The following is a 72,089-nucleotide window of genomic DNA, read 5'->3' as shown; positions in this document are numbered from 1 at the left end:
CGGTTAGCCGCCCCTTGTCTCTGTCCAAGCTCTTTTCAAGAATGAAAACACTTCGAAAATGAAGAGCATTAGTAGTCTTGCATCCAGGATGGATGGAAAACAAACCTCAGATTCATTCGGCCTTTCCAAATTCTGAGAAAAATGGATTCCCTACCTGTAAATGCTAACCTCGACTTAACGCATGGGCCATTAATTTTCGGATACTCAATAGAACATACAGCACAGATGTGATGCATCCATCATGCTTACAGAAGACTTTAAAAGACGAAGTCTGCACAGGTTATATAACCATGCTTGGATGTGTTGTGAATACAGTACAGTGATCTAATGATACTGAGATCTCTCTCGCAGTTGGCACATGGAGGTCCATGTTATTATATGAAATCTGGCCATAAATTCAGACCAAGTTTCCACTCCAGATATGGCTCAAACTGGGGTGAATGAACTGGTTGCCGCATTTTTGCTGAAGGTCAGAATACTGGACTCTGAAAATCTGTTGTCTGCAGAGTTTAATTAGAAAATGATGCCTGAATACTGGTGATATACAGCTGCCAACTGAGTAGGGTAAATCTTTTTTATTTGCATGTCACCAAATTGTGTTTTTTGTGTGTCAATATTTGACACAGAGAAGATGAAAGTCAACTTTGGACACTTTTTGAGTGGTTAGAGGAGCTGAGACTGATCTAATAAAACAGTTAAAATAAAAAGCTAGAAACCGCCTAAGCCCTTGAACCCTTTCTTTCTTTCTTTTTTCACATGTAACAACAACACAGTGCTTTCAACCGCACCCTTAAGTCAGCCTGCACATCACGAACATCAAAGCAAGTACTATAGTATAAATAAAAATATTAATGAAAAAGGGTGCGGAAAAATAGGGGAAAAAAACATAGTGTACACAACTAAATTAGTACATAATAAATTAATTAATACATGAAAAGGATCACAGATAAATGTGGGCCTATACATGAATGTGAAAAGTAAAAAAACAAATTAAATTAAATTGAATTAAATTAAATTAAATTAAATTAAATTAAATTAAATTAAATTTAATTTAATTTAATTTAATTTAATTTGATTTAATTTAATTTAATTTAATTTAATTTAATTTAATTTAATTTAATTTAATTTAAATTTAATTTAATTTAATTTAATTTAATTTGATTTAATTTAATTTAATTTAATTTAATTTAATTTAATTTAATTTAATTTAAATTAAATTAAATTAAATTAGATTGAATTAGATTAAAAAAGTCACCTGTCCCCTGTATTGAATCATGCCATAGAAGATTATCTTTTTTTGTGTGTGTAGCATAAACTAGAACAATACAGTCTGCACACTGAAAGCTCCCAATGCAGAAACTCTATTATCACTACAACACTGAGGAGTGTGGGTGATGAAGAACTGTGGGATTGAACATCACCCAGTCATTTGTGGTAATAAACAGTTTTTGCATTGGGTGCTTTCTGACTGTATTGTTTTGAGTTGTGCTCGTGTCTGCCTCAGCAGCTGCTTCATATATCTGTAAGATGTGTTATGTATTCCACGTAACGAAACTATGCACAAGTAGCTGCAACATTTGCTAATGGAATTGGTCACTTGTGTCAGCGTTAAAAAGAACTTCCACTTTACACAAATCCTCTACAGCTGCAACATTGTAAATAGAGTTCATTGCCAGTGCTATGTTATTAATACGGGTTCTCATAGCGCCAGATGGAATCAGCATCTCAATGAATGCCCTGAGGCCACTTTTCCCATGTTACTGATGTCAGTGGGCTATCTGCACTAACGTTGGCACCGACTGCTCATGCCAAGACAAATGTCAGCCTGGGCCTCTCTGCCCAAGTCCCAGCTTGTGGTCGAGAGTTGACTGTATCATAGTAGACTCTGAAAATCCCTTGTAAGTTGCCTTTTGCGCAACGGTACCATGGGGGCTCTGGGAAAGGTTTGGTTCCCAGACAGAAAAGGCCACGTTGAGTGTGAGACAGGTTTTCTAGACTACTTGGTGGCCTTTTTCCCTGGAGATTTAAACAGCTGACTGCTGGGTGCAGCAAAGAAACCACTCATTTTTTATTAGCAATTTATTTAACATTCCCCACATTTTGTCTCCTTTTACACAAACTGTGAAGGACTCCAGAGCTTATGAGTATGTGGGCCGTTGTTGAACAATTCAGCTGTCAGTTTTCCTTATTTCAGACTGATAGCTACTTTTGTTAAGGTTTATACACAAGGTTCAGACAGCTGTGATGAATGTTTGTCGTGTTTGCTGTTGTCTGCGTAATTATGCATGACTTTGTATGAACAGCTTTCACTCTACAGGAATGTTTCTCTAGCTGTATCTGGACTTCATTTGACATGTACTGTTTCTTGTTAAGGGAGCCATCCAGTATGTTATCATGGTATAAAACATAAACCAGAAGTGTTTCTTTTTTCCATTCAGTAATTTCTAGTCACTAATTATGATAGTGGGTGGATGGCTGTATTTACAAGTGCAGTTATATTTGAAATCTGGTCCAGACGACCAGTCTGAGGGGGGAGAATGAAAAAAAATCTTGTTTCTGTTTCTCTAAGAACCATAAATTATGTTTTTGGGAGTGGTGGTTGGACCTTGACGTCTGAGCTAACCAACTTACTCACTTGCTGTGGCATTGTCAGTGAGTGGTAAGCAGTGACAGGAGATCAGACTGCTGACATGAGACTGAAGCCACCCCGACAGGCCTGCTTACGCACATCAACTTCAAGGGACCAATGGATTCTTCAGCCAGGATGGTTTCCTGGAAGTCATTAGTTGGTGTCCGACTGACAAACAGGTTTCAAAATACTGCCGTCATGGTGGAGGGGTCCATCCAGAGTATGGTGTTTTCCCCAGCAGAATCTGTCTGTCTATGTGACTGAGGAAATACAGTTAGCTTTGATACATACCCAACAGTTGTGACTGTTTCTGAAATGGGAATCATTTTCGGGGAAAAGTTTGATTTGCACACACATCCTCACATGGCCTCTAAATTCCTCTGAGCATTTTGTTTTTAGTCTTAATTTAGAGCCAAGGGTGTTGTTTCCTTCAGTTAGTGTTTTCATTCCCCCACAGTCTCCTTCACAGCCAGAACTTGCCGGGATGTGTTGCATGTTTCTCCACTCAGTGTGGCTGAGACTGAGAAAGATGAAGGCATAAAGGTGAAGCTCCTTTTTCTGGAGGTTGTTGAGAAAGAACTGCTGCAGGGCATCTGCCTCTGAGTGAACTAATATGAGTTCAGAAATGAGAAAGAGGCTGTGTTGAGGGGTTGTGATGAGCTGTGACGGAGCTGAAATAGCAGAGGAACTGCTAATAAAAATTATCAAAGCCGAGAAACCATCTGAGCCCAATCTGCACAGTGCTTTTTGGGTGCCTGGACACCAATGCTTGACATATAGTATGTAGGATCTGTCATACCTGTTTAACATGCTCTTCCCAGGACTTGGAAAAGACTAACAATCCAGATAAACAAGCTTGAACTTGTTGAGTGTGACCCTCAAGACTTTGATGAGAGCAGACAGGAGACAGTAGTTAAAGTAATTGTCTTTTAGGCCACAGGGAGAGACACAAAATGTCTGCTCAACTGTTTTATTTACAAAACATCTCATTAGAATGGAAAAAGGCTTCGTCTCTGTCTGTCCGTCCTACGATTTTCTCGACAACCATTTATCCGATTGAACTCAAAGCACCCAGGGAAGTGCAAGGTCAAATGCGAACTCTTCAGATCTACAAGACATATTTGTTAGTAGTGCATTATGTACACACTGTTTACTGTATTGACAGGGGATTATTAATAACTGTTTCACCGCCAAATGACATGCTAAGTACATTGCAGCAAAGTCAAACATTTCAAACATCTGCAATGTAACTTTCAGAATGAATGCTTTTGTTCCTAGAAATAGCCTGGCCCCAAAGAGCTTGTTGTTAGCAAATGATGTGTATAGTCTAGCGTTGCTAGGTGACGCATCTGTGTTATGGCACATGTATCGCTCAGGATACAAGGAAAAGCAAGTATGATGTTTAAACGAGAGGTTCTCAAAAAAGCTGCAATATCCTACCAAGGCTCAGCAATCGGCCTTTCAAACAGGCATGTTTTGAACGGCACTATAGTAGTGTATTTGATTGCAAAAAGATATTGATGATATAAGTGGTGGATGCATGAGACATTTGTGCAGATGTTGCTGAAAAAAAATATGAGGAAACCAATCACAGCATGCAGAGAGTGTAGCATATCTCTGAATATCTCAAAAGACAAAGTGCTGGTTCATAACTGTCCCTCGTCCTAAAAAATATAACAGTTACTCCAGCTGTTAAAGCAGGGGAAGAAAAATCAACCTGGTTTAAAAGCCCCTTCAATATGTTTCTCTGTGGCATTGGTCTCACTGCCGTAGTGCACACACACACACACAAAAACAAAAAGCACCTCTCCCACAGAGAGGAAATTAACCAGGTCTATGGCACTCACACTGGACCAATGCAGAGGTGGAGTCATGGGCAGTAACTTTACTGCTGTGTTCACACTATGAGTGACACAACAGCAGTGTGATCAGCTACTTTATTGCTGAGTCCCCGTTTAAGTGCTGCTCAAACGCTCATTAACATAGTTACGTAAGGCTTGTGTGTGTTTGCTACTTGCCACAGAGCAACTCGAGAGAACTTCATCTAAAGTTTGTACTCAAAAAAAAATCTCTGCTTTTGATCATTGCCCGAGTCCGATTTTAACATCACATTTTTCTGCCCCGTTGCATCCCTGTGTGCACTGCTATGCACATAAAGCCAGAGGAATGTCAGCTAACTAAGCTAAATAAAACAGTGCCACAGCTAGAGAGAATAATATAAGATTGGTGCTTCACCATGTCATTGGAGCACTGATAAAAGATGAAGCCAGCTAAACTAAGGGTGGCGCATCACGCCCGTCCACAGGTGTGTCAAGTGTCTGTTTGTAGCTTCATGTCACCGACTTGTAGTCAGCTGCTTTGTTGCTTGTAGTGTGAACACAGCATACTAATACCAAGTCTCACCAGAGGATCAAGAGCACAGGAGACTCAGGAAGAGGTTACTTAGGAGGTCTAAAGGCAGAAATTAAACATCGTGGGTGACAGGATGGAGCTTCTCCACACTGGATGAAGTGACAGTAGCACTTAACTACAGGAGAGGTGAGAAATAACTGTTTGAAATGACCCAAGACAAAAGAAAGTTCAGGAAAAACACGTAGATAAAAATGAACCTGGGAGGTCATGAACCTGTTCTTTTCCCAGAGGACGCCAATCAGATGTCTTCATCTCAAAACCCATTTAGAAAGCCCTTCAATTAGCTTTGAGTTTGACAACCGAAACAAAGCCCCTTTTCTGGTGGGGTACATTAAAGTTTTCTGAAGCAGCACTTTGTTGAGGTAATGACAGACCAATGTCTCCATCTTTCCCCAAGCCACATTTGTGCTTTAATATCTTTACACCTCCATGAACTTGATGAGACACAAGCCATCCTCTTAAAATTACAGTATTGTAGCTGGAGTTTGTCATTTGTAGAAACCTCTGACGCTAAATGTAGTGGAAAAGAAACTCTAAAGCCGTAAAATACAGATTCTGAAAAAGGCAGGCGGTGAGTTGCCACGCACGCTAGTGTGATGCACACATGATGAACACATTTTTCTGCTCATGTCAACCCACCATGTCTCTGTTTTTCAACGTCTGTCATCGTCTTCCTGCATTTGTCTTTCCATTGCTCCCCAGCTGTAAGTCCTTCCCAGGAAAAAGAACATAACTTTTACTTTGCTCTGGCAGCTTCTGTACTTTTGTGGATTTTGCTGTTTTGGATGTGCTCTATCACTGCGCCACATATCATCGTCCCCCTTTTTAGAATTAATGAGTCTCTGAAGTGATTATGTAACAGGGGAATGAAAGCCGTAAACAATTGAGTGTGATTTTGCTCCATCCAGATAACATGTTGCTTTATTTCCCGGGAATTTGTTTTTATTTTTCGGCCAAGAATTTATTAAGTGATACTGCATGTTTGTGTGCTTTTCTCCTTTGAGCTGCATAAACAACCACTACCACCCCTACTGCTGTTTCCAATACTATTACCACTGCTACTATTACAGATACTCCTGCTGGTGCTACTGCCACCTCAGAGACGTTCATAACCAGTTAGCACAATAAAAAATGTGACAGCAGGATCAGAAACACAGTAAAAAGGCTGACATGAATTCAAAATAGAATTAAAAAGTAATAACATGTCCAATCCAAATACAGTAGTCATAAAACTAAAATGGTTTTACCACATAAACATGACGATAAAATCTGTTTGAAGATGAGACCGAGAAGATGATTCATTCTGACAGCATAAGCTCCTGGATGGTCCCGAGCTTTGAGGCCCACGTGGAAAAACATCTGATTGACAATTAATATTCGGCTTTGTGGAAAATTTTGCTCCATACTAGAGGCGAGTTCAAGTCAAGTTCCGTGTGAGACAGCTCGAAAAAGACAGATGATGTACAGAAAGCATTTTCCTCAACTGCAATGCAGTCTGTGCCAAACTATCAAACTCTAACAAACGTACTCGTTTCATTGAAGCAGTCTTTATATTAACACTAAAAGATGATCCCTGAATGTGGAATATGACACTTTTTGTGTGGAATTTATCTGATTATAAAACTCACTCTCTTGCACGAGGTCAGACATTTACAGATCTGGCCAAACATAGCTCCAAGTTCAAAAAAGTGCCAGATAGGATTAAGGCAAAGTTCACTGTAGCTAATAAATTCTTGCTTTTCTTCTGTTTTTCTTGTGAAGTGTCCAAGAATCAGGGGTGACCATCTAACACTGGCACTGGTTAAGTGTTGAAAGGAGGTGGGTAGTCACATCAGGTTGTACACTGTGTATGTTTGCTCAAGGACAGAGTTATCAGAGGTGAGCCAGATCCAAAGGTATTTGCTGAGGCAGAGAAAAGTTTACAGAAACTTAGACATGGCCAATTTGGATATCATCTAACTCTAATTTAATTTCTACACAACTGTTTGTTAACATGGATTACAAATGTTGTGTGTGTTATCACTTATCCACACTAGGGTTTCAAGACTTGGGCAACAACCTTAAAGGGACAGTTCAGTCCTAAATCAAAAATACATATTTTTCCTCTTACCTGTGGTGCTATTGATTAATCTAGATTGTTTTGGTGTGAGTTGTCGAGTGTTGGAGATATTGGCCATAAAGATGTCTGCCTTCTCTTGAATATAGTGGAACTAGATGGCCAAAAAATTACATTTGAAAAACTCAACAGCAATGTCTTTTTACAGAAATCAAGACCCTGTTACTCAACCAAGACTTTGTTGTGAGCATGTAATGATAATGAAAATGAGTCTACTGATGTGAAGTTGTATTTTGAGTCAGTAGTGATGTGATAACAAAAGTAATGTTGTAATGAGTTGTTCGGTTTTGGGGTAACTCTAATATTATCAGTGAAACTGTATTAGTAATTAGTTACACTACTCGTTACTGGAAAAAGTAATACATAAGTAATACACGTTACTGCCCAACACTGGTTGGCTATTCTGGGGGAAAACAACCGAATTACATTGTCAGTGAACAGTTTGCTGATACATTCAGTATAGAATAGAATGGAATAGAATAATGTTTATTCGGACATGTTTAAAAGAAACAAACAAGCTTTGGTTAGAAAAAGAATGAAAAATAAAAATATAATAATAAAGAAATAAAAAATGAAAGACATGAATAATCAAGTTGCGTAAAGTAAAGGTCAGCCATTCAGCAGGTCACAAAGACAAACTGAAGAAAACAAAAACATAAAAACAACAACAACAACAACAAAAAAAAACAATCAAACAACGAAATACAACTCGGAAACATATTTGCATATTTCACGTCTGAAAAGGAGCAGGAAGGAAGTGTGTATCAGAATTTTTGCTAACTGTTAAACTTGCTAAAATGTTAATCAGCAACATTTCCTCATTGTGTTTTGAGAAAACCTCATTTGCTTGGCATTACATTTCCTGCAACACACTTACTGCTTTAGATTAGTTGTGTTGTCCCGAGCACAAGCCTCTTTTCCATGAGCAGATACACACATCTAGTTCCATTATATCTGAGAGAAGGCAGACATCTCTACAGCTGATATCTCCACACGTGGCAACTTACATCAAACAGTCTAGATTGATAGATAGATCTACAAAATATGTATTTTTGTTTTGGGGTTCAACACAAAGTTCCCTTTGAGGAAAGCAGTTAGGAAGCCATTCATATCTTGTTTATCTCTCCATACATTTTATTATCCTCATCAGTGTGATAAAAAGACCAACAACCTCTCTGCTTGTACGACTACATGTCTGTTCGCCAGCTGTATTCTCAATGAGCCCAGACCGCAACATTTTAATACTCGCTCTGTCATATCTGACATTCAAGAGATCCATTGCCAGTGACCAGAGTGGAGCCCTCTGAAACCATGACATAAATTCACATGACGTGTTGATTACGGGGAAACTAATGCACATACTGGAAGACGTTACACACCAGAAGGGTACATCTTGTGAAGAAAAGATGATCTGTGCCTTCCTGAACTGCTCCATTTATTGTGCAAAAACACTGCTGTTCGCAGTCCGCTTCTCTGCAGTGGAAAAACCCAAACTGTGAGGGGTTGTGTTGAGGTTTGGTCCCACTGGAGTGTCTCTGTGTCTCTATGTAAGCAGGTGCTCTCAGGGCTCCTCTGTGTCATGGTGGCCAAAAACTCCTAAAAGTCTCCACTTGTTAAAATGCGCCACGCAACTCCAGTGCTTTCTCTCTGTGTGTGTCCAAGTCATTCAACAGTAGGGCAACAAGTCTGGCTAGAATTCAGCATTGTGGTGTTTTTGGAGGGAAGAAACTCATGTCTTTGCCTTGTCCTAGCAAACACAGCTGTTCCTGCGTCCCCACGTCACCCCTTCACAGTTTGAACTCTTTTGCCCAGAATTCCTTTGGCCAAACAAACCATGTAGCTCAACACAGCAGCAGTGGCCAGTTTATGCTCAAGTGTGCTGAACAATTATTAGTTTAGAGTTCAAAAGCTTCTCTGGTGAGCAATGCCTTCTTTGAGCTCCGTGCCTGATGTGCTGTTGTCAGGGATTTCAGTGTCATATAATAAAATTCACTGCCTATAAACACACTTATAGGAGGATACAACAGTAATGACTCACAAATTAGCCTTGAATCACAACTAATTTAATCAGTTTTATCAGTTTTTTCCTTGTGTTTTCACAGTTTACAATGCAGTGAGGTCAGACTGAATAATTTCCCCCCGCCTTGACTGTAACTGTTTACATATGTGGTTGTTTATAGGTGTGTTTATTGATGCTTGTTGTTGATGATGTAACATGTAAGGTACTCTGATAAATGCAGGTTCGAAAGGAAAACTGTCCAGATTTGTATGTACACTGAACATATAGTATTTCCTCCCAAACAGATGGTGTTGTTTTTCAGTTTCTCTAAGAACCTGCAATGAAACAATGGCTGTTGTATTAGTGTTGGTGGTGGCCATAGATGTGAGGACATCCAACTTTTGTACTTATTTCATCTTCAGCTACCTTTGTTTTTATATCTGGACTGTAGATACAGAAATGAGGCTTGATTAGGTGAGTGTGTGTGCGTACACTGTGTCTCCATACAACAGTCTGTATGATATCTAACGAATTAGCGCCTCATGAATGGTGTTGTCACCTCCGTACTTAACGTACAGTTATGTAGGTTAGGTTTAGGAAAAGAAACATAATGTTGGGCATCATGATGATGTATGTTAAATTAGCTCAAAGTTCACTTGGTTTCGAACAGCAGTCTCGTAGGACAAGGTCCCGTGTTTGTTTAACCCACTCATCACCACAACCTGCCTCCTTATGCCGACTTTCACTCTTTGGGCTCTAGTTTCCCGGCGCAGCGCAGGGTGGCGAACCCCGCGCAGAGCTAGTTTCGAGCAGCGCAACCCGAAGCACGCTCAGTTTGGTAGTTTGGCAGACCGAGGTGCACTGAGATGGGTGTGGCGGTGCAGCAGGGCGAGGTCTCGACAGATCCAGCTTGGCACAGTGACAGTTTCGTGCCAAAAGGCTTCACCTAAAGTGCGCTAAAAGCTCGCCAGCTGAAACCAGGTCTACTGTCAGCACAGGGGGAGCGCAGCCGGTGTAAGCCAAAGTTTGGCTGACTGGCGGACAGTGCGCACACGTCACCAAAACCTCACAGGCAGGTTTCCAGAATATCAGGCACATTAATGATGCAATAAATACCCAAAAAAACACTATTCAATGCAACTATCTGCAATCAGCACATAAATGTATCTCTATATCGACTGTCCCGTCACATCTGATGTCAGATCAAAGGGGATTGGCAGCCACAGCATCAGATAGGGAATATATATTCAGCATCTGTCATCTTAGAAAAGTCAAAAGAAAAGAAACAGAGCAAGACTGCGAGAGAGAAAGAGAGAGAGCGCGCGCGCACAAGAGAAACGCAACACTGATTTACAATTGTGGTGACGTCCTCCCAGGCTACCTTTGCATCATTAGCCCGTGGAGGTCTGCTCGCAGTTCTGTATATTCGGACACTGCGAGCTTGGACCTCCTGGACCAAAACATCAGTTTCCTCCCGGGAGAAGTTTGGCCGTCTGACGCTGCTGCTCTCTTCTGCCATGGCGAATTGAGTATTACGCCTTTGCGCGACGCATTTAAGGGCGAGGAGAGGGGCTCATTTGATTGGTGTGATGTGAATGGGCTGTGTAAAACCCACTCCACGCCTTCTCTCCTCCCTCTTTCCGACTTGCGCCGGTAGGAGGGACGGAGGTGGGAAAGAGGAGTAGCTGTGCCAGGGTGCAAGGTGTGCCAAATTTACAAAATCCGCCTGGCCACACCCAGTGGGCGAAGCACAGGTGCGCTGCGCCTCCGCTGAGCCCGGTCTGAGAAACTAGAACCCAATATGTTACTTCCTTTAAATTCCTGTCAGCGCTTTGGTCACATATATGAATTCTGGTGCATTATTTTTTAACAGTTATATATACAAACAGAGCATGAGAACAGTGTGGGGTTTGAGCAATTGTGTGTGTCCTCCAAATGCTTGGCTTTCTTTCCTCCTCATTTTTTCCTGCTACTTCTGCTTCAAAAGAGATACTTCACACCCCTGATTACCATTTGAATATCAATAAGTCACCCAATGTTACACTGAATTTGTAAAAAAAAAACCTTTCTTTTTCTCATCTTCTGGTGAGCGAAGAATCCAAAATGGAGAAAATTCTTGATGAAGTGAAGTTACAGCAGTTTTTAACAACAGCAAAACACCAGTTTACGAACTCTCACACAACCAATGCAAATTAATCCAAGTCTCATTTATCACACATGGTCGAAGTTGGCCTTCAAGGCTTTCTCCAAGGAAGCGCTTTCTGACAGAACTCTATTTATTTTAACCCAAACCCCAGCTTTTTATCCAACCTTAACCTAGAGAGCCTAGAAAGCCTTTCTGGTAGAAAGCCCTTGAGGAAAAATTCTCCCAAATGTCAGTGCAAAATGGCAGATTCACTGGTTTCATCCAGTGTATGCTCAGTGCTTCCCAAACAGACAGCCCTTTCTGATGGAGAACTGAATGAGATGTGAAACTTAATCTAATGTCTCCAGCCAGACTCCACTGACAAAAACAGTTATTTTACCTTGCTGAACATGGGAGCTGCTGGTCTACCGCTGCCTCGATCAATTAATTTGTTTATGTTGTTTTGTCATTGGTGTTTTAAGGGTTTTATTCTAAGTCCTCAAAGGCACACAATAATAGAAACAAAGTAACTGCTCCTATGTTTAATAAGGTTAAAATTCTTATATTTGTCAACAGATTTTTGAGAATTATAACAAAGTACAAACCACTATCTTTAACCAAGTCTTTTTCATGCTTAACCTAACCAAACCTTGTCATGTAAATAAACATGATGTTATCCTTCCGGCAGGGGCATCAGACGCTTCTATTTATAATACAATGAACTGTGTAGATCTTGAGCTTACCATTGGCATTTGTACATGCTGTATAGAAAATTAGAAAAGACTTTCACCAGTGCAGTTATTTAAGTTTTACCCTGAGGAGACAATATAGAAGGTCAGACGTCAGGGTTGTCAAGATTACATCAGGACCTTTGTTATCAGTGGTTATCTATAATAACCTCTATTGGCTTGTTATGTCATCACAGCAACATAACTACAGTAATAGCACTACTCAAATGATAATGGTGATAGTAGCACAGACTTGTAGGGTCTTCTCCTCTCTTCAAACCAGAAGTATTGTGGTGTCTCTGGAGCATAAAGACTGTGTTTTCTCAGTTTACTTTGTTGCATAATGCGGCTTGGAAAGCCTTTTACATTTGTGAAGTCTTGTGAAACTCAGTATACCTAAAGCAAAGACGGACGTCTCATAAAATGGTGCTTAAAAGTTCGCTCGTATGTTTAAGATAAGGGGGCTTTGAGGTAATCTTATAAATTGGATCTGGACAACAGAGCTTGTGTAGCTTTAGTGAGGATCACTTTATAGTTGAACTTTATGGTTTACTGATCTAATGCTGACGTCTGAATTTGTGCATCCCGGTTTTAGTCTGTCTCTATTGCTTAAGTGGTACAAAATTTATTGGACAGTACAGTACACTTAAGCGTCTGAGAGTACTTGAAGCAGACATTCCTTTTGTTCTTGTCCCGGTTACGTCTACAAGTCGGCAAACAATACAAATTCATTCCAGTGTTGAATGCATGCTTTCTTGTTTGGCTGCACGTTCAAAATTGAAGGGTAAAACTTGACCACATTTCTCTTCAACAGGGTGATTTGTGGGGGGTTGACAGCAGATCTTATCTTCCCCAATTTTCCTGCCATATTTTTCCTACTTGTACTTCAAAAAACAACCTCTCCTTCAAAGATTTTTTTTCTGTCAGTAATAATTAAACTAATTTGTCCAAAGTTGAACATTCAGGCTCAAACTTGAAGTGCTACCTCTCCTCACAGGTCCCTGTTTGAAATTCAGACCACGGTGAAAGCAGCTCTCTGCACGGCTATATTTAGGTGGAGCGGTTTCCAGTCATAAATCCATAACACAAAGAAGACTGCTGTCTGTCTCTGCTACCTGAGAGGGCAGTGAAAACGTCTGGATGGTGGACTTCACTGACCCGACTGGGCAGAAAGACACATACTGTGTTTCCTTACCAGCTAACTGAAGTGTTTATTATCGGATAAATCTTTATGGCCATTAGAATTTACTGTCTCGATATGTGTTCTACAGCCAGAGAGGGGAAGAGTTCATATGGAAAAATCCCTGATTGAACTGAACTGTACCTTTGTGTCAGTGCTTCAGCAGCACCAGGTTTCATCCCACTGTTGGAGGTATTTTTGAATCTTCTTGCCTCTCTGGGCACCAGACAAGAACCCAAACAACAGTCATCTCATTCACTCCTGACGTACAAAGGTTTCAGCCTTCTAGCGGCAAATGTTGATCCACTGATTCTGTTTTCTCTCTCACAGGTTCAATCTCTTTTTCCCTCACTTCTTGGTCTACTTTGCCCACGTTTTAAAGGTTCAGTGTGTAGGATTTAGCGGGATATACTGGCAGTAATGGAATATAATGTGATAAGTATGTTTCTTTTGTGTTTTTGTTAGCGGTTTATATCTACATAGGGAGCTGGTCCTCGTCTACAGAATCTGCCATTTTGCACTGCCATGTTTCTACAGCAGCCCAGAAGGGACAAACTAAACACTGGCTCTAGACTGGGCAATTTGCGTTTTTGCCTTTTCACAGCAGCCACCATAGTTGGCAGCCCTACTGTGATGTGCAGTGTGGGAAAAACACAGATCTTTTTATTTAAACCTGCTTTATTTGGTGTTTTTGGCAGTTTAAATCACCAGGTCAATTTGTTTTGGAGAGGAAGACACCTCTGTGGGTAATTCTGCTCCCAGTAAAAACCTCTTGAACATCTGGATCTTAAGTTATCAGAGAAAAAATGGTGAGCACACATCAGCAGGTGCTTGGCTTGCGTCCCATTTCTGATAAGCCACCCACGTTAAAGAAACGATGATTTGTAATGCAAACTGTTTTATGTAGGGTTTTTACTGGTCCTAATCCCCTGGTCTGTTTGTTTTGGTGAGGATGAGACCTCAGTGGATAATTTGGCTCCTGGTAAAAACCTCCCAAACAATGAACAGAAGTTTCATCTGGTTGCCATCTTCAATCCTCACCGCTAGATGCCACAAAATCCCTGTGAATCTAACAAACTGTTCCTTTAAGGCTGTGGCATGGTATCAAATGAGCCATTGTTAAAGTATCTGTCACTTTAAGTTGCTCTGACATATTTTGATATTTATCATGATTGCTGAAATTGGTCAATCGAAACTACATCATTTTAGGAAATTGTGATGCATTTTCTTAATTACTTGATAGAAACTAGGCCTTTCTGCAAACTGCAAAGTAGTCTATGAAATAAGATTAAAGTGCAATATATATTCCACTTGTACAAATATTGAAGTCTTTTTCCATGGTCCATATGGTTTTCAGAAATATCTTACTCAAGGAGGGAATTGATTAATGAGATGGAAAGTAAGTTTTCCAGCCTCAATGTGTTTTGAAGTTTTGAATTTTTGCAAAAACAACAACAAGGTGTACCGGACTGTCATCTGTGAAATATTTTCCATTGTTATACTTAGCTGCGGGAGTGAGTCTGCACAATATTGTTTTTAAATGTGAGTGACCGCAGAATTCTTTTGTTCTATTCTCAGTATATTTTGAAAGATGGTTTTCAAGTGATATATATGGTTCACCATTCACTTGTTTTATGTGGTGCACATCATCAAGGTTCAGAAGTTCTTCTGGCCTAAATGTTGCCAGATGCAAATTTGATTTTAATGACCTCTGATCTGATGATGCCAGTTTTTCCCGCTCTTTCCACACTAGCATAATCCAATAATACTGTGGTGTAGCTAAACCCTTCATACCCATCAGTAGACAGAATCAAACAGGTCTGTGGCCAGCACTCTGAGATTGTGTAATATTTATACTCGAGCAGATATCCAAGGAGCTCCAAGATGTTTGGCAGCGTCCTGTTTCAAACATTCACAACAGACAGCTGGCCTGTGAAGCAGAAAGAGGAACTGTTAGTATGAAGAGTTTGTGTATCGTTGTGTAAAAGAACATCGTCAGTACAGACAGAACCCCTGCCCCTGGACTTGTTCCATCCAGGATGCGGAGGACAACACTGACAGAGTGCTGAGTGTACAGCTTTTAACACTGATCACGGTGCTCTCTGCTGAGCTTGACAGATCAATAAGACAGCCAGCACAGCAGGCCTCTGGGAAGGAAACATCACAGCAGTATCACTGTTGAACCTATTAACAGCGACAAACATTGTAACATGAGTATGACAAGGTGCCCGTTTGCAACTTTCTCATGTTCCTGTTTAAAAAGCCTAATTAACTGTTTGGGTGGTGGGTGAGTGGGCACATTGTGTGATCTGAGGAACATTTAGTAAACTAGAGAGCAATTACAACTTTGATGACCAAACAATGAACAAATCAAAGACCAAATCATTGGAAAATTCAGACTGATCTGATAGAGTAAGTACAGTCCCTCACCTGCCCTTTAATAATGATAACATTGACAGCATCAGTCTGAGACACTGATGGTTGGTCTGTGTTAACATCTAGTCATCTAGATATCCATTCATTTTCCATAACCACTTAAACTGGTGGGGGTCGCTTGGGGGCTGGAGCCTATCCCAGCTGACATTGGGCGAGAGCCAGGGCACACCCTGGACAGTTTGCCAGACTATCACAGTGCTAACGCATAGAGACAGACAACCATTCACACTCACATTCATGTCACCAATTAACCTAGCCTGTGTGTCTTTTGACTGTGGGAGGAAGCTGGAGTACCCAAAGAAAACCCACACTGCCCTAGGTTCGAACCAGGAACCCTCTTGCTGTGAGGCGACAATGCTCTCAGCAACTCAGTGGCTTGTAAAAACCCCAATAACGACTTTACTCCCCCCTGAAGTTCAGCTGGTATGATGTGTGCACTGAACTCATGGCGCTCCTCTACAGCTCCACGTTGGAGTTAGTCATCACCTTCTCACTCACTGGCTTTGGTAATCTATTACATCCACTGACTTTCTCTGGCCTCTGTTTGGAGACAGCTGTCTCTCCCTCTCACCCACACACTGCGTTCCAGGTCCCCCACGCCCTTTTTGAGTTCCTGAATCACCCACAGCTGCATGGCTGTTCACCCACACCTGACCTGCATCCAATTGTCAGCGGAGCAGTATGTCAACCCCCAAGACCAGTGTTCATGGCCTCTGGCCACTGAGCTGTTTGTTGGGCTGTTGCTGTGTTTTTTCTGGTAAAGCTCTGTGTTTTGATAGACTAGTAGTAACTAACCTTTGTTTAATCCAGCGGTTCCCAACAGGTGGGTCACAGTCCAAAAGAGGGTCGCGGGCCCATTCTGAATGGATCGCAAATGATTTGCAAACATGTCAAGTTTGTAAAAAACACACTTTATTTTGAAGTGCAGTGAATTTCCAGCACAGAGCTTTTATTTTGAAGTGTTGTTCCCTGCTGTAGAATGAGTGACTAACCAACAGCTACTTCACAGAGACAGCAAACAAGCTCAACGACATAGCCAAATGTAAGTAAGATGCTGAATGTATTAAACTGTGTGGACCTTGAACTAATGATTAAGAAGAAATCTGGACCCTGTGGCTGGACCATTTAGTAACCACTGGTTTAATCAGTATGAAGCCTCCATGCTGAGTAGCTGGTGACCTATGGGAGGCCTTGTAGGGGTTCTCTGCCTTCTATTTTTGCTCCACTCCAGTCAGGGAGTGTAACATTGTCCTAGTGTTTGGTTCTACAGGTTAAGTTAGTTTTATTTTTTTAGTTAGTGCAGGTTTTTTCTTTTATTGGGCCTTGGAGGCCTTGGTACCATATTAGCTTCTTATACTTTAAAGTGTTTCAGTAGCCTTTTCTGGTCATTTTGGTACATTTATTGAAAGGTTTAGGGAATCTTGTTATGTTACCCCCTCTGTTTCCCTGAGACATTTAAGTAAAGGTCATAACATCATCCCTCAAAAGGTTACATGTTGTTAAAGTGGCCAGTAAGATAAGTGGTGTTACACTGTCTAATCAGTCTAATATTGTCTGCAAGAGAGCAGTTTCTAAGGCTCAAGATATTTTACAACGTCCTCTTGATCCTCTGCATGGAGAATTTAAGCCCCTACCCCCCAGTTGCAGAGTCAGACCCCCGAGAGCCAGGTCTAACAGGCTGAATAAATCCTTTATTTCTGAGGCCAGTAAACTGCTAAATGGTCATGATGTCCTAACTGATGATTAGTTACCCTTTTAACTACTGGAGGCTGATGATGATGATGGTTTTAGAGATAATATACTCTGGGTCTCTGATTTTCACTTGTTTTAAAATGTTTTTTGTATCAGATGCCTTTGTCGCTGTGTTTTCTCTGTCTCTTTTTTTTTTACCTGGCTGCAAGACAAGTTTCCCCTCAGGGACAGAAACGTTATAGTTGAAGTTACTTTAGTTTATTTACCCAGTAGGTATTATAAATCTCTTTTTCAAAGGAGCCCTTGAAATGTCATATCCTGCCGTATTTTTTTGGTGGTGTGAAACAAAGATTTCAAGAGGCATAAATTTGTTTACAGAAAAATGCGCCTGTTTCCATGTTTCTGTTTCCAAGTTTTACTCCTACACGGGGAAATAGTGAAGAGATTTTATCTCCTGATCTCCCCTCTCCTGCTGATGGTGAGTGCAGGTCAACACGGACCTCTTAACCTAAATCTCAGGCAGACCTGTGATTAGCAAGCTAAAACGATCAGCTCTCTGTTTTTGAATTTGTGTCCAGGAAAGTGTCAAAAAAAAAAAAAAAAATAGGCCAGTTGGAGCACATGGAAGAGGACGGTTCAGGGCAACGAGTAGAAGAGGTCACAGCTCTGCTATCTTTTCGACCAGCCTTTTGTGAACACCTTGAAGGCATGGGTGGATTATGAGAGAATGGGCCCCTGGATACAGATATGCAAAAGGTCCCAACACCCATCAAACACAGGAGAAAGAAGAAAGTTTTGTGTCTTTTTGAGGTCATTTTGTGTCTTAATTAGTTGTTTTGTGGCTCTTTGCACTTCCTTTGCATCTCTTTCTTTCTTTTTTACAGTGTGACATTTTGCAGATGAAGGCCAGGGTGGCCCTTGTGTTGTTGGGCCTCTGTGCTCAGTAAGCTGACCTATGCTGCCAGCACAAAAAAAGATCATCTGATCCTCTGGCTCATGACAGCATGGAGTCTTTATCAGCATGCATTTGGTAGATAGCAGGGAAGCACCTACCGTATGACAGGTCAAAGGTCAACCACAAAGCTAACACAGACAGATGGAAATTCCCACACATGAATGAATTACAAGACAATGACTCCTCCATCACAGACACTAAAAGGAGCGTCTGACTCTGCCTAACTCCTTGCCAAAGTTTCCTGACACAATAAATCCACTCTGATACTCCTCTCCACAAGTATTTTACAAATACTATAATGTACTACATAAATATTCTATCCTGTGGTGCAGGTCGTATTTTATTATGTTGCTGCTGTACAGCTCATCTCGATCTAATCTGTCTGTCCATGCTGTCCTCCACGGTGTCCCACTGCCACAGCAATTTGTCTTTCTTCCATTGAGTGGGATTTGGCTGCTTTATATGAGCTAATGCTCTGTATGCGGCTGATGAGAGTGCAAGCCAAGCACAAACTGTATATGCCAGTCAGTGAAATGTAAACTTTCAGAAGACTTCCCCGTCTGTAGAGAGGCCCCCCCCCCCCATTACATTAAACCACTTAGCTTTATGGGATTATATAATGTTATATAATTTATTTCAACAGCAGAGATTCATCCATTGATTGGGTTCAGGCTAAATGTCACAGACCTGATACCGTCTAAAATGGAAAGAGAAGACGTCACTTTTTAGCTAATTTCTGTGATGCATGAGTATTTTTTCAAGAAAGCATGAATGCTCAGTCTTAAGAACGGAGGAATTAACATTCAATATCTTGTTTAGATTATACACTCTGTTGTGGATATGGTTGCCATCGGCTTCAGGGGGGAATAAAGGACGGATTTCGGTCTCTTTTATTTTAGGGATTCAGTAATTAGATGTAAAAACAAACAGAGTAGCTAGACAGAGACATGGTGTCATTATCTAAAACACACTTTTGTCGTCAGGTTATATTGCATCATTGCAGGCATTCTAGGTCACTGCGCAGCTGAGCACCCTCATCCCGCACCAGGATGAGGATAGCTTGTGATAGTGCATGTTTTCTTATGACTGATGTCACTTATGAGATTGTTTTTTACTTAAATCCTCATTATACTGAACTGACTCTTGCAGTAAGCCCAATTTGGCCATGGTACTTGAAATACAACTATTTCTAGATTCTGACAGTACAAACCTTTGACCAAACAAGTCAAGGTCTTTATTTGCAGAGACAAGCTTGACCCACAGGGGCCAAAAAATGTGTTTCTGAGCAGGCTTTGTGCGCCCTCTGCTGACAGGTTCTGGGACATTCGCTTCAGCTCCATATCCAGGTCTATCACACTGGATGTGATAAGAATGAGAGATGCTTATGCTTAGTTACAGTATAGCAAAGTGCAATGTAAACCTATTTGCATATGTCAGTAGTTCTATTTTAAATGCTTTCCAGATATAGCTCTAAGTTTTTATTTATCCTTGTGATGTGTTAAATGTTATTAATTCTGTTTCATGTGTTCCTGTATGAAATAATACTCAAATTTTATTCATATTCTGTTTCATACAAAAGAGCAACACTGGATAAAAAGATGTATTATTAAATGAAGGATTGTTGTGGCATAACTTTTGTTGGTCCAAGTGAACAAAACAAGTTTTCCCTCATTAGTGAGGAACATGCAATGTGTAAATATGTGGCTGTGTGTTTATATGATTGTCTGTGTTCTATCTCATGCTCATAACACCCCTCCACTCCACGGTTTTTTGTCCTTGAGGTGTGTTTTGGTGTGGACAGGTGTCTCTGGTATGCCGTGGGCCAGTTGGCAGCATCACCATGTCTGTACACCTCAGTGCCAGTCTGTGGGGGCAGCAGGGAAGCCACTTGAAAGAGCTGTGTGAGACAGACAGACATCAGCAGTGGCATTTAGCACATGAGGGTTCAGTGTCTATCAATACATTTCAATTTCATGTCAACAAAGTATGATGGTGAAAGACAGTTAGACTTGAAAATCATCTACATTGTTGCTCATTTAAAAGTAAATGCTGCTTAGATATACAGTGCTTTATAGTGGTGTGTGTGTTCAAAACTTTTGTGATAGTTTGAATTGTAAATACTCACATGTTGAAACGTAAGAGATGAGAAAGCTTAATGCTGTGAGAGCTCAGTGTAAACATACAATTACATAATGAGAGAGTCTTGATTATGACACCAGCACAAACTCAGTGCCGTTAAAAATGAACATAATTTGCATTTTCAATCCATTTCTTGCTAGTACATACTGCAACAGTGTCTCCTACCTGTACGCAGTCCCTGTCCTGTTTATGGCTCCCTCCCTCCTGCAGCAGGTTGTCTCTTCTGCTTTCACCCAGCAGCTGTGCTACTTGGAGTCTCCACCATCTGCCAGGCCACACTTTGCAGGGGAGGCAGGATCGGCAGGAACACCCCAAATCTCCCCTGCTGCTCACAGGTTGCCTCTTGTAGCAGCAGATGGGCCTGGAAACGCAGATGTCGAAAAACCTGAGAACTCTCCGAACCCAGACAGTCTGCGAGACAAAGGTAAGAGGACATACACGAAGCAGGAGAGCACACCCTGTCAACAAAAGGCTATCAATGTAAGGAAATCAGGGAATAATTAACACTGACATTGTTCAAGAAGGGCAAGACTTCATTCATATAAGATCATGAAGACAAGAATTGTGTAATGAGTAAAAAAGACATGAATGAAACAAAGAGATAAGGTTTAATTGCACTGTATTATAATTACGTATGATAATAAAAATGTGAGTATAATGTTTTGCAGGCACAGAAGTTAAGTGTCTGTTATTGCACCATTTTTGTTTAACAGTGATTAATCAGAGTATCAGCCAATTATGTTGAGGGAGTCCTTTGCAGTTGCCAGTATACCATTGTAAGTTTCCTTTTCTCCATATAAGATGACAGATAATGTAGTAATGAGTTGAAATCCCGTTATAGATCTCTACGCGGCCCTCACATCCAGCATCTAGTCTTGGGCAAGAGTGTTTCCTGAAGTCTGTAAGTTGTTATTTTTAAATCAGAAAAGAATTTATTTTCTGGCCAAAGCAAGCAGTTTTATTAAGATGGAGGAAAAATTAAACCATCAAGAGGCTCCTTTCTGGCAGACTGTAGGAAAACAGAACAGGGTAATTTTAGTTCCAGTTCATAAAATGGGATTTAGCTCTTTAGTTACAGGAGATAAATAATTATTGCTACTACAGATGTCTTTGTTTTGCTCTGTTAGCCAATAGGAGATGTCGTTAAATCATCAAGCCAAAGTATTATCATTTGAAATAAAATATCAGCAGGAAACAGTATAGTCCCATGTATGTGTAAACTACTTTTATATTGTGGAAGAGCTTTGTTATCGGTAATTGTAGTCAGAACGGAGAAGTTTCCCTCCATCCTGTATAGGTACAGTAGTGTTTTTCACAGTAAGAGAGAAGTAGAAACTTTTTAATGGTGATGATTGAAAAGAAATCAAAGTTCTGCAATAATCCCAAGCCTAGTTTTATGGAGGCTATCACTGCACGGCTGTGGGGCAGAGTTGAATCAATCCAGGCCTCAGGCCCTTTGGTCCCCCAGCTTGCCTCTACTGCTTCTGCCTCAGGTAAATGGGCCATTAAGTTCAGCAGGCAGCCACCTGACTGTCAAGAAGCTCACCACATGCTATATATTATAGTATTAGAGAAATCTCAGTGAAACATGCTGAAGCCAGACAACTCAGACTAAACTAAGGATGCAAAAGGCAAGGGAAATAAACACACACAAGAGAGAACATCAAAAGAAGTTATTCTTTGTCTGGTGCGATGGATGAGGACATGTAGCAGAACTGAAATTACAATCCACTGTCTCACTCTCACAGACTGACTGGACTGACCTGGGGCAAAGACAACAATGGTTCTGAGGAAAGTAAACTCTTTGTCTGTGAAGTTTGACCAGCTCCTCCTGGATTCTGAAAGCCACTATAGACACCTGTAATTCTGCACTTCTCAGGGGGATCACAGAGTCGTTACCTGCTCAATAAACATAAACACATCCATTCTTATGCAAGATATTTCAGCATGAAGATTACTGTAAATACCTGCAACACTTAAATGGACAGTTCAACCCAAAATCAAAATACATATTTTTCCTCTTACCTGTAGTGCTATTTATTAATATAGATTGTTTTGGTGTGAGCTGCCAAGTGGTTGTAGAGATGTCTGCTTTCTCTAGAATATAAATATAATTAAAAAAATGTAAATGATAGCTAAAAAAAAACAACATTTGAAAAACTCAACAGCATTGTCTCTTTTCTGAAATCATGACTCGGTTACTCAAGATACTCCACAGACCTTGTTGTGAGCAGTTTCATGTAGGAGCTATTTTCTTTCTGCTGAACTAAACCCGCCAACTGTATTATTGCACAGAAGGAAGCGTGCATCTACTCATGGACAAGAGGCTTGTGCCAGTGCTAGATGTAAACATTAATGGCATCCTCCTCAGCTGAGCTGTAAAGTTAGCTAGCTCAGTTGTGCTAGGTGAGCAAGCAGTAATAAAAATAATAAAAAACTTTATTTATATAGCACCTCTCAAACAAGAAATGCAGCACAAAGTTGCAACAGTGTGAAGCGTAAAAAGAAAGAGTTTCAGACCTGTATCAAGAGTTAAGTGAACAGATACATTTTTAGCTTTCTTTTAATTGACAAAGGCTGCATCCCTGATCTTCTTCTGGCTGTTGCTGGATGTAGGCGCACACGTCCTTGTGCATGGTGATGTGGTTAGTGGGTGTAGTCTGGTAGAGAGAAAATAGTTCCTACATGAAATTGCTTACAACAAGATCTCTTGCAGGTTATGACTTCTAAAGAGACATTGCTGTTAAGTTTTCAAATGTATGTTTTGGGCACTTTGAGCACCACAAGCCGAGTGCCATCTACACCCATTATATTTGAGAGAAGGCAGACATCTCTACAGTCGTTATTCCCAACACTCAGCAACTTACAAGAAAGCAATCTAGACTGATAAATAGCACCACAGGTAAGAGGGAATATACGCATTTTTGATTTTGGGGTTATTGTCCCTTTAAATCAAATAGTAACCTTGGCACATAAATGATGGTGAACTACAAAAATGCTTTATCTTTTCTTCCTTGAAGAATGAGATTGTAATAAGATAAAAAGCGTCTTGCTGCCTCGAGGAAAAGATGTTCTGCAGATTGGGTTTGTAACAGACCTACACACCAACACACACAGGCTTCATGTCACATACCAAAAACCTGAACTGACAAATGCAAACACTGTGTGAAACAAAGTACAAAGCTGCTGTTACATTCTTCTGCACTGACAGAATCTTAAATTCTTTAGGTATTTGGTCCTCTTTGTATCCTGTCTTCCATTGGGAGGGTACGCAACTCTGGAATGTGTTTTTCCCCTTCCACCAGCAGGAGGAGTTGCTGCTTCATGGACTGGTACACGTCTCCCACGCAGGCTGTCTTCTTGGTGTTGATGTCATGACTCCTAGGTGAGACCAGAGCTGGGAACTGAGAGCAGCAAAGCATAATGTGAGTTCACAATGGTCTCAGGTGATACCGCAATGTGGGAATGAACCTTTCCAGAAGGTGTGTGAGTGTGTATGTGTGGAGGGAGATAAATGGGGGGATGAGGAAGGTGATGATGCTTCTAGGTGTATGAGTGCTTTGGCACTCGGAGAGCTGCGAAGGTTAAAGCAAGACAAGGCAGGTAGAGGAGGTTTTTCATGGACCTGGGGTAAACAATGATGGATGGAGACCACACAATCCCAGTAGTATGTGCTGTAGTGGCTCATTTGCCAATCATCTAATTTATTTCTGTGCGTTTCTTTTACATGGAAAAGCATATATCTGGTTGTTATTATGCATTTGAAGGTAATTGAACATTGGCACACAATCCCAGACCTAGTGGTGCAATTAAATGGGCTATGATTAGATGGGGTCCCTCGGCTATTTTGTTATTTCTAAGAAGTAACTGAATCCAGCCCACAGCTAGACTCCCCACACAGTTTAATGGCTGCCTGTCTAAAATGTACCATGTATCTTCGTCTCTGGTCTTAATCCACATGATGTTCAGAAACAGGTAAGGGATTTTTGGCTGGCATGTTTAAGAAATATAAGGGTTAACTCCTGATGCAGAACTTTTTATCTGAGATCTTAAGCAACGGCGTTTTACCTGTTGCACACTGGCCTCTGCCCACAGAAGCACGCCGATGGACAGAGCACCCACTGTCTGTCCCTTGGCTCTGTGACTGCTGATGCAGTCTCTCTCATTCTGAACAGCTGGAGATTAAAGAGAGGAAAGAACCATCAGAGAAGTTTCTTGGCTTCTCCAGACTTCACCTCTGCTCTCCACTTCTCGACTCGCCTCGGCTGCAAACATCTCCCGAAAGAAAAGACCTACTCTTTGCCTCCACAAAGTCCCTCTATTCTCTGTGACATTGAAGCTGCTGTTCGTGCTAACATTAGCCATGCCAAATGTTGCCTACTACGCAAATGTGGCAGAAATTAGAAAGAAAATCCCTTTTTTCAGGAGCCTCCTGATGTGTGTCTGTTTTAGGATCCTAGTAGTAGTAGTGTAGTAGTGGGGAGTTGTGGCAATGTGGTATGATTGGGTAGAAAAGTGTGTCTTACATTTTATCCTGGGTGTATAAATGCTGTGACTAATCTCTTTGTCTCTTCATTTTTCTTCTCCTTTCTATTACTTATCCACCCAAAGTTTCTCCCTGATAAAAAAAAAAACAGTGATTGTGAAGATAAATATAGAGACAATATTTTCTGATCCATCCTTTTAAGTATGAAGTACAAAGTTGTTGAAACTGTTTAAATCCTGTTCATCCTGTAGACCTGTGTTTATTTGATATATTTTTATTTGATATTCTGATGTTGACAGAAGCTTCTAATATTTGCTGCTGACAATAAAAAGTGGGCGTGGGTGCCTGGATGCTTGATGGTGTGGATTATGTTTAGTGGAAGAGATGTCATCACATGTTGATGACCCCTCTGCGAGAGTCATTAGAAACAGAGCAATCTGGATGGCCCCAGACTGATTCCAATATGGCTCTACAAAGTCAGACAACAGGGCCGAGTGTCGGAGTAATCAGTCATCAGAGCTGTCCTCTCAGCAACCAATCAGGAGCGTATTAATCAAACTAGAGGAGGAGAAGGAGCGGGAGGCGCCCTCTGCGCTCCACTGACATGGTCCTGCATGACAATGTCCCAAATGAATCTTCTGTGGAACATCAGGAGTAAACAGTTTCAGGGAGTGTGCTCGGAGGAAAAGTACAAAATGACTGGCTGCCGGAGGAGTCTTGTTTAATGCTTTACTTATGTGTTTCTACCACAGCTGCACTCCTGGCTTCATTTGAAAGTGATATTACAGCATGTTATGCAAACCAGGCGAATTAGCGAAGTAAACATTTAAATTAGTAGCCTTGGCCTCCACTTCAGGGGGTTGTGAGCAACATCTTTCCAGAAATCTGCAGAGCAAATATTTGCCTATGCTCAGCCATGTTAATTATTCATGTAGAGGCTGTTCATGGCTCCTCTGATAGCATCTCCTTGCTTATGTGTGGGAGTCAATGGAAGATAAGATGTACACACTGCACATAAACACACCCATTGTTACTCAAGGCAGACACACAAATATTTTTCTCTCTATTAAACCACCCCTGATCCCTTGTCTTTTCATTAAAGTGGACATGGCATGTTCAGAATACAAGGTTCTTGTGGTTTCATTTCATTTTAAAATTTTAAACACTGAAGGTGCATTGTATTCCAATAACTTCCCTTACTAATTCCAGTCTTGAAACATTAATGGAGTGACGACACTGGTTCTTTTTGTCTTAGTCCACAGTACACTGCCTGTTGAATCTGAGAACGGACAGTGTACAAACACAAATGCACACACTATTTAACACAGCTGTTGGATTATATTAAAAGAATCCTCCACAAATGCAGCATTGCACGTTTTGTCTGACTCACATTTAAAAAAACAAGCTCAAAATCTACATAGCAGAGCTAAAGATATTGTTTTTGCATTCCATGCATTCTTCTTCATTCCTCCCCCAAAACCTGGTGCCTACATTACCCATAATGCAACCCATCCACTAGCCATTGGCAGGAGCTAATGTAACCTTGAGCCACTAGCCACAAGCAAAAATGAGAAGAGGGCTACAGAGGTCTGGTAAGCTCACTTCTTTCTTCAGCCCCAACTGATGCTGACTCAAGTGATATAGTTTGAGGCAATTTATTAAACTTCACACTGCTCCCACTGAAGCCACAAGATACTTTACAACTTTTTTCACAAATGCAGTAGTACTCCACAACACCTGTAAACAGACTGATGTTGGAAATCAGTGGAGTTCCTCTTTAATATTTGTCAGAAGAAAATTACACATGTTGAATATTTTGAGGTTTAGAAATAATTCAACTAATATTATACTTGAGCATTTACATGAATTGATCTGGCAACTCACCGTGCACTCAATTGCACACAATTTTAATGCAAGCTTGGACATGACAGAATCTGATGGCTCAATCACCTGCTCACATGGGAAAGTAAGACCCTACAGCAATATCTCACCATTGATTTAGAGTCCTCTGTCATTATATGTATGATATTGTTTCCATGCCTGGACTAGTCCCAGTGACAAGGACCTTCAGGTTGCTTTTCTATTACCAGGTGAAGTTTCTCCTATGATACATCTCACAGTGGGTGATAACTTTAACACCACAGAATAACCTGTTACTTCAACTTGAATAAACATCTGTTTTGAATTTTCAGCATTGTTATTTCTGCTGGTGGATAGTGGCTGTAACAAAGACCTACCTGTGATATGATGGTGGATATTAAAGATCCAGTGTGTAAGATTTAGGCTAACATATTGGCAGAGATTGAATATGATATAATAAGCATGTTTACTTTAATGTATAATCACCAGAAAAAAGGAATCATCGTGTTTTTGTTACCATAGAAGGAGCCATTTATAGCTACATAGAGAGCGGTTCTCTACCACAGAGATTGTCATGTTGCACTGCCATGTTTCTACAGTAGCCCAGAATGGACAAACACAACACTGGCTCTAAAAAGGGCCATTCCAATTTTCAGGTTTTTGCATTTTTATATTGACCGTCATATATACCAGCCCGTCTGTGATGAGCAATGCTGGAAATACAAAGTTTTTTTTTTTAACTTGACACTGCTTTATTCAGTGTTTTTACAGGTTTAGATTACTTGATAATTCAGGTCCTGGTGAAAACCTCCTGAATGTCTGGATCAGAAATAAGGTAAACACATTTAGTTAGAGCAAACATTAGCAGGTGCTGGGCTAGCAGCCTGTCTCTGATGTGCCAAAAAGCATAGGAAATACACTGATTTGTAATGTGGAACTGTTGTATTCAGTGTTTATAGCGGTTTGTTTTGAAGAGAAGGAGACCTCTGCGGATAATTTGGATCCCAGTAAAAACCATCTAAACATCAGGCACACACAGCAGGTACTGGGAGAGTGGCCCATTTCTGACATGCATGAAACTGCTTTATTCAGCATTTTTAGTCACCAGGGGTCTCATTTATAAGACAGTACAACAATCCATACTAGAAATGTACGTACAGACAAAAGCCAAAAATGGCATGCCCCAAAAAATATTCCACAATTTCTACAGGCTTCCACCTGATCATCTGCGTCACCAATTTCCCATCTCCAAAATGTTCGTAAGCATCAGCCAAAGTTTCTTCCATGAAGTCTGCCTTTATAGAACACAACATTTGTGTGGGAAATGGTGTACACCACTTTCAGGCCTCGTTCTGTGCGTACGCAATGTTTATAAATGAGACCCCTAGTTTGTTTGTTTTGAAGAGGAAGAGACCTCTGCCGATAATTCGTCTCCTTCTCCAATCTTCACTACTAGATGCCACTAAATCCCACTAAATCCTATAAACTGGACCTTTAAGATAAAAAATGAGTAAAATGTAGGTGAATAATGATCCGTGGTACTGAGGAAGCTTCATGCTGACTCACCTATATTTGTAAGTCTGGTTGTTGCAAATGCTCCTCCTAAAGAAGCCCTTGCAGCCATCACAGCTGGATGCACCATAATGTTTCGCTGTGACCCTGCCTGCACATATGGAACAGTGAGTCCTTCCTCCATCGGGCTGTGACAGTGATGAGGTGAGCGGGAAGTATGTCAATATAAAGATACAATATATGGAGAAAATGGAAAAAGTTTGAAAAGAAGACAAGTGATAAACATGAGCAATGTAAGGGAGTAGGATTCTCTATGACCTTTAAGACATGGACCTCTTTTATTTGGTTGCTAATGAATAAGTAAATACCTCTGAGTCTAATCTAATAAGCCCCACAAGCATCTGAGACAGATCACATAGCTGAGAGAACATCAGCTTTGTTAAGAGCAGACAGGCACCTTGACAGAGACGATCATTCACAATCCCTTTCATCAGCGAAGGCACATAATGAATCTTTTTCCACCTCTGTGAACAGAAATAACCTTGTACATGGACAGAACTTTGCAGCAAGGTGTTGATTGAGAAGTTACAGCCCTTTAGGAATCGGCTGAGCACTGTTTCATAGGTCTGGTAGGACCAGTGGAGATGATAATAAAAGCAGGGTTATAGGTAAAGATATCACTGCTCTACGTGGCTGCCAGTGCCATGGGCCGCGGAGGAGCACTGCTACTTATTACTCAAGAGGAAGAGGAAACTCCCCATTTAATTAAAGCAGTCAGAGGTCAGCAGCAAGCCAAAGTCCACTACTCTCCTCTGGCTAATTTTACATTCAGCTGTCTGTTTAAATTTATTCTCCTTCCATGTTACTCTAAATTGCATCCTGCCAGTGTTTGATTGCTGCAGGATTGTCTGTCTTAAAAGCACTGACCATCAAATACACATTCATGGTGCAGTGTTCCTGTGCTGATGCTGGTACTGTACAGACCGCAGGCTATAATGTATGTAAATTGCATATTTAGTTTAGGGAGATGAAGCAGCTAGGGATTACAATTTAACAAGGAAAATGCTTTCTGTGGTCAAAGATCAGTTAGATTGAATTAAGAGATTAGAATACATTTGCCTTGCAGTTATCTGGATTTGAAGAGCGGCCTGTTGGTAAAGCTTCTTCATTTAAAGTGGCAAGGAAAAGGGCCTGATTCAACTCAGCTGAGCCCTAATTATAATGATGACAGAGGATAAGATTATGGAGGAAATTAGATCAGAATGTAAACTAATGTAGACTGCTGAAATGATTAGTTGAAGGACAGAAAATTAATCTGCAACTACTTTGATTATTAATTTTTTCATTTAAATTATTTCTGAAGCAAGAACGGCAATATGTTACCTGTTTTCAGCTTCTCAGCTGTTATCATATCATTGCAAAGTGTCTCTGGGAAATTCATTCATTCATTTTCTGTAACCACTTATCCTGTTAGGGGTTGCAGGGAGCTTACCAGCTTATCCCAGCTGGCATTGGGCGAGGGGCAGGGTACACCGTGGACAGGTCGCCAGACTATCACAGGGCTGACACATAGAGACAGACAACCATTCACACTCACATTCACACTTACGACCAATTTCGAGTCACCAATTAACCTGCATGTCTTTGGACTGTGGGAGGAAGCTGGAGTACCTGGAGGAAACCCACACACTGAAACAGGGAGAACATGCAAACTCCACACGAAAGGGCTCCCCCACTACTGGTACGAACCTGAAACCCTCTTGCTATTAGGCAACAGTGCTAACCACTGCACCAACATGCTGCCTCTCTGGGAAATTGTGAAGGCCAATTGGTGGATCAAACAATTAATTGACAAAATATTCATTAGATAAATCAGTCATTTGATGCATCTCCAACATGGCTCTCTCTTTGAGAATAGTAAGTGCTGCTATGGGCATAGATTTTGGGGGACACATAGGGGACATGTCCCCCTAAATATTACACACATGAATTTGGCCCCTCCTCAGTAAAAACATGAAAACAGCAGAGGACTTTTATTTTGACAAACTGCTAGAGGGCAACTTAAAGACACAACAATGCCTCCAGTTAAACAGGAGGTGGCAGTACGGAACCTCAAAAGCAGTGGTTGCAATCTAGCCTTGCGTCACCAGGCTCTTCACGTATGGGGAAGAGCCTGGTTTCCATTCACTCTGAATTTTGTCTGGATTCTGGTTCCGGTCTAGAGAATCCGTAATTCACCACATTCACCAAAGTAAAAGTGTTCACCAAAGTAAAACTTTAAATTCTGGAGCACCATTGATTTACAATAAAAGAAAAAGGTTAACTTAATGGCTTGGGGCTTTTCTTGTAAATTATTTTCTTTAAATTAAAAAGCTTCACCACAGGGTGTCGGTAGTGTAGTGGATAGTGCCGGCACCCCATGTACAGAAGCATTGCCTTGCTGCAGTGGCCGTAGGTTCGAATCCAGCTCGCGGCCCTTTGCTGCATGTCAGTCCCCACTCTCTCTCTGTCTCCCCATTTCACCCTCTCTCCTGTCAATAAAGGCAAAAAGCCAATAAAAATAATCTTTAAAAAAAAAAAAAGTTTCACCGCATTTTTATTAGCTTGGTGCTTTTATTTTGACGGAAAGGCGCATCCATCGAATTCCGGATCCTGTCTCTCTCATCCTGGTTCCGGTTCCTTACCAAAATGGCCAACGGCCCCAGACCAGTTGCAATCTGCTGTAAAACAGGAAGAAGATGAAGCAACTACACAAGGTTGAAGCAGGAAGTGGCATGATATTTACACCATAAAGTGATGCAGATAAGGCACATATTGTTGCATAAAAAATCACCAGAAAACTTCTTTGAGAGGACCCTCACTTAATATGTGTCTGCCCAAATGTTGCATTGCTTCAGTGTCTGGATTAAGTGACAGCTGATGACGCTCAGGAGGCCTTTGCTTTGATCAGGGGGATCTAGGTGATGTTGTCATCAAATCCGTCGTACTGGTTCATAGTGGTGTCAGCATCATGTTTAAATGTTCACTGTCTGTGCTGCAATGAGTGTTCTTACTCCAATTTAAGGACAGTCCCAGTAAGCTATGTGGTTCAAATTAGGCTCTGTGGTTTGAAGGGTTTTGGGACTGGTTGATATGCAAAACTGGATCCAATACCTTTCCTTCTTCACAGTTTTTGGCAGCTTATGTTTTTGTTTTCTCGATCCACTCCTTAGGTGTCGAACTTCTTCATAATGGCACTTGTAAGATTTTGCAAGCTGCTCCCTGATGGTCCACTTCAGTGACGACTCAGTATTGAAATCTGGCCCCACTGTCTATTTGCTTGTCTCTTATCAGTAAAGCATACACAGGAGAGAGTTCAGAGACAGGTTAAACTCACTGTGAAGACCAAAAACAGATAAGACCTGTGAGAAAAGACATGTGACTAACATGTAATATATTCATGACTAGCTCATTTTATCAGGAAGATAAATGTCATCAAAAAAATAAAAAAGTCAAGTCCAAAGGTTGCATGCTGGGATGTCTTATCGAATTTTTGCCGCACATTCACACCGTATTCTCTTACCTTGGACAATCAATACGGCACAGAAGAGTGATATAGCACAAACAAACACAGCGGGAGACTCTTTATAAGAGTATGGACGATGGCTGATTAACCTTACCTTTAGTTTTAAGGTAAGTGATATTGTACAATGCCATCACAGGGGGTGAAGGTGACATTTGCCTTCATTTTTTTTTTTTTACCTTTTGTTTGTTTTTTTTCCCATCCCCATAGAGTATTTTACTTTCATGATGGAGAGGGACTCAATTTTTCACCTTTGCCCTTTGGAGCATGCCATCAGATCTTTGGTGTTATTGATTAGTGCTGGAGTCCCACTACATGTTTACAAATAAAGTTAATCTATATCTCTTTGATTCAGATAGCACATGTATTTGAGATAGTTTGGTTGTCTGTTCAGTCACTAGTGAAACTCCAGATAAGTCATTATGGCTTAGCAAAACAATTTGCTCTGCATTCTTCAGAAAACTCAAACATAGATTATTCCCAACAAAGATCATTTTTAATTGAAAATAAGTTTGTATTTATTATCTTTGTGATAAAAGGAATAAACTCCATGGCATCTAGGAAAATGATGGTCAAGTTCAGGATGAAAAAATATTTCATGACATCATATTATAGATCTTATGGATATGAAATAATGTGTGTGTGTGTGTGTGTGTGTGTGTGTGTATTGAGGCAGAGTTTTGAAAAAGTGAAAGACAGGGATAAAGGTGAACGTGGTGGTCATACCTTTTTTTTTTTTTTTTTTACAAATTATTACAAATTATATGTCAGACCACATATGAGCTTTCCCCGTACTGATATCCATCATACTTTGGTGTAATGGGATTTCCTGGGTGAGAAGCACTCCTTCCTTGAATGTCACGCTAGGCCGCAGGTCAGACCTCCCCTGGCAGTGGCTCGCACACTCAAGCTTTGTTTAGGTGATTGATAGATCACCAAAACCTCAAAGAGGTATGAGGACTGCAGAGTAGGCGCCTGTGCTCTGAGTTTCTATCAGGAAAGGGTTAAAAATGACCCATGAATATTGATTGTCTGGCTTGTGAATCTAAAAACGTCACCTGCAAAATAAAAAATACATGTTACACCATGAACTGTGTACTACAACTATAAGCTACACGTTTTCAGCTCCCAAACTTTTATTTTCTCCTTTTAAACTCTCAACAATTTTCTTATGATTGAATATAATATTAATCTGTTACAACAAAAACTAGTACATTTAATTCTGTCCATCTGTTTTAATCGATTCCCTGTGGATGAGGAGATCAGTCATACAGATGAACATCATTCAGGATGACAGGACAGGATTTTCTGTGTCCACTAGGGGGAGATAGAGTACAACATATCAGAGCAAACCTGCCTCACTTTAAAGCTGTGCAGCAGCCAAAGCTCACTACAACTTTTAGTTTAAATAAATGTGAGCATCCTTTTTTTAATGTTAATTGATTCATTATTGAATTAATCAAACATATCGAAGATGTGTTGGCATGATCATGATTCTTTGTCCTGAATGAAACATTGTCAGCTTATATGCTTACTTCCTAGTATGGAGTGGCACCCCCAGAAAATGTTTATAGGGGTGGCAATATGGGACCACTGAAAATCTAAACTAAATCAAAACTAAAAGTCTTGACTGAAATTAAAGAGTTTGCTTATGCTGTTGTAGTATATAGGTGAGCTGAAAATGATGTAAGTATGGACAGTTGATATACTTTGGTTTCTTATTTTACAATTAATGTCAATTAATGTTGATTTTCAAATACTTCTTATTGTTTTTAAATGTTTTAATGGTTTAGGTAATTAAGTGTATTTTTATTTGTTTTAAGTGTTATTATTGTTATTGTCTCCCCTTTTTTAAGAATAATGATAATAATAATGCCGTCCTATTTTATTTGGTTTTATCATGTCCTGCTGGTTTTTATATATGTAATACCTTATTATCTTATATGATATTTTAGGTTTGTCATGTATGATGTATCTTAAGCACATTGAGTTTATGCTTGTCATATGAAATGTGCTATATAAATAAAGTTGACCTGACTTGACTAATTGCCTGATGTGCATGAACTAATACCAAAACAGTTAACATTTTGAGTTCCACAGCAATCATGTTTTAATGTGTTATGTATCTATATATGTTACACGGTTCATTGTTCTTCAAATAGGCTGGTTATCCTGTTTCTCAAAAAGACAAACATATAGCTTTACTTTAAATGGATACATTGACTATAAGGAACAAAACATTTACTTGGAACAACCCTTCTCAAGTTCAGGAGAGACTCATGGGTACCCAGAGGACCCATTTTCATTCAGGTACCTTGAGGTGGGAGTTCAAGAGACTCCTTGGGAAATGGCGATGCCAGTTGATCCCTCGCCAAAAGGTAGCCTAAATTTAGAGTGATATTTAGCCCCCATCCTGACAGGCTATGCCTACATGGTTGGCACCAATGGATGTCTTTGGTTGCCTAGTTTCACAAGATACACTTTCACTAGCTTAAAAAATGAACCTGCCGAACCCTCTTAAAGGCAGTGAGGGCCAGTGATCGTATCACCTTGGGGGCACCACTGCCAGCGTGTCCTGTATTTGGGTAAAAACTCTCCAGAAACCTTCCTTTCATTTGTTTGACTCCTTTGACTTACATACTGTAGACTTGTTATTGGCTTTTACACATTTATATAAAATGGAAAAGATGTTTTTCCTATACTTAAAAAGGAAGAGCAAAAGCTAACCATGGTGAAGATTACATGTATGCAACTATACACCAAACTACACTGCTACAACTACAAGCTATAATAACATTACATTTTCATTTTGTTTTACATTTTGTCAAAATAAAACAATAAAGCCTGCAATGTGTGTACAGCATCTTGCATTCATCACAGAATGCAGTACACATAAAGACAAGGACATTCATAAACAAAGCAAAGTCCATTGTATAGCAATTTATCACACCTCAGGAGGAAAAAACTCAGTCTCTTCTCAGGCCTTCTCTCCTGCCCTGACATACTGTCTGGCTGCAATCTCTGAGCTCTGACCAGCTCCAAGTGTGACCCTCAGTCACATAAATAATTTATGCTTTTCCAGAATTACAATAGAAATGAAAGAGCGCCACACAACAGATACAGGTTAGAAAACAGTAAATAAATGAAATAAAATATTCTGGATATGTCTGCTCTTTAGATAAGAGCAGTTTCTGTGGAGCATTTCTCCAGCCCAAACAAGGTCTGACACATTTGTCTCAGTGAATTTGATTAATAAAGCTAGATCTTAAATCTCCACCTGAATACCAATGCAATGATAAACCCTCAAAGATTAATATGATGTACAGTACGAAAAAATGAAGCCTTTGGAGTTTCATTCAAAAATGGGGGGTAGAGTAAAACAAAGCAGCAAAAATTGGTCATAAAAGCATGGTAAGCGCATGATTTAGTGGGGCGATAAAGAGTGGAAAGGTGGCCATTCATCATGGAGGCTAGCTCACCAGGAGAGGGCCTGTCACAGACACCACCAGGTCTGGGAGGCATTTCGAGAGAGAGACAGAGAGAGAGAGACTCCAGTTGCCCCCCACAACCTGTTTGTCCCAATGTCTTTTCCAGATGGACACATACAGACCTCAGATGGGTGACGAGTGCTTTGTCTTTCCTGCTCTGCAACTCCATTGTCACAGCAGCGTTGAGGGATGGATGTTGTTAACTGCAAAGTAGAGGACCAGACATAGGAAAGCTTAGAGCTGCAGGACCAGATGATGGGAACAGAAGAAGCTTTACTGTGGTAACACCATATTATATTATAACAATACAGGGCCATATACTGAAAACATCCACCCTCATCAATGAGCTGCAAATGTCTCTTGAAAAGGACCCAAATTTGGTGTGCACCTAGTTGCAGTCTATAAGGCACATCAACAAAACATCAAAGAACAAAACACCAAATAGATGTACAGTCATTTGTTGAAAATAAACCCACTTACATTTTTATTATTGAAACAGATACCTTTGGGTCACTTGAAGCTCCATGAAGAATTAATACCTTCTCTCAACACCTGCGGTTGCCTTAGTGTTTCTGGGTATGTTGCACTGGAGTAACTATTAGAACCACACAAGCAAATCTGTGCGTCACCATACATGAGGATTCATTTATCTCTCGAATACATCATACATCTGTCTTTTTACTCAGCTACAGCCACTTTGACGAGGTCCATGAGAAAATTCCAGAGAGAAGTGACTGATTTCTATGTTCAGTGTTTTTTTTAAACCAACATTTATTGTTTGTTGGCTACTTTCAGCCCAGTGTTTTGGTTCTCTGGACCTAGCTGAATGTAATCAGACATTTTTAGTGCGTTGCACAGTAAGGGTTTTTACAGTTTCCCAGTCTTTTGTTCTTTTGTTTACCCAAACAAAGTTGACCAAGCTGATCTATATAACAGAAGGCTATGAAACATCTTCCAATTTTATCAGAATATTTAGACTCTACATGTTTATGTCATTTATGTCCATTTTTTTAACACTTTATTTTTTATTGTTTTAACAAAATGTTATAAAAAGGCAGCGAAAAAAAAGAGTACAAAACAAAACACAAACAAACAAAAATATGTACAAAAAAGCCTGGATTGCCCTGTCTCTCAAAACCTATTCATCCTATACATCATATATGTTATTCACAACTTTCAGCCATTCATCTTGTGTTGGTGGTTCTGCCTTGTGCCATCTCTTCCTGATGGCCTTTTTACAGGCTGCCAACAAGATTTTCAGTAGGTATCTGTCTCTCTTAACACAGTTCCTCCTGTCATGCTGCCTAGCTACAATACCATGCGTAATCTACTGCAGGTATATCATAGCCCAAAATTTTTATCATATCCATGTGAACATTAAACCAAAACCGAACTATGTCAGGACAGAGCCAAAATACACGGGTATGATCCGCATTTATTGCCCCTATGGCCATAAAAAATAAAAAATAAAATAATAAATAAATAATAATAATAATGAAAATAAAATGATAATAATACTAATACTACTACTAATTAAACCAATATTAATAATAATTCTTTTTTTTTTAATGTGTTATGTGCAGTAATGTGCATGTTTTTTTAGCCTCAATTTCAACAAGCGAAGAGAAACGTCACTTCCGGTCGTCATCTTTGATTTAATTGAGACAGCTGCGACTTTTCAAAGGAGTTATAAGTCTTCTTTATTGTGCAGACGGACACAAGTTTGTTTCAGAAGGACAGCAAAGTCTTTGAGAATACCGAAAAATGTCTTCAAAACAGCGGTAAGTGTTGTCAAACGACCCGCGGGGTTTACAAAGTTTAATTTGGGACACCTGCTCAACACTGACAGCCATGTTGCTAGGTAACATTAGCAGGTAAACCCCACGTAGACATTTAGCATGCTTCGCTTCATCATTAGCTGACACTGTAGGCTAGGCTAACAGTTGATTTCAAGCTAACTTATTGTTAGCAATATAGACTCGATAAGATCGATCTATCTATCTATCTATCTATCTATCTATCTATCTCTGGTATAAGTATGGGATGATCAGTGTGACAGGTTGCTTTGCATAGACCTACATGAGGTAGGTGTATATGACAGTATAAATATTGATAGTGATAATGATGATATTAACGTGAAGAAACAGTGAGTATGTAAAGTATGACATAAGTAATGTACTAGTGAAGTGGATGCTTGGTGTTTTGGGGTGATTTCTAAGAAATAGTTTCTGACACTGTGTGACAGGTGTGAACTGTTCACCGGAGAAGAAGCTGTTCTTTGGTGTGCAGTGTTCTGTTGCTCCTACCTGAAGAGAGAAGTTTGAACAGAGGTTGTGTCCAGGGTGTAGTGATGAAACCTGCCCATTTCCTGACTCTGGACATGCATAAGTCCTGAATGAAGGGCAGGTTGGCACCAAAGATCTAGTCTGTTCCTGTCAGACACAAACTCATGTTATACCAGGAGTTGTATTGTTGTGTTTTATGTTTTTGTCTTCCAGTGGTCAAAATTGGTTAATGCAGATTTTATGACTAAAAACAAAACAAGTAAAATAGAGGTGGCTCACAGTGGATGTACAGATCTTCAGTCAAAGGGCTGTGGCAAAAGGGTCCATGTTTCCTGTTATTCTGTATTATATAAGAAACCTTTTAAGAGCAACTAAAGTTCGGACAGAATTAATGTTACGCAACGGATGGGGTGGGTTAAAAATGTTTTTCCCTTATCCACCATATATATCCGGCATACTGACACAACCACTTTATCCTATTCAAACAATACCCACAACTTGGACTAAATTTTATGAAAACCCTTTTGATTCTTTTGGCCTGAGGACCCTTATGGACTAAAGGAATATGAATAATTTACAGGGTAATCGAGGAATGGACGCATAATTTGAGATAGCCAACAACCCGGTTTTACTATCCGAATAACTTTTAGAAAAAATGAACTGCTTGGCAACCAGACCAAGCCTCTACTTGAGAAAGGCCTTGTTGATCATAGGGTGTAGCCATATAGAGCGAGCAAAAGAGACTAGGCTTTTAATTGAAGTTTTACTGTAGTCACTGAAATGCTATTGAAACATTTACTATCTAGACATATAAAAACTTTGAATTTTCAACCAAATTTACGACTGTGTTGATATTTTTGACATGCAAATCACCAAATAAAGGCTTTCTGATCTAGACCAATGAGTATGCTAAAAACAGGAAAATAAAGGCTGTCTTTATGGAAGTAGGCTTGGTTGCTTTGAACGTATAAGCCATGAGGTGATAAAAAACAATGCACTGTTATAAACGTTACTTTTTGGTTGGGCACAATGACTCTAAAGTCTTGTCATCACTTCGAGGTTGACAGTCAAACAGATAGTGACTCCAAAGTGTTGCTGTGCTCGGCCAAGGAATAGTCCGGCACATAACCACCTATAAAACCACAACATGTAGCTTTTACACTTCAGTTTGTGTTTAGATTAATACACCAGATTTTATGCTAGGCTATGCTGACTGTCTGTTGACTGTGGCTTCATATTTACAGATATGAGAGTGGTATGGATCTTGTCATCTAACTCTCAGAGTAAATAAACACATTTCCCAAAATGTCAAACTGTCCCTTTATCTGGACTCCCTATACCAACAAATAGCTGCCCATGACCCTGCACTCACCAGAGATTGTTTGTAAGCCAATCCCTCTCCAAAACTTTGTAATAATAGTCGTAGGATATTGCAGATACTCTTGGCAATATCAGTATAATTCACAAATGCAGTTTATAAATACAAACCTCATGAAGTATTTTGCAGGCTTAAGTTGCTCCTTGCCACTCTTTGATACTGATGAAACAAGTTAATTGACATCAAAGCCCAGTACTTCAGTCCTGTGGCCCCTAAAGTCAGAGCTGTTATAGTGATAATGCCCTTAGATACCATTTTAAAGTCTCAAGGTCATGGTGTCACTTTGACCTTGAGTGCTGTAGATTAGGTAAGTTGAGATGTGTGAGTTGAACAAACCACTGCTAACAGAAGTTGGCTCAAGTGGAGAACCCCTTCTGCCTGTTTCCTTGTCAGAATTAATAAAACAAATCTGTGCGTGGCCTTCTCAAGATGCTTTCATATGCCACCATCTGTTTTAGGAACTTTTTTTGGGTTATGTAAACAGGAAACCCAACATCCTAAAAAGCGTTGGGGCTTTGTGTGTCAGAGTTAGTAATAGTTTGACGCTGTATCTTAGTGTATCTGCTGTTTCTAAAGTGTCAGTGTAAAAAATGTTGTGTGTCCACAACAAATAATAGAGAAACATACAGAGTGCTGTGAAGAATGATTTAAAAAAAAAAAAAAAAAATCCCTTTTCCAAGTTCCTCCGTGAACCAGCATTTTAATTAAAACCACTTGTTCCCCAAACCTGTACTTAATGTTCCCCATTAGTCATGTTTGAGGGATTACAGGCAGCACCAATGAAAGTCAAACATTAAATGGAAAATGCAGATGTGTGAACAATGCGGCTTGTTTTATAGCTATCACAGCTTTTTAGTAATTTTGAAAAATTAACCGGCAGTGACAGGGTTTCTTAGGTCCACTTACAAATAAACATGACATTCTTCGTAAAAAGAAAAATCTGGAAGAAGTTTCTTGGTTGTGGGTCAGCAGGGGAGCTCCTCAAGGACGTTTAAAGATTTCTCAGAAAACATTTGATCCTTTTCAGTCACATTATCAGTACTGCCCAGTGGAACCTGGAACTGTTACACCGGATTTCCACTGGATGCGTGTCCGTTGCGGAACGGCAGCGCTGGTTATCCGCTGCGTGCTCCGCCGTCCGTCAATACCCATCGGCTGCGTTTGCTGTGCGGTGCGGTGCAGCTCTGCCGAAAGACATCTCGGTGCACTGCCATGATTAATATCTCCTCGTCCATGGTGTTCACGGGGTGAAATGACGTCTGAAAACCTCTGACCTGTTGACTTCAGGCCTGCCTATGCCCATTATGTAGTTTTTAAGGTGTAGTGCAGGGAAATATGATCCGCCGTGAACACTATGTATTTTATTTTGAAAATTAACCGGATGTTTTATTGTGTTTCTGTGCACGAGTTCCTGCCCCGCACGATCTGCTCTGTGCTGAATTGCTGCGTTGTGCTCCGGTGTCCGGCAAAAATAGAAGTCCTGCGTATCTGTTGCGGAGGGCTCCGGAGTGCCGGAGCTGAGACGGAGCTGGAACGCAGCACAGCCGCAGCTGGTGGAAACAAACACATTGACTAGAATGGAATCCTATCGGCTCCGCTGCCGTGCCGGAGCACAGACGCAACCAACACGCATCTGGTGGAAATTGGCCTTTAGGCCATTAACTAATCCATGTATGTCATGTATGATTTTGTATTAATTTTATTATCATGGAAGATTTTTTTGTGACCATTTATCTCTCTCTTTATAGCAAGCGTCACCGTGATCACACAGGCGAGATGGGTGCCAAGCGTCACCCTGATTTCATTAACCGGTCAGTGAATACCTTTCATATGGGATGCACTAATAATGGCCCTCTTATCAGGTTTAATTTGCTGTGTCTTGTCTGGAAGTATTGTGAATTGTAAGTGCCCCTTTGAACCAGGGTCAGCGCCCCCGTCATTCAAGCCTCGTAGCTTCTTCCTCCAATGTCTCAGGACAGAAAGAAAAGGACAGTCTGTATAGCCTCTGCCCCTCACCCATTTCCTAGTGCCCTCTGCTCAAATATCATACCCACACTGACAGAGGGTTGGTTCTCATAAAAAGCATACCTTAATTAGGTGGTTAGGTATATGTCTTTAAATATGTACTCTGTATTTGATCTTCCTGAGATGTTTCTTTAAACCTACCACATACAATGTGATTCAGCATTTAAAATGCAGCGAGGAGTATTATTCACCCAGAGCAGAAGATAAAAACACTTTTCTTGCCTGTGTTTTGATGAGAGACTGGTGAAGAAGTGAGGGATAGAAGAGCAGTTAATTTTTACACTGCATCCAGCTCCAGAGGAAGAGAAGGCAATGATCAGTAATGAGTTTGGCCGTTGGCCCAGTATGATTATTAAGAATTGCTACTGATAACAACACACACTGTATAAATTATATCATGGCATTGGCATTTGTAATCACATCTTTGCTTTCCCTGCTCTCCCGCTGTTTGTGAATTAGCACCATGTCAGCTCTCCTGCAGATCTTCAGAGAGAGAAGAGAAGGCAGAGAGAAGAAAAGGAAGAGAAATGACTGTGCAAGGGTTTCAAAACTAGGTATGAAAGTCTTTTTTTTTTTTTTTTTTTTTGCGTTTCAAGATTTTGGCATATTTATGGGGCATTACCGTAGGAGCAGGCCATGTAATGTTATTTGCAGAAAGCACACATTGTTCACATCAAGCTTACAAAAGCGGAGGGCACAGCCATGTGATCATGACCTCGCAGCGAAAGGGCCAAGCTTACGTGAGGCAAATGGGATCTAGCATTTGTGAGCGCTCTGCACAATTAATAATGGAACCAGGTTATGAAAATACGAAAAATGTAGGAACATTACTTGTCCTAAAGCTTTGTGTTCAGCAGCCAGAGGCACCCACACAATGCTGAGCTGGAGAGGCATGATATGATGCAACTGCTTAGTCTATCAAAACAGTTGCTCAGTGAGAGGAGAGAGAGAATAGACTTCAGTATGTAGTGTGTAGGATTCATCAAAAATGTGTCTCTGATGACTGCCGGGCTCCCTGAAGATGTTTTACACATGACAGTGAATTTGCTTTCATCATCACATCATCTTGGATTTCATTATCCTCAGTACTCAGTCAAAAGTGCTGCTGTGTTTGATGAACCATCTTGGAAATGGGTCCACGTCATTGGTTCGACATCCCATTAGTCCGAATGTCCGCGGTACTGAACGGCTTGTGGCGGGCGTATGGTGCGCTGCGACCGGCTTGAGGCGGAGCAGGCTCACGGCTTATGTGTTTGTCACTTTTTTTTTTTTTTAACCCACACCATGATCTTTTCCTGACCCTAACCAAGTGGTTTTTGTGCCTAAACCTAACCAGACCTTAACCACAGGGCATCATGATGATTTCGGAACTGACTTCGGAACAATGAGTTTAATATGGTCGGAACAATGGGATGTCGAACCAATGGGCTGTCGAATCAATGGGCAGTTCCCCTTGGAAATTACAAAAAATTAGAGGGGGTAAATGAGAGGTGAAGACATCAGTCAATGCACTATTCCAGACAATTTATGTTTTTGATACCTTGCTAGTGTATGGTAAGCCTTATATGTATGGACTGCTTGTTGGTAACTCCAAATTGTCCGTAGGTGTGAATGTGAGCGTGAATGGTTGTCTGTCTCTATGCGTCAGCCCTGTGATAGTCTGGCGACCTGTCTAGGGTGTACCCCGCCTCTCGCCCAATGTCAGCTGGGATAGGCTCCAGCCCTGCAACCCCCAACAGGATAAGTGGTTACAGAATATATAAAACCGAGCATTTGAAAATGTTGACATTGATTATCATAGTAACAATCAAAGCATCAAAGCATTTGGGTCAGTCCTATTGAAAAGAAAAAATAAATTAACATGTAAAGATCATAGATAAGTGTTAACGTTGTAATTCCAACATCCAACATCATGTCAAAGTACCGTATTCCAATCTGTTAAAATGATGCCATGTTATACAATATCTGTGTGAATGCTAAGATGGAGAGCTAGAGGCCTGTGTTGTCCCGACTATATGAGTGTAACCACTGACTCTTGGGGCTGAGTCAGACAAAAATGTGGTGTGCTTTTACTCTGCTCGGCCAAATGTGAAATAAATAAAAAGAAAGGAAAATGGCTGCTCTCTTGGCTGTACCCTTGGTCCCTTGCTCTTTGTTAAAACCATATCTCTGCTGCTCCATTGCCCCCAGCTACATTAAATCCCATTAAATTCACCTTCATTAAAGCAGTCCTCTCTACTCCTTGCAGCAGCCCTGGTGCGGGCCTCTCAAGGACAGAACAGTAATGAGGGTGGACTGGATTTAACCTTGAAGAGTACAGGTTTTCATTTCCAAATCAATAACTTATGGTTCAAAACTGCCACTAGATCCAGGCTATAATTTTCAAGCATTAATTGTGTGGATTATGTTTCTCCAGCAGTGAGAAGGTATTTAACTTTAAGCTGCAGTGTAGATATTGCATTTATCATTTATTTTTTTCCCTTTTTTATAATAGGAATTGACAGCTTGCACATTTTCTGTATTAGTGACTTTGTGTGCCTGTGTACACTTTGCTGCACAGATGGTATAACTTAGGGAGATTGTATTTCAAAGACTCCGTATGAGTTTAAGTAATTAGGCCGTACAGTGAAACCAAGCAGAGGGCAGTAGGCTGGAATTTCTCCTTCTCCTCAATCTAGTGTTGCAGCACAGTGTCATCATTTACATCATTTAAGAGGCAGAAATATATGAAATCTCCTTCACAGCTGTGTCAGGCAAGTTTTGGCGGTCACCTGCTGTCAGAAGAAGTAGGAAAATATGAATTATGAATGAAAAAATTAACACGTTGATGATAGACAGACAGCCGGGACAAGGGGAAAAGAAAAAGAAATGCCTGACCTACAGTAAAGGAGTGAAATTGTTTAAACTCCTGTAATTCTCCACGTTTTAGTGGGACATTCCCCGTGGTGGGGTTTGCTGTCATTGTCATATGATTGTATGGAAAGCATTAACTTGTCCTGCGGTGATAATTTCTGCCCGACATGTTCATAATATGAAATATTGGATCTTTTCATAAAATGGGGAGGGCTGAGGCTGTGGTGATCACTGGAGCTTAATTTTTTAATCAACTTCTCTCTTAAATGAAGCTTTTATTAAATTACAAAGCTCACACAGTGGGAGTAGGACACAGGCAGAGATGGCCCAGTGTAAAAAAGAGCTTTGTGGGATAATTAAATAAAATTAATAAAAAACCCTCCGCTAGCGTAGGCTGAGGAGAATGGGAAGGAGAGGAGACCCGGTAGCCATTTTCATGCTCTGCTTTTCTTTCATTCTTTCTCATTAGGGTCTCAGGAAATTTACCATGTGGAATTATTAAAAGAAGAAAGGGATACAATGTCTACAAGATATTGATGGATAGTAAATGGAGACACAATTACATTCAGGGTTTTTTCACAATCATATTCACAGAAATGAAATGTGCCTATTGTTGCGGCTCTGGCAGAGAAAGGAGATCTGATCACATTTGGTTAAGCTTTGGCAGACTTGTTGAAGGGTCTGAGAATACAAACTACATTGTCATCCTTCAACACTGACTTAAACCAACAGTACCGTAATACATTTTACTCTTGTACACTTGTTTGACAAAGGTAATCTATCAGGAAAGAGAGACAGTGAAGTATCCTGTCCACTATTGGGGACATATATAGTATGGCTGACTAGTAGGGCTATTACAAAAATATTTACACAATTAGATCTTTGATAGATAACCATCAGTAAAAGAGATATAATGACTAAGTGGGTAAAGGCAAATACAACCCCAATTCTAAAAAAGTTAGGACATTATATAAAACGTAAACAAAAACAGAATGCAATGATTTCCAAATCCTTTTTTACCTATAATCAATTGAATACAGTGCAAAGTCAAGATATTTAGTGTTCAGACTCATAACTTTATTGTTTCTTATACACTGAATTCGATGGCCTGAAACACATCCAAAAAAAAATAAAAGCTGGGACAGGCGTGTGTCTATCACTGTGTTACATTACCTTTACTTTTAACAATACTCAATAAGCGTTTGCGAAGTTCCGGAAGTGAATTAATTTCCCAGTCTTGCTTGGTGTACAACTTCAATTGCTTAACAGTCCTGGGTCTCCATTGCTAAATTTTGCGCTTCATAATGCACCATATATTTTTAATGGGAGTCAGGTGTGGACTGCAGGCAGGCCAGTCTAGTACCAACACTCTTTTACTATGAAGCCACACCAGGGTTCAACGCTAAGGTTTTTTTTCACTTGCCCGGTCGGGCAAGTTGGTCAGAGATCTACTTGCCCGAAGTCAGTTTTTACTTGCCCTATAAAAATTGTTTAATTTAAGCGGCTATCAATTAACAAAGACTGCAGTTATTTTTATGTTATGTAATCTTTATTCACACTGTATTTATTATTTAAAACAACATATGTCATGTATTGTAGCTTAATTCCTACACAAAAATGACAGCGTCAGGGCTTAAAGTGAAAAATTTGTCAATCGTTCTCCGTCTATAATTTTGCGCCCTACTTGAGCCATGCCCACCTCTATTTATTTTTCACCCCTCTCTCCAGTTCTGCTGTGTTAACACCGGGTTTAATATATTTTGCTTCCATCTCTCTGCCCTGCTCTACTCTACTTCAACGCTACTTAGCGCTCTCTCTACTCTACCAGTAGACTACCACATCCACCTGTTGCACAAAATGCACACAGCAGTGTTTCCCCTAGGATGGAGTTGTAGCAGCGGAGGTGAAGCACACGCATGAAAAATAATTTTCACATGCGTGAAACTTTTTTGTATGCTTGCAAAGCACAGCCTGCTGGGATGTTTCTATGTATCTACTGGCACCAGAAGGGCTCTTTAGGACTAAGTACATACAGTACATGTGTGCACAGTAATGAGCAGGTGAAATGTCTGTCTAGCTTACACATGAGGTGTCTCAAGATTTAGGAACATACAATTTAATGCGTGACCATGTAGAGACAGAAATGACCCGATGGCATAACACCATAAATAGTATATTGTTATGTTATTATATGAAGCGTCCGTCACGCAAAATAATATCAATGGGGGCTGTGGGCAGGACATTGTTACACAGCTGTGCCTGTGACTTCAGGCAGAGAGACCGCTGCATCAGAGCAGAAGGAGCACATTTTAAAATACATTTATTTTATCAATTAGTTATTAACTTTTACTATTTTTAGCAACTTACCCGATCGGGCAAGTGAGTTGTTAGTTTACATGCACAACCGTGAGTTTTACTTGCCCCGGGCAATCGGGCAATCCTTATTGTTGAGCCCTGCACACTGCTGTAATGTGCAGAATGTGGCTTGGCATTGTCTTGTTGGAATAGGCAGGGACGTTCCAGAAAAAAAGGTGTTGTCTGGATGGCAACACATATTGCTCCATAATCTGTATGTACCATTCAGCATTCATGTCACTTTCACAGATGTGCAAGTTAGCCATGCCATGAGCACTAACACACCCGTATACATCACAGATGCTGGCATTTGAACTTTGTTCAGATAACAATTTGGATGGTCCTTTTCCTCTATAGCCCAGGGGACATGATGTCCATGATTTCCAAAAATAATTTGAAATATGGACTTGTCAGACCACAGCACACTTTTCCAGTTTGTATCAGTCCATTTCAGATGGGCTCGGGCCCAGAGAATATGGTGGTGTTTCTGTATATTGTTGATATGACTTTCACTTTGCACGGTAGAGTCTTAACTTGCATTTTTAGGTAGTTTTTAGGTGCAGCGAGAAACTGTGTTTACCGGCAATGGTTTTCTGAAGTGTTCCCAAGCCCATGTAGTAGTATCCTTTTTATAAAATCATCTTGCTTTTTAATGTAGTGCTGTATGAGGGGTCTAAGGTCATGGACATTCAGTAGTGGTTTTTGGCCTTGCTCTTTATGTCCAGAGATTTTTCATGATTCTCTGAATCTTTTGACGACATTATGGATTGTAGGTGGTGAAAGTTCCTTGCAATTGTGTGTTGAGAAAAATTGCTCTTGGATTGTTGGACTGTTTGCCCATACAGTTTTTCACAAAGTGACCATCTTTGCTTGTGAACAGCTGAGCCTTACAAGGGTGCCCCTTTCAACCCAGTCATGATACTTTATTGTTGACCTGTTTACTTGTGAAATGTTCCAAACTGGTATTTTTTAAGCTTTCAATAACTATCCCAGTCTTTTTTTGCCCCTGTTCCAATTTTTTTGAAACATGTCTCAGTCATCAAATTTAGAATAAGCGTTATAGAAAACAAAGTTAATCAGTTTGAAAATTAAATTTTAGATCTTTGTACTGTATTCAGTTGAATTAAGATTAAAAAAGGTTTGCAAATCATTGCAGTCTGTTTTAATTCATGTTTCTCACAGCATCCCAACTCCTTTGGAATTGGGGTTGTCATAGAATAGCTAGAACAGTCAGCTAAGTTCAGAAAATTACATCACTTTAATGTAACACAGCCTTGAAAAGGGAAAGACAACACTTACTATCGTAACTGTTGTTTTTATAACAATATCCAAAATCTAAGGTGATATCATATCTCCAATCACCATGGCTTTAACAGTACTCAACCTGGGTACACAAGCTGTTTTCAGACCAACTTGAGCCCTGCCTGGAAAAAATGTGGCCGAGTCCTTTATTTGAATTTAACCAGTTCATTAACATAGCATTAATGCCAACAAAGGATTGTACCCAAAAAAAGTTACATACGACTTTTGCTGCAGTGCGACATCATCATCTGACAAGATGCTGCATAAATGCAAGCGCACATTATGGTCTTCTTCTGTTTACCTTACAATAGTCACAACAAAGATAAAATAGTTGCCACCATGATAACTTTCCAGCATTGTCATACCCTGTGTCTGTGTATTATAAACTGTTGTGCAAAGTTTTGGTGTCTGATAAACCTTCAAACTCATAAATCTCTCAATTCCAACTGGACTTCCCAGATAATGTTTCATTGTCTCGTGGTGTCTTAAACCACACGCCCCCACAAATGAAGCCCCCTGCTGCTTTTGTTCTGAATCCCTCCTGTAAAGTCCTGCAAATGATGCACTTTAATGGTCTGTCTAGATCATTTCATTTGAATGGCAGGTATTCAGGAAATATGGATTCCAAACCACTTGGAAAAAGAGGGCTCTTTTTCACAATATTTTTTCAGCAAAAAGTTAGACCCTAATGGGTCAGAAACCTTGACTAAGCAAAAACGGCTGAGATTAAAACTTTAGAAACCAACATCAACACTACAGTTGTTTCTTGTTTTTCAATGTTGTATATCTATCAATATTGCATTGGTGGTGTACCACAAAGAAATATATTGTTTCACTTTGGCTTTGCTCTGAGTGGCATAGTTTGTATTGACTCAAGGAATTATTATATCATCAAGTTAGACTGCTGCACTGGTACTAGTCTTAAAGAATGTTTCCCTGGAAATAAATATCTTGATGATTTCTCAAGGAATCTCTGGAGAGGGATACTTTGTTTGGCGTCAACCAGACTTTCCTGGCTTGAGCAAGTATCCCAGAAATCCCAGTTGTCCAAATGTCCAATCCACAAATCCTAGAAATTATGCATAGATAACATTAAGTTATCAATTCATTTTTATTCACAAAGCCCAATATCACAAATTACAGTATGCCCTAGAGGGCTTTACAGCATATGACACCCATCTGTGCTTTTACCCTCAGTGTGGATAAGGACCCCCCCCCCCCCCAAAAAAAAAACCCTTTAACGGGGGAAAAATGGTTATCCTATTCATTAAGTTAGAGTTATTAATATTGTTCAAAACATTGACCAGTAGACAATGGTATTATACTTTGCATTCTTGCCTTAGGAGCAAGTAGCAACTTTGAGGGCTGGAAAATGAAGCTAATCTGGAAGTGCAAAAACTGCAGTTCTGTGACCAGCCACTTGAGGCAGGCTCCAGAAGCTAGTCAGTCCCCATGTAAAAATGCCAAACTTTACAGCAAAAATAAGCATGTTTATAGCCTAGCACAAAAGCGGTTTTGATTTTGGATGCTTTGAGTTACTGGCTGTTTGCTGATAGTGTCCTTGGCTTCTCAGTCAGTTAGACCCTCCCTCCACAGTGCCAGTCTCTTGCCAAAATATGGTCACTTGACTCCAAAACACCAAGAATTTGAGGCTTCAAAACACGAGTCCAAAAACCAATGGGTGACATCATGGTAGCTATGTACATTATTTTTTATAGTGCTTGAGAGACATGGATTCAGATAGAAGTACATCATCCAATAATAGTATCTTTCAGAACTGTTAAGTCAGCAGTGTCCATCCCTCACTTAAAAGACTTTATTTTTGATGCTTCCTATCTTTGGTGATGCATCACACTTCAACAGTGTGGTCACAACTGTTGGTTTTGACCATCACAATCCTGAGTTAAAGGCATAGTGTGTAGATCAGTAAATATAGGTCAAAGGTGATCATTTTGCAAAGTTAGCAGTGAAGTTAAACAGCTACTCCTACAGCCTGTATGCAGCTAATGGGGGCAGTGATGTATTGTCATTGTTTGGACAATCTCAGGGGTCACATTTGTCTCCTACGGCAAAATATGAGATGGGTATTTCCTCTTTATGTTGACAGCTTTTGTCTCATGCTTCCTGACAAGTAGGATTTACTATATCCTGCCCTGTGAAGCGTCTCCCTTACTACGCTGTTTTGTGTTTTATCCACTATAGAAAATGTCTTTGGCCTACTTGCCTTGTTTTACTATTGCCTTTAACATTTCACACAGCTGTCCTTGACATTTTGGAGAGCCTTATAATTATTTATAGTCCCTTAAGAAGTTCCACATTGTGCTGTGGGCTATTGCTATAATATGTTATCTGTGTTGAGTTTGAAGGGGAAGAAATGCATTTAGTCTCCTTTTTAGAAATAGATATACCTTACAACTGTCCTGTAAGTGGTTTATATTATGGTTAAACTGTTCTTTTGAATACTCCCTTTTGAGCTGTGTCTGCCTTTGGGGTACTTTGTTTAATGAGTTTTGGTGATGTAACTGCATGAGGAAATTAGTTGGAAAGTGTGGTAGCTTTAATGGTATTATAAGCCCTCTCCATCCATAACACCAGAGATTGATCCTGGGGTGGCCAGGAACAATATGTCACATGGTCTAACATTTTTTGGGGGAACATGTTTTGAAAGCCTGAACCAAACCGAGGCTGTTGGGAAAAACTTTGTTCATGGTCAATGCATGCTGTATATTCTGCCAGTAGAGTTTATACTGTAAAGTATGTATGAGAAGACATTACAAACCTGCTCTATTAGACATTTTAACTGGTGTATTGGTGTATTATAGTCTTTGTCATAGGACAGCATTCATATAGCACAGATATCTTCCATGGCCAGGGACAAGAAAGCTAAAAGATAGAATGGCTGACTTAACTCTCACATTATCTCGACACTCTTTGTGTCAGCGCAAGAGACAAGATTGACTGGGATAGATTAAAAAAAATTGTTGGGTTGATGATTTAAAAGAAAAACATTCAGTGTCATCAAAGGCAGACCGTAGCTGTACAAAGCTGGTTGGTGTTCTGGCTAAACATCATGCTAGGGGAAGCTTTTGGTTATGGCTAACACCTGCTAATACCTCCCTTTTCATAATAAGTGAATATTCAAAAGTATTTCTCCTAGGGCTGTGCTATATTATCTTGTTCACAATAATACTGGTATAATTTTTAATATCATATGCAAAATCCATATCGTGATACTCGTGATATTTTGACTTGTTGACATATTGGCATCATACCGTTACCCACGACAACAAAAAGCACAGCTAAAAGCAAAATTATCTCCCATTCCTTGGTTGTTCCAAAAAGAGGAGCAGTTTTAGAAGTGTGAAATAGACTGTGGTGTCATTAGGTCTGGGCGTCCTGGATGTTTTATGAACAGCCGCCGACTTCTGAGTTGACTCTTAGAGCAACTTACTGCTCAGAGGGAACTCATTCAGCGGCTCCTCTGGCAGCAGTACAGCATTAATATTGTATACAGAATGTGAATCTCACTCTGAGTTACTGTTGTTGTTCACAAACTAAAGAAATGAGAGATCATTTTTGTTTAGTTTTTACTGAATATTTGAAGGCAAACTGTTAGGCTGACATGTAAAGCTGTGTCACTTATTTTGATGCAATTCTGTGTTCTTAAATTGATATATTTTTTCTTTTACTTATTTGTCATATCATCAAGAATATTGTTATCACAAAAATACCCTGAAATATTGTGATATTATTTTAGGGTCCACTCCTAATCTCTCCAGTGTTTCTGTTATTAGCATTTAGCTTGCTTGCTAGGTGGATAACTTTTGTTTTTGTTCCTCATTGAAACACTGGACACAAGAACAGACAGTGAATCCAGACAAAAGTTTTCCAACGGGAGGCTTGTCTCAGTGCTACACATCCAGTGAGTCATCCTGGCTCAACTGTCAGAATGTTTTACTGGGACTATTTATAGATCAGCCCAATCATAACTGACTGTAAATGGAAAAACTCATACACTGCATATCATGTTGTGGCTGATCCAAACTCTAACACGAGTTCCAACTTTATCTGTGTGTACTTAGGCCATGCTTCTATGTTTGAATAGGTGATATCATTTCCTCCCACACTCTAACTTCATCTTTAGAGTTGGAGAGTCACCAGAAGAAATTGTCTGAATGTTTTGAGTGATTATCTGTTTGTGTCAGATCCATCAGATTGTGTACCTGTCTCCTGCACAATGCGTGCTTGGCTAGACTTCTAGACCCTGCGACCCTGTAAACAGAAAAACAGAGGTAAAAACACTAAAAGAAATGTATTTTGTCAAGAATGCATCTAAAATGGATGTAAATTGTTTGAAAATAGATTGTAGTATCTGCAGCAGATTTCCAAAAGACACTCTCTGGACTTGACCCTGTACGTTTTTATAGCTTTTTCCTTCAGTATAAAGTTGTCATGTTGTGCATTTCTCTATTGGTTTTCAGCTGTGTCTCTACTCCAAAATGTCAAAACTGGAATGTGGCCAGGAAACCCTATACTTAGCCATGCTTTTAAAGAAAATAAAAACACATTTGGTGCGCACAGTGCACCCAGTTCACTCATCCTTCCATAACATGATATCTGATGTCAGTCACAGAATCTCTGGCTGGACTTCAAAGCTGAAAATATGGTAAAATCATATTTCAGCACCTAATATTGTGCTTATACTCACTGCGGACCGTGTAGTTGGGCTAATTCAGTTAGCCCAAACCTCTTCCAGCCAAGGCTCTGAAGTTTTACACTCGTGCCCAGTATGTTGTGAAATTGCAAACACTTTTATGTCCGTCTGTCTATCAAACTTTATAATGCTCTGATTTCTACCCCACTGGCAGTGTCTTTTAATTAGATTATACTGGAGGAATAACCGGGGTTCAGGATGCCAATTTGTGTCCCAGACGGTGTAAAATTTGCTGTTACACTGCCGCCAAACAGAGCAGGTGAGAGCAGACAAGGTCCTCAGGCAAAGAGCAGCTGACTGCTTCTTAAGACTTTCTCTCCCTCTCTCCACCTCTTTTACCGCTCTCTTCCCTCTTTGCTGTCAGACATTAGAGGCATGAGAGAATAAATAAACACGTTATTCAAGAGTCCGACAATCAAAGTAAAATGCCAAAGTTTTCATACAGATGATGTCTCCAGGGAGGGAGTCTCTATACTGTAGAGAACAGTGATGTTGGCAAGCAATGAAAGCATGTGTAGTGTGTGTGCTGTATATTGAAGCTGACAGTGTTAGTTCACTCAGTCATTATACTGATTTATGGCTGAGCAAGAGGTCAACCAAGTGTCTACAGCGGGTGCAAAACTAAATGATAGCAACATTTGTGTCAGCCAATATTTTGCCATTTGTGGATGCGTGCCAATTGTGAGAAATTATCATAACATAGTATAAAATACTATGATTATGCTTGTAACAATCAGACGTTTTTTTATTTTAGAAATGTATAACTTACATTGAAAATACTAACCCTGTGTTTAAAGCATATAGCCAATGAAAGCAGCAAAGTGAACAGCTGCAGGTAATTAGAGCTGGCCCAGGAATGGCCAGGGATTCAAAGTAAACATGGATGGTTTCCACAATCAACAACATTTACAAATGCTGAAGAAGGAAGCTACTGAATTTGTGAAGAATGTGCAGTGGGAATGGAAAGCATAGAAGCATGAAGCCAGCAGATGTTGAAAATTAAATACATGCGGCATGTGGCTAACAGGACTGTGGGCTTATTCTTCTGATGGTGGACCCTGGAGTTCTCGCAGGCTAGAGGACAGCTGTTCCGGGTTAATACTTACAGGTTTACATCCAGCCAGCCATAGCTAAGATTTTTTTTTAATGGATATCCTTCAGGGGGAAAGCGACTTTAGTTTTGCTGCATATCTATGGCCCGCTACTGTTGTTTGCAACAGTACACATATCAAGTGTGATTCCCTAAAATTGGTCAGGAGTTTGCAACACAGCACAATTGGCTGTTGAATTGATTGACTTTAAATGGTTGGATGAAATCAATCTCTTAAAGACTCATGGCCCCAGAGAGCACAGATTGTTCCCGGCAAAGCCCTGAAACATTTTAGCCTTTGAGTGCCAACTGGTTCTACTTTAAATTGCTGAAAAGACTTGGGGATGATTGGCAGGGGGAACGTGATGCTCACTTGTGGCTTTGTGTGTGCTGGTGTTTTCATTGATACACAATGGCAGCACTAGGGATATTTATTTCTGTTCTGTGGAGTAAACAAATGAGCTACATGTGTGGCAATCCTTAAGAGGTCAGCATTGAGGAAAGTGTTGCTCCAGTGTTTCATAATACAGCTTGGTCTTTTTAATGATCTGCAAGCATTAAGTGTATTTGTATTGGTAGTATAAAAGAACTATTTTTCTAGCTTTACTTTGTCACAGTACAAGAAATTCAATGGATTTTTCCTCTTTTGATTATCAGCCTCAAATTTCTTAAAACTAGCCATATTCTCATGTACAGTGATGGCACTGGTAAGAAATTAAACGGCCGTGAGTTACCAATGTTTGTTAAGTCTGTCTCTGTGTGGCATCCCAGCTGGCTGGGCAGCCAGAGTGCAGTTCCTCTTCACCAGCTTCCTTTAAAACAACCACTCTTTGTTTATTCGAAATAGCGGCCTGAATTTTTACTGTCAGGCCCTCGGCCTCTCTTGGCTCCTCGGCTGTTGCAAAACATGTCAGTAGCGTTTAAAACAGTAGTGTCATAAATTATTTGCACTAATCCATGTAGATATTCGTTCTGACTCATGAAACAGTAGGTGATTCCAGGCTGGAGAGTATAGGTTTTGTTTTTCAAAGCCAGGCACAACTTCACAGAAATGAAGTTTACCATTTGCTTTTTGCTTAGCCCCACAGCTTGTAGAAAAGAAAATATGGGTTTTTACTGGGAAAGAAAGCATTTCATTAGAAAAGAAAACACTCAGCAAAACACACGGTGCCCATTCATTTCACTGTCAATATTTCAAAATGTCACTAATGTGCATAGGTTATTCTTTACGGCAACGCTTCAGTTTTTCTGTCCAAGTACTTTATGACATGTTCTTGGAATCCATCAAAGGAAATGGTCTTTATGTCTTAGTAGAGTCGGGTGTTTTATACTTTCAAGGTACAAAATGTGAAAATAAATGTAGGGGAACATTCCCTGCAGGAAACCATTTACTAATTACGAGATGTTTTGCTTCTGCTATTTCATATGATTTGTAAATAAGTAGCATTTATTTTTTGGGATTTTAATGTTTCATATTAGAGTAAACCCCTGATTATTAACCTCCATCAGTGCCATGGTAAGTACTTTCCACAAAAATGGATTGATACTAACAAATCAGTGTCTATGATTGTCCCTTTAGTACTGTTTACGGTCCACTATCTAATTTGAAGATTGAAAACTTCAGTAATCAATTATATTACAGTTATATTGACAGATATTGCAAGTGCAACATGAGTCATGATTTTAGTGGGAATGGTAATTTTTGCATTTCATTTTAACTGAAATATAATGATGTACCAATCAAGCATGTTCCCTTACATATGGAATATGATTTGGAGGCCACGGCACCTCTGTAGCACCACAATGCTTTATTTATAATTGTATGTAGTGACAGATTTTACCTTTTTAATCAAAAAGTTGAAGCACCTGCAATACGGATATTGCACTTGGTCATGTTGCAATTTGATAATACTTCCATTAATTGTGCAGCCTTAAATACAATGTTTGATTTGTCACTGCATAACTGATTTAAATACTTACATTCACGTTTCAGGCTTTGTCCTTCACATGATCCTGTAAATATTCACCCGTGCACTCATAGCAGCATGTCAGCTTCACTCTCCTTGCTTCTAACCCTTTTCACTTCTCTCATCTGTCACACTTCTGCCCCCGTCTGACCAGGTGTGTCTGTTCAGTCACCCCACTCAGGACTGCAGGTCGGGTAGTTTATTATTACTTAATTGCTGCCGTCGGCTCTCATCAGGGTTTAAGATGAATGTTGCCAGCTGTTTCCTTGCTCTCATTATTTCTCTCCTTTTTTGACTGTGTCTTTTTCTCTCTTAACTTGTCAGATTTCCACATGCAGTGGCCTCATGGTGGTGGTCAAGCTCCTTCAGTGGTGAGTACCCTGAATGTGGACTCAGCAAACAAGTTCTTAAAATTCTCTGAAGATGCGGTCAAAAAGTCCAGCAAACCACAGTACAGATGAAAGGGAGGAAATTGTGTCGTGTTTCATTTAGTAGGGCTATATTTTAGGTTTTATTTTGCAAAGACAGGGCTCGATGTTTCAGATAAGGGGGTGCATATTCACCCCAACCAACTGCTCCCCTGTGGATTCAGTGATGGGGAGATATACATTATGTATCTCATGTTAAATCACTTGTAAATGCAGTAGGGTTGGGGGTATGGTCAAATCTCCATTTAAAGGAGTGATGTTTTTTTGTGGCCAGGGGGATGTTGGACAAAGTTGAAGCCCTCCTTCTCCCCGGAGGTGGGCCAGGATCATTAGTTTTAGTTTTTGAAGTGTTTGGCCTTTTGATGTTCCTATGTTCTCTTAAGGCAGCCTGGCCTGAAGGATATTTAATATTACCCCTACAAATTTCCAGTTAGGAATAATTTGAACTGAGCATCTGTCAAAGAAACAGCCATTTAAATACATTGGTCATGGTTAAAGAGGCATAAAATGAGGCCAGATTAGACAGAGCACCTTTTTCTGAAGGCTGGGCCCGGTCGAGCCGGGGCCAACCTGGGGCACAGGGACCCAGCAAAACAGCTCCTGCTTTCAATTCATTAAGTATAACTATCTAACACGGCTGGGATTCAAACTCTCCCCTGGCTGCCCTCCTCATGGCCAGCCATGCTTTGCTTCTCCTGCCACTGTGGCATGGCAGGGATTGTCTTAGGGTCTCAGTTACTTGATATTTTATTTATGAATGTTCAGGGGAGTCAGGACTAGATTGTATTTCTCTCTTTCTCTGATGCTCTGAGTAACAGGGGACTGCTGTATCCCCAATGTCTTCACTTCAAACATTCCCCTTGTGTTTCCACTAGGGTGTGCAGGAGGACCTTTATCAGGGTATGCAATCTTAGATTATGTCTTATCACCAAGAGAACCATGAAAGAGCATGCATTACGTCCTATGAAAGAAGATGTCTGTGCCTAAAGCAACTGACTGGCCCTGTCTCCAAAATGTTGACTACAACAAAGGCACACTTGCTAAACCGCAGACGGACAGATTAATACTGAACAACTGAAGATTATTTAATAAATGCTAAAGATTTTTTATGTGACAAGGTCTGTGTAGATTTGTCAATGGATACTATTTCATAACCACTAACAAAAAAAGTATGTTGTGCATTTCAGATTTCAGTCATGTTATTTAAACTTTTTTAAGCATAACATTGGTTTTCTGGCTTGTGAAATAAAAGTAAAGAACATCTAGTAATGCTGGAGAATGGTGAAAAACATTGTAAAACATTGTGAAACATTCTCTCATAGCTCCTTTCTCACATATCCCATCTCCCATCGCTCCTGGGCCTGGGTGTCTACAAATGAAGACGGGTTGCGTGAGCAGAACACCTCAGACACAATCTTTGGGGGGAAATAAACAACGCATTAGTTCCACATTGACTTTGAACAGAAACAGAAGAATGAAGAGGAGAGGTTAGAGGAAGTCCACTGCAGGAGGGAAGCTGGGGAGTATTAGTGGGCAGGGACATTTCAGAGCCCGAGCGTGCTCAAGCATCTCTCTTTCGCTCGATCCCTCTGTCTGTCCTCCAGTGTTTTTGTGGACTGTTTTTTCACGTGATGCAGATTAACTGCACCTCATCCGTCCCTCCCTACTGTCTTGTCTTTACCATTTCGTAGTCTGAATGAGCTCTGTGTTAGTTTTGACAAACTACACAGTCTGGCTAATATTTTGTATTGTGAGATAAAGCATTTCAGTTGTTGTGATCAAATACAAAAAAAAACCAAACAAGTCAACATGACCTCTGTCAGTGATACAGGCCTTAGACTACTGTACGATCCTCCTGAAAATATGATATTCTGTAGTGGTTACGGCCCTACTTCAACCTGAATGTACAGCATTACAGTGAGTGAACTGCATATATTCTAATCCTAACTTGGAGAAAAAAAAAAAAAAAAGCACTGCGGAGCGTCGTTCCTGTGGACTACGGCAACATTAAACCCCCGAGCTTGCCTGAGAAGGACCAAATACACAAACCTGCTATTCTTAAATATCCCATGGAGAGAGACTCTTACTGCAGCCCGTTTGATTTTGTTGTGAAAATATCGGCGTGTAACTCTGTACGATAAACGAAGCACAGATTTTCATGTCTGTCACCGGCAATGAGGAAATACAGTGAGTGCTGGACGGAGCGGTGAGTGACAACAGCCCCCCCCACATTTAAGAGTACTGTTTGTGGTGGAAACGCTAGGGTCTAGGTGCCATGTCTGAAGAGTTTCTTTTGGTTCCAAAGGTACCATACCTCAATTGTTTGGTGTAAACGGGGCTAAAGGTCCCAAGGTTGAAATCCAACCCTGAACGTGCACTGTAACCACTCGGCTACCAAGGTACTCCAAGAAAGCTTTTTTTACACTATTAATTTTTTTGACTTCATGAAACAGATTTCTTCTTCCAACAGTGATTTGTAAATAATGTCATCTGCCACTAGGGGCATCAGATTAGAAAATGCTTGTATACGTCGTCGTAGAGGGCATGAACAAACAACATATTGTTGTTTTTTAGTGTGGAGAATTTATTGGGTAATCCATAATCCCACTCCACTACCACAGCCCACAAAACATTGTGCAATTTCAGATTCACTTCAGGATTCTTGAGTCTTTTTTCCCCCTGCCTTGACATGGTTGCCCTTATTCTATCACACAATAGCACCAATGCAATTAACCCTGAGAATGTAAGCCTTAAGTGTTAATTGTCTAAAAATAGTTATCTCCATGGTAAATAGATCACCTAAGGTCTGAACTAATCACTAATGAGCTGGAAGTTCCAATCTAGTATCAGAATGATTGTTGATGATGGCGATCACGTGTACATAGTGCAAGATGAATTTCTTATATATCAGTTTTATTCCCCTGATGCTGATTTTGATACCTAAACTCAGATTATTGTCTGATACAGAGTACAGATCTGGAACCAGTGCTGTTTTTTCTGTTTTAATCATTTCACTGTGTCAAGCTAATGGAAGTAGAAATTTTGCAAATGTTTTGTTACAGTTTTATAACATCATGACTGAGATGCTGTGCTTCACATGAATCAGTCAAGTGATATCTAATCTGTTTAATAAGATTGGGTATGACACACATGCAATCCACTATATGGAATCAGTGCATCACTCCTGACAACAATCAAAATGGGGAAAAAACAGCATATAGTTAAAGTTTAACCTTTTCACAGTGAACTGCAAGAAAAAAATCAGTGGGGAGTCGTTTAAGAACACACTGCTCTACTGGGTTGGTAATATGTGGCTTATAACATTCTTTAAGTTAACTATTGGTTACTGAGGTCTTGGCACAACCAAAGTGACTCACTTTGTCAGTCCCTTCAGGATTTCTCAGGATTTTATTGGGGGGATTGATGCAGCCTGAAATGTCTGACTTCATGGCAGCTTTTTCTAACAAATTGCAATCCATGTTGCGATGTTTTCTTGTAATGAAATTGCAGGAAGTGAAAATTGCAAAAATAGTTGGAATTTCTTTTTATTCGCATGATTTATTAAAAATCTTCGGCAGTTTGTTCCAGTGAGAGTAAAACTGTACTGTTTTGAGTTTGTGATTTATACCACACTAATGTTACCACTAACCATGCTTACAATAGGTCTGGATGCAACAGCCTCTTTCATGGTGATTTGTGACATCTGTTGTATACTCACCTCAGTCATTGTTCAGATGTGTTTTTTGGTAGAAAAGTGTTCATCAATGTCGTTTCATTGCACATGGTGCAAAACAGTTAACCCCTGCTTTTGCAGTACATCAGGGCATTGTCTTACATGGTAGGAAAGTTGCTGTGTTTGGACAAAATTTCAAGGTCATGCAGAGTTCACAAGGATTGGTTGGATTTGTGTTAACTGTTGTGATCAACAGCATCCTGGAGAGGCGGCCTTTTAGTCTTGTATTTAATGTTAAGTAAAGGTTGTGAGTGAGTCGAGCAAAACTTACCTAATTGTGTGGAATGAGGGGTTTGTCAGTGTTTGATGTGAGAGGTACCGTGCTGCCAGTGCACACTCTGAAGTTCGATTGGGTGTTAAATAACTAGATAACAGGGAGTAGTTAATCGGTGTGAAGTTGTAACTTTATCCTCTCTACCTTGGCTTGTCCTGGCGGTGGGAGGAGACGGTGTTGGAGGTGAATGTGCTGTAAGTGTGGAACTGCTGTGGAATAGGCTGTCAGGCTTCATTAGCCCAAGCCATCTCTATCTCAGGAGGAATGTGGCCAGTGGTTTAAAACCAATTTCCATTACCTGCCTTCATTTTATTAACTTCCGTACCATTACCAGGGAGCTTCCCTTTGACAGTTGTTCGTCCGCACTGTCTTGTACTTCTAAGAGATCCCTGCGGGAGCAAGCTTGTGAAACCTCACTTATCCCGTACTCTGTGTTCTCTTTAATCGCCAATCACTGTGCCTTGTGCCAAAAGTGTGCAGCGTGTGTCACTCTCAGATTTCAGATGTGAAGGCCTGTGCATGCACCTCTGTGACAGCCACACTTAAGCCGACACAAGTGTCCAGCCAGAACTATAGTTTACCCCCTGTGGATCAACTGCACGGAGAAATTCTATGGTAACATGAGCAGGGTCCTCTTAAAAGTTCAAAACAGGTCTCTCAGCTTAGTTTGAGTTGTCACTAGCTGCTGACTTTTGAGTCCGACATGTTGTGTTGGGATAATCCTGTGGGAGCCAGGGATGTGTGGTAAATAGTACCTGTGATATCTATCTGCTCCATGACCTCAGTCTACCACCGCTGATTAGATCTGTTGGGAGCGTTTGTCCATGAATAAGATGGGCTTTTCTTGCAGCCTGAGTGAAGAAGAGGAGTATGAAGCTTGTGAGACGCCCCTCTTCGTGACTGCCTCTTGGGAGCACAGGGAAATGGAGGAGGAGGTGAAAGGCCAGGTGTCTGCCACAGAATTTAATTAGAAAGACTGGATGCTTTGTCCTCTGTAAAGTTGCTTCAGGCATTCTTTAATTGCCCCATTCCCAATTTCTTCCAGCAGTCCCCACTCCAAAGTTCATTAGTATTCATCTTGCACGAGCATTTGAATGTTGATTTCAAGGATGTTTTACTTTACTGTACCCCAAACTCCTTTTTTTTAACTCTTAGCCAAATCTTATTACAGCCGAAATGTACGCTAGATACATTTCTAATAGCTCCCTGGCAAAGTGTACCCTCCCATTTCAAATGTTGCAGTTGAAGCCACTTTAGCGTACCTGATGAGATCAGTAATTGACTGTGCTGATTAACTTAGTAGCTATTAAAAAGCTCCCAGCTGATGTTTGAGAAAGTAACAAGACGTATTAAGGTATGGAGAGTTACAGGATTAATAGGGACTCGAGAGACAGAGAGACCTCGACCTGATAAAACATGATGATATGGTTGTGCACACTATGGAGTCTTAGAGTTCCTCTCTCCCTTTTGATATGTGAAAAAATTAAAGAGAGGGATGTACATGCATTAAACCACTGAGGCACTAGTTCTCTACTGGTTGTTTTCCAACAGTTTTCAGTGAGTGACTTAATGAGGAGGATTTTGAGATTACTCTTTATTTAACATTTAATGAACTATTTTTTAAATATTCTTTTTTTTGGTGTTTTGTCCTAGGACAGGACAGATCCAGAGTGAAAGGGAGTGAGAGGGGGACAACATGCAGCCAAGGGCCACTGGGGCGTCCACTCTACTAGGGGAGCTAGTGGGCACCCTTGCATTTAATGAAATCTATCAGGGAGATTTGATCTGAAGCTTTAATAAATCTGAGCATGTTATAGGAAATTGAAGTCTGGTTAAAGCCAAAAAAAGATGTGTTATGAGTTTGTCACACCACAAAAAATGCATTATTAACCACCAAGCCAAATTTGAATTATTTAAAAAATCTGCAAGTATATGAAATTAGGTTTCGAAAGCAAGAAAAAAAAAAGCGGTATTCTCTCTGAGACACTGTGAGCTTGTTTGAGGTGAAGAACAAGAGAGCGGCTACACAGCGACAGACTCTTTTGCTTGCGTTTAGCAGCTAACGTTGGCTCAAAGCACATACCCACAACAGTAAGGAGTAATGCCGGCAGGGTGGGTAAACAATTCTTGCTGTAAAATTGAAAGGTACCTTCATGCAGGCTGTTTTGCTAGTGTTTATATGACTGTGGAATTTAACAAGATCTTATTCCTGTATTTATTAGACTGAGAGAGCTAAGAGAGCTTATTGAAAGTAAAAAACTCGCCTCTCACACATGGGGTGATTGAGACGACACTGCTGCTATGCGTCTTACTATAGTTTTTATATAGTGGGGAGGATGTTATGGTAGGGATGGCTCCATTCTTGGAACCCATCAGCTGTATTCAGCGTCTGACTTCCGGCAGACGGCGATACAGCCTCTGGGGGCAGACCCCCGATTTTTTGGCATTCCGGTTTGATTTGGGCAGAGGAGGCGAATTTTCGTTTCCGACTTCCATTTATATATAAGTAAATATGCTGAACCATTGCGATGGATTCAGAGTTTGCAGTGACGCCAGTTATGTTCCGCCTCGCTAGTTCACCGCACGGACCGTTTAACCTGGCAACAACTGCAGCCGGCTCAAACGTGATTGGTCAATATCACGCGGACTACAAACAGCCTGCAACTGGAAACCAGGGCTCTTCCGCTCTTCTTCTGGAGGCAAAATCTCCGGGGTTTGCCTACAGACTCTACATTCACTGAATGTAGAGTCTGTATATAGAGACTAGGATGGCTCCAGTGCTTCATTGAGCCATGATTTCAGGACCGCCCAAAAAATCCTAGACATAAGAAAGATCTAACTCAACAATGCAGTTCGTTATAGTTCCCACTCTTTTCCCACAATTTCAGCAGGTATTTTCGAACATGTATAAAGTGATTAGAAAGAAATCTCTGATATTATTTTACCCAGACTTTAACTGTTTAATATTCATGATTCATTGATGGTATTACCAAATATCTTAATAATGCAAGAATACATTTAAAAGAAAGCAAATTGCTTCTTTGAGGTCTTTTCTCAGCCACCAGCCTTGAGCATTATCAGCAGTGTTTAGCCCAGTTACCACCATTTAAGAAGAGAAAGCTGAGATTAACCCCAGCAATAACACTGACCATCATTCATTAAAACTGTAATCATGCGTAAAATGAGATTGATAGAAATTTTTCTAAAAGGTTGAGAAAAGGGAATAGAAAAGGAATTATATTTCCTGATACAGGATTTAATGGACAGAAAGTTAATTCAGCTGCTTTCAAAATATGGTAAGGCACAAAATCCTCCTGGGCAAATTATAGACCGCTCCACCGTCATCACTGCATTTCTGACGGGAGACAGAGGTTATGCCCCTTTTAGCTCACACACACACACACACACACCTTACCTGTACTGCGAACTGCACGCACACATACACCAACACATATTCTGCTCTGCAATATAATATCTGGTTTATCTAGTCGCTGGGAATAGTTAAATCCTTCACGGGGAAGCACTCTGTTGGTAGGATTACCGTAGTATACGCCCGCCATTTCTCTCCTTATTATCATATTTTTTTTCTCAACAGGCGAGTTTAAGGCCAGTGTTTTAATGTTCAGCTCTATTCAATCCCTAGCTTTTACACTGGATAAAATATTTATTTTAGTTAATCACTTAAGTATCACGCTGAGCTCAGTATCTTCAGTAGTCCGTAACAGGATTATGTGTATGATGGGTGAAAGTCAGGGCATAAACATACATTTTATAGATACTGTTTTAAAAAGTTTCCAATTTTTTTTTTTACTTTTAAACACCCTTTGCCAGACAGTTGTAGTCTGTCCATTTCAGCCACTCTGTCTGGCATAAATTTTGAATACATATTTTGCACTTGCACCCATAAATGAAATTAAATTTTACTTGCCTTTTTTCCTCCATTCAAAGCATTACATGCTCTTTACTAAATATGAATAGTGTGTCAGAAAAAGACACAAAGATAACTGTAATATAACGTCTTTGCTGGGCCTGTTTTTCTGCGCTAATATTTTTTTTATTCACTTTCCCCACAGCTTGGGTCCCCCCCTGCATAGTTCACTAAAGAGTGGACACTGTACCTGCTGTTTTAAAGGTTCATTTGAACTTACAACCAAGGCTGACACCTGTGGAACCCTGCCTTTGATTGATTGTTGAGACCATTGATCTAATTTTGAAACCTTTGAGTTTCTCCTCTGCATCCTTCCTTTTCTTGCATGGCGTGGAGTAAACCTAATTTCCGTGTGCCTCACGCAGGGCTTCGCTCTCCAAGGTGGGAAAACAGAGTGAATAAATAAATAAAGAAACCCAAGAAACAGGTCTTTCACAGCAGCACAGAGATTTTTATAGACTGGATCAATTAAATTTGTCTTATTTGGAACGATGGGGCTCCGTAACTCAATAAGAGGTAATGTGGTTGAAAAGGCCTCTCACTGTGCGGCCATTAGGTGAGAGAATGTTACCATGGGAGTATTAACATGCAGGGATTATAGCGGCATAAGACTGGTCTGAGCCAATTAGAATCAAGAGCAGCCGAGAAAGCGGGGATGTGGGTGGGCATCCTGGGCTACCAAGTCCTGCTGCGAGGGCGAGAGCCAGAGAGAGGGAGAGATAGAGGACATCACAGCCGGGGCTTGATGGAAACCAGTAGTGCTTCAGAAAGGAGAGGAGAGACACTGGCTTTCAGTGTTAGCATGGCACAACAACCAATGAGGAAGCTCTCGTACTGTACGCAGTCATTCCAATGATATGCCCAGCTATTAAGGAGTTTCTCTTATTGCTATAAAACTTATCACTATTATCATGCTGACAATTTATGATCAGTTTGAAACATGATATGCCGTCATATTCAACAATCAAAGCTTTTAATGAAAGCTGTGATGTCACCAAGAAAATTTTACAAGAAGGATGACCTGTAAATAAAAAATAATCAGCATCTCTACATACTTTGTTCACAATACTTGGCCAGTTTGACTGTCTATATGCCAGTAGATATATTTAGAGTTTGCATTAGTTTGTCTGTATAATCTGTATCACACACCATAAACTTGAAAGGTGGATATGAAAGTTTTGTCCTTCACGGTGCACAGTGGCTGTGGTCAGCATGGATTCACAGTGGTAACAGTGGATTTAGATACTGACAAGATTTCACAGTGGGAGTGAAAAATCAAACCTGCCATAAAGTCTTCTGAAAGCACCTGGTCGGCCTAAGCCATCTTTCTGCTGTCACTCTGTATGCTCTTTATGTTCTTAACAGTTACAACTTTTGCCAGAATATGGTTAAATACACACTACATTACATTTGTTTGGCAAATGGTTTTGTTGAAAGCAGCTTGCATTTGTTTTACCCCTCACACATACACAAATAGGGACAAATTTGGGGTTCAATGTGTTACTCAAGGATATGTAAACATGCGGACAGGAGGAGCTGGTGATTGAATCGTTTACCCTACAATTGGAGGATGTCATTCCCCTAAACTACGCTGCTTTCAGTTCAGTCGTAACAGGCCCTGTTGACTTTGTGAGCTGAAGCCAGATGCATAAACCTCTGTGTAGATTCATGCTTGAAACTCTGTATGCACAAAGACAGGATGATTCCCATTCTATTCATCAGCGTCATAAAGCCCCATGTACACCTTGTTCTGTTTTGTATATGTCAGTCATCGTGGAACTGGGCACATGTGTACATGCCTCATTTCCACTCCCAAAGCTCACCATACTATACATTGATGTTTAGAGATGCTCTTACAACATGCATTTGTGTATTGTACACAAAACATCTCATGCAGAGAGTTACACTAAGGTTGTGCACGAAGACTGATACAGATGTTGTGCATTTAGTCATGTTCTGTAGAAAATTTTGCGTGTTTGGAACATGGCTAACATATGGATAAGTAGGACAGAATGCTGCAGGAGAGTTTGGGAAAGTTTACATTGTTTTAAAACTGTATTACTACCATGAAAACTTGCTTATCTTTCAGAATCCATTGTTGTCAACATTAGTCAAACTGCTGCTTTGTTCTGTGATGGATGAAAACTTTTACAGCCACCTCTCAGGCCTAGAAAGGGGGAGGGTTTGATGCTCAAAAGATACATTTTGGTGGGAGTACCACTTAAAGTTAAGTGTTTGTGTTATACATTGACTACTGGACAAACAATGTATGTGGTTCATTATGCAGTTTCATATATTTAGTGGTGTTATCATGTTGCAGTGTCTTTATTTTCATAAATTCATATCAAAAATCCCTTTGCAACAACACTGTAAAAACACTGCAAAAAATGTTGGCTCATTTCCTGCATGTTCACTAAATGTCCTCCCCTCCTAACAGCCAAACAGCTCATCCTTTTGCGTGTGTGTGTGTGTGAGAAAGAGAGAGGCGCTTCCTTATCTGTGAACTCAGATGTGTCACTTGCTATGTCGGAGAAGGGTGGAAACGCAGAGTGCCTCAGGACATTGTAACAAAGTCCCTTGTGCCACCAGCCCCCCCGACACAATTACCCACTCATGTCTAATTGGCATTTGAGGCTTCTCTGCTTGATCGACCATGGCCACATCAGCATGAAGTGGCAGGGCAGCGTTTGCCAAGCTGTGACTTAACTGGTATCACGCTTTGTTACTCTTCTAGCTGCTTACATAATTTGCTGATGTAAATTTACTCTGCCTAATTAACATCGTCAGCCTCTCATTTAATCTGAACAGACACGGGATGCATCCGGTCCCTGGTGCTACTGTCCGTTTTGCTGACTTCTGAGCGGCAGCGCACAGGCCTGTCTGTTGGCTGCGGCGCTGGAGTTTATGTGACTTGGTTGAATAAATCCATTACTCAGTATAAACACAACTCAGTCTTGGCATGTTGAGTTGAGAGGAGGGGTTGGGCACGAAACTAACTTTCCAGAAGTGCCCGCGAATTAAAAAATTAAGTTCATCTCAGTCGTTGGTTGATTGAAACTGAGCAGTTAACTTGAGAATGGTTTAGACGGTGGTGCATGGACACCAATCTGACTGACAGGCTCGCTGTTGAGAAGAGCTTTGTGATATTTGAGGTGACTGCACTACAGACAAATAATCACACTCCCAATTAGAGTCCCTTTCTCTACTTTATGGTCTTTGTGATGCTTAATGGCCTGTTCCCACAGAACTGTCTCTGGATGCCTGCATAGTCATCATTATCCAACCAGATCTCCTGTGTTAATAAATGACAAGCGTCTGGAATATTGATTTGTTAACCTTCAAAGAGGCGCCATCCAGTGCAGACGGCGGAATTATTTGAATTTAACAAATGTAGGGGCATATGCTCAGAGAGTCGGGTGTGTGTGCGGTTGTGTTTGTCCACATATACGGATTGATCCTGCATTGTGAGATTTTGAACTGCTTTTACGGTTATTTCAAACCCTACCAGGGCAGAGACATTAACCTCTTCTAAGTACAGTACCATAATTCTGTGGTGGACGCCCAGTGATTGGATCGTACAAACAGTGGTTGATGCTGAAGCAGGGGCTGCAGCTGGAGAGAGCTGGCCTGATGTGTACCAAGCCACCTACTCATTCAGCCAGTCAGGATATTAGATCAGACTGGTGGTTTGTGATGGTGGCAGGGTCAGTGAGCATCTCATTCGCATACCCCCCAACCCCCAACCCCGCTCCCTCCCATTGCTGCTCACCCATTTGCTTCTCTGCCGCAGTGCAGGGTAATCAGGACAGTGACACTTTATGAGAGAGGACGACAAAAGGATTTACACACAAAGCCTGCCAGAGGAGTATATCTCATTTGCCTCCAGAGTTTGAACCTGAGTGCATAAGCACAAAAGTTTAGTTCAGCCTAATTGTTTCCAGTCATTTGCATCAGATGATTCAGTCGCTGACTCACTCATAATTAATTTAGATTTTGATTATTTTTTCATTTGCTATAAGCATGGCAGAGAAATGTCACAGCTTTTAATTTTATCTTTCCAAATAATGCCTACTTTCTTGGCTACGTGCATTTTTACAATTTCAAATAGTTTTAAATAATAGTCCTGACAGCGAGTGCTCTTCTTAAATTGGTCTTTTGCACTAACTCATGCTAATTCATAGCAACAATTGACCTGAAAATACCAGCACTGACTTACCCCAGTCAACCACAAAGAGACAAAGAAGAAGTCAAACTGTGGTGTGACACAGTCGAGGGATTCTAGGTTGCATTTCTTTCCTAAAAATGGCAGCTCTGGTTTTGTGTGTGTGCAGTCTGCTTATTGCTAAGTAGAAAAGGTTAAGAATATGTATTGGGACATCGGTGGCAATCTGGGAGAGTGAGTCTGAAATTAGAGGTGAAAGTATTAAATATTGATAACTCCTCTCTGTGTCCATTGCTAGCCCATTTATTATTCATTCTACCTTGAAGGTAGCATGCAAGATGACCCCTTTTCATTCAGGCCTTTGCCTGCTAAGTCCTGCTCTCATAAGTTGTGATTCTGTGTGGCTCCACTGACATTTTGCTCCAGTTCAGCTGCTGTGGAGACACTATTCAGATTTGTGTACATTTTATTGCGTTTTCTCCTGACTTTCAAATAATGTTCATACTGTATACCTCAGGTGTGTGTCTATTAGGGATGGGGTAATAATCAATACAGCATAGTATTGCGATTTTGCTTGGCCATATTGTATCGATACATGGATGCTAAGTGTCAGTGTTTTTTTTATAATAAATATTACAAGTACAGATTAAACTCTTTGCAGCCTTCAAGAATAATAGAATCAGTCGTGTTTTCAGTAATACATTTTGCAGCAATGACAATGATTTAAGTGAGATAAACAGACTGAAAACTTCTTATCGTAATAAATAAAAACAGATGTATACAACATTTCCCTTTTGAGGACAGTTGAAAAAATGAATTGCAATATATCACAGTGTACATTATCACATACTCAGCATATCACAAAGCATATTAAGTTGCACAAATATTGTGTTGTGACCTGAGTATTGTGATTATATTGTATTATGGGGCCTCCGGTGATTGTCTGTCAGTGTCTATCAGGGCCTGTCCAGTGTGTCTCTGTGATTAAGTGTCAGAGAGTCCAATAAAATGCCATTTTTAATGCCTCAGTATGTGTATGAGAGTAGGGTTTTATTTAATTTTAAAAAATGAATAAGCTTCAATAAGTGTAATTTGTTAGACTCTAATTTGTATTGGCTAAGGTGGGTCTCTTTTAAAATTATAATCCGCAGCACGATCAAGGTTATATGTTGACTTATCCATACACACAGAATTATTTCAGATTTCCAGCAACTCTCCCAAATGATTCATATTTCATAGGGGGCATATTTGCCAGTGCTTCTTTGAAGATCTGTGCAGAGCTTCTGCTCAGACTTTGGTCAGTAATAAATAGGAATTCCCCCGAGGGTACAGCTCATAGGTGCTGTTTATGTTGACCAATGGAACCACAGCCTGCAAACCGGAGGAGTAGCGCTGTCGGGATTGAAGCAGGTGGGTTCTGGGCTTCAAAGACCAAAAGATAATCTGCCGAAAAAATCTAAAGCCAGGCTCTGAAATGTGCTGAACATCTACGAGCTTCTGCTCACAAAGACACGAGGCTCATCATGTGGTTCGAGCCAGCCCAGGAATGCTTTGATGCTGCTGATCCCCTAACTTTTGTTAGTTTATTTGACTGAGTTTTTATGTATAATATGTATTCCAAATGCCAGCTCTTCTTTAAAGAACTTAAAGGAAATCCTGGAGAAATAACCTTGGAGTTGAGGGCTTGTGGCAAAGCATCAGCTGATTCAAAGGCTCAGCTGCAAAGTCTTCCATAACACAGAGGGAAAAGTGCCAGGTCAATCGCTGGATAAATTGTAGCAAAAAATGGTACCACATAAGCGGAAGAGATTTTTTTTATCGGGCTTATATCTTTTTTAATTTTCTGAGGGGAATGATAATGTAGAAATATTGATCGGCTTATTTTGATACCTTTTTAGAATTATTTGACGACATGCTGTGAAGTTTTTAGTGAAGTTTCACACTTGAACAACTTTTGATAGCAGTGGATGAAATTAAGCATTTTTCACACTGATGTGTTGTAGAGATATTAAATAGCCAGTGTAATTAAGGTGTGATGAGTAATGCCGTTAAATAAAGCATGCTGTATGATGTTTTTCTGGCTTAAGGACTCTCAACACAGAAAAGAATAAGTAATGTATATACAGCATTTAGTATTTATCACAGGCTTAAACTTTGTAAATGTAGGTCAGTGTGCTTCAGGAGAGAACCATTTTATTTGCTGTACAATTGATGTTTCTTCCAGAGGAGGTGGAAATTAACCAATATATTTAACTCAGCATGTGTTCAGTATAGAGGCAAAAAGCAGCAGAGGCTTTCCTGTGACTGATATTCATCCTGAGACACTTGGAAAAAGCAGAGACTTGTATGGTCATCCATCCAGATCCACTCTTCTTCACTCACCGTTCCTAACCTTCTCCCTTTTGGCAGCACTAAGATGAACATGTGCTGCATTTTTCAAGTTTATTTGAATCGAAGCTGCAGACATCCAATTTTTATCACCTACAAGGTGAAGATTCAGAGAGGGCCTCAAAATATGGAAGTACATTTCTGCTCAGTTCCAGTATATTCACATCTATCTGGAGTGCTGGCAATATTAAAAAGCGCAGCAAATTTGGTCTTCTGACTGAGCATTTTGAATTTGGACCATCTGTGACCCATTAAATTATATAAAATCCCCAGTTTTTTCATATGCATGCTGGGTTAAAAACTGCTAATAAATCTTTGCTGGGGTAATACAAGGAGGAGAGAGAGCACTGTTTGTATACTGTAGGTGATTTCGACTGGAAATTGCTCTGCTCACATGATTATAGAGGCAGAATGGAGAGAACTAAAGCTGAAGCAGGGAGAGGGGGAAATAAGTTGATTTTATTTCCCCCTTGTTATTTAGCAACATTTTAGAAGTAGACCTGCCTCTTATGTAACCATGTGGGCTGAGGTTTGCTGCATGTGTACACTTCTTGTGCCGTGCAGTCATCTACACTCCTTGACAATATGAATTATTGTCTTTCTTTTTCTTGTCCAGGCAACAGCTTTCATTTTTTTTGGTAAGGTGGACTATCTTAAGTGGTCTTCAAATGGAAACAGAATAACATGAAATAGATTGAAAGTAATGAAGGAAATGGCCTCCAAGGCTCCATCTTAGTTTATAAAAGAGGTTTTTTTGTGGAGAGTGATTGTGTTCTCTTTGCCTGCAGAGGGGGATGTTGCCCTGGACATGAGCTCATGTCCTGTGTTTAAGGAAGCGGTACGCTCACTACCTGCACTGACTTTTCCCCTCACATCTGCTTAATGTTTTTGTATGCAGGTCTAAAGCATTTCATTATACAATGAAAACCTGCTTGTTTTGATGCTGTTTTCCTTCTAAGTGGCTCTTTCTCTTCAGTTTACACATTCAGCAGCTCACTAACATGCATCAGATCTCGTGATTGTCTGTCTCTGTTCACTTAATTGTATTGTTCTAGATACAGTACTGTTTGTATAAGATCTGCACATTTTGCTCTGCACTCACAAAGACAAATTACAGTTTAAAGTTGAGTGTAATTTTGTAATTTGCCAGAACATTAAACAGAGCTTTTAAAAGACTAAGACTGATTTACCAGATTTCACTTGGTCTAAAAATGTGCAGGTAAAAAGCCACTCAGCAGAGTGTTGTGTGAAACCAGGCCATAAATATGAGAAATAGTTGAGATTGAAGAATAGGCTACGGAGGTGGGAGATGAGATAGCGGCGGTTCAGATGGCCCCCCTCCTGGTGCCGGCCGTCAGAAGGAACGAAGTAGCCATTTTGTGGCGAGTGCGGTGGTGCGGTAGAGATGAGATGGTTAACACCCTTCTGCAGTATAGCCACCCTCCTCTCTCTCCCTCTAATTTTCTCTCTCTCCCTCTTTTTTTCCCTCGTTCGTTCGCTCAGTCGACTATGAAGACACTTCATCTTCCCTGACAGTATGACCACTGCTGCATGTTCTGATGCGTTCAGCATACCTTCATTGCATCATAAATAAATCAGAGAAATGACTTTTTCTTTCTCTTTCCCTCACATGTTCCTTTATCTCTCCCTCTTCTGCGCCTGTTATCTCGAGGAGTCGCTGGAAAACGGGAAATGGTGTGCTGGTGGATTTCCTGTGCGCTCCCCTCTTCCAGTGTTCTTACTGCATGTGCATGATCATCACCCTCCAATCCCCTTTTACATTATCTGAAAGGAAAGAAATTATTTTTGCTCCATAATGATATTCAGTTTTTGTTATGACGTTATCTGCTTTAATTTTAATTTAAATGTCATGGATGTGAGGGATTTT

The 72,089-nt window shown here is 40.3% G+C and overlaps 1 protein-coding gene and 1 long non-coding RNA gene across 4 annotated transcripts; one reads left to right on the top strand and one right to left on the bottom strand.

The window, feature by feature from the left end:
* Positions 1–20,125: 20,125 nt before the first annotated feature.
* hnf4b (hepatic nuclear factor 4, beta) lies at positions 20,126–31,498 on the bottom strand. Its single transcript, XM_078162807.1, is given in 14 exon segments — positions 20,126–20,169; positions 20,398–20,430; positions 20,555–20,664; positions 20,666–20,822; positions 22,175–22,227; positions 22,229–22,315; positions 23,430–23,512; positions 23,660–23,815; positions 24,480–24,586; positions 26,089–26,127; positions 26,130–26,176; positions 28,324–28,484; positions 31,243–31,321; positions 31,491–31,498. Coding segments are annotated over 14 exon segments (1,164 nt in total).
* A 5,469-nt stretch (positions 31,499–36,967) lies between these two features.
* On the top strand, positions 36,968–64,190 carry LOC144459067 (uncharacterized). 3 transcript variants are annotated; one of them, XR_013488315.1, is made up of 5 exons: positions 36,968–37,100; positions 40,731–40,793; positions 41,467–41,561; positions 55,613–55,659; positions 63,797–64,190. It is a non-coding gene; the product is annotated as an uncharacterized LOC144459067 (long non-coding RNA). The 3 variants fall into 3 exon arrangements; XR_013488314.1 differs by lacking the exon at positions 63,797–64,190 and adding an exon at positions 61,377–61,534; XR_013488313.1 differs by lacking the exon at positions 63,797–64,190 and adding an exon at positions 56,592–56,975.
* Positions 64,191–72,089: the final 7,899 nt, after the last annotated feature.

Source organism: Epinephelus lanceolatus, chromosome 2 (genome assembly GCF_041903045.1).
Source record: "Epinephelus lanceolatus isolate andai-2023 chromosome 2, ASM4190304v1, whole genome shotgun sequence".
NCBI classification, from domain to species: domain Eukaryota; kingdom Metazoa; phylum Chordata; class Actinopteri; order Perciformes; family Serranidae; genus Epinephelus; species Epinephelus lanceolatus.
Note: the sequence above shows the minus strand (reverse complement) of the source record. Positions and strands in the feature narration are given on the sequence as shown.